We start from the raw sequence: 71,758 nt of genomic DNA on the forward strand, positions 1-71,758 counted from the left end.
ACGAGATCCAACACTGCCTCCAGTGCGCCAGTGCAGCCTTCAGCCGCCTGAGGAAAAGAGTGTTTGAAGGCCAGGCCCTCAAAACTGCCACCAAGCTCATGGTCTACAGGGCTGTAGTAATACCTGCCCCCCTTTATAGCTCAGAGGCACGGACCATGTACAGTCGACACCTCAAGTTGCTGGAGAAATATCTCCAACGATGTCTCCGCAAGATCCCAAAAATCCCCTGGAAGGACAGGCGCACCAACATTAGCGTCCTCATTCAGGCTAACATCCCCAGCATTGAAGCACTGACCACGCTCGATCAGCTCCGCTGGGCAGGCCACATAGTCCGCATGCCAGACACGAGACTCTAAAAGCAAGTGCTCTACTCAGAGCTCCTTCATGGCAAACGAACCAAAGGTGGGCAGTAAAACCGCTAAAAAGACACCCTCAAAGCCTCCCTGATTAAGTGCGACATCCCCACTGATGCCTGGGAGTCCCTGGCCAAAGACCGCCCTAAGTGGAGGAAGTGCATCCGGGAGAGAGCTGAGCACCTCGAGTCTCATCGCCGAGAGCATGCAGAAATCAAGCGCAGGCAGCGGAAAGAGCGTGCGGCAAACCAGTCCCACCTTCCCTTTCCCTCAACGACTATCTATCCCACGTGTGACAGAGTCTGTGGCTCTTGTATTGGACTGTTCAGCCACCAAAAAACTCACTTCAGGAGTGGAAGCAAGTCTTCCTCGATCCCGAGGGACTGCCTATGATGATGATGATGGGTGTGGAGTGCAGATCCATCCCTGTTGATCAGGTCAGTCCTGATTAATTAAACAAAGCCCTTTTAGAATTTACCTGCGAAATGCCTTAACAGTTCCCATAATCAGAGACAGTGAGGCTTTGTGCCTCCTCACAGTGGCCAACTTTGCCCCCATTACAACTTCATAAATCAGAATGAGGAGCGAGACAGCCTGGATCTTATTGTTGAAGGTAAGCAAGGTCCTGAGGTGAGTTGTGTTTCTCAGTCCCCCTAACCATCCTCTCCGAACAGCGTCTGATATGGTTTTACACTCAGGCTCTGAGACAAAGGAGATCCTTTTTCAGACTGCAACTTAAAGGCATACGTTTAAGCTGCACTGGCTTAGATACAAATTCAGACGGAAAAAGAGACACACCCCATTTATATTGGGATTGTCTTCAACCAAGGTTTTGGTTATCTGTCCTAATATCTCCTTATGTGGCTCGGTGTCAAATTTTGATTGATAACGCTCCTGTGAAGCACTTTGGGATATTTTACCATGTTAAAGACGCTATATAAATACAAGTTGTATCTTTGCTTTCTTTTACTTGGTGGCTCAGTGGGCAGCACACTCGCCTTTGGGTCAGAAGGTTGTGGGTTCAAGTCCTACTCCAGAGACCTGAAGACATAAATCTAGGCTGACACTCCCAGTGCAGTGCTGAGGGAGCGCCGCAATGTCGGAAGTGCCATCTTTCAGATGAGACGGTAAACCGAGACCCCATCTGCTCTCACAGGTGGACGTAAAAGGTCCTGTGGCCACTATTTTGAAGAAGAGCAGGGGAGTTATCCCCGGTGTCCTGGGGCCAATATTTATCCCTCAATCAACATCACTAAAGAACAGATTCTCTAGTCATTATCACATTGCTGTTTGTGGGAGCTTGCCGTGCGCAAATTGGCTGCCACGTTTCCCAGATTACAACAGTGACTACACTCCAAAAGTACTTCATTGGCTGCAAAGGCACTTTGAGACATCAGGTGGTCGTGAAAGGCGCTATATAAATGCAAGTCTTTCTCACTCTACCTCTCCCTTAAATTAAGATTTAAATTCCTTATTTCTCCATTTCCACTCCGCTGTCAGTCATTCAGCAGCCTTTGGATGAAGACGTTCCTTCTCGTATCCAATTTAAATGTGTTCGTCATCAGTTTATATTCATGACCCCTGGCCCTGTTAACCTGCCCCTCTGCTGTAAAGCAGTATTCCAGCTTTTCTCGCTAATCTGAACCAGTTAATTCCCTAAAGTCAATGTTTAATCTTCTCCCACAACAGTCGAGGTTTAGCGTTTTGATCTGCTGCGTCTGCCTTGCTAAGCCAGTGAAGCGGCCCAGGCTGTTTTATTGAAAGGGTCTCAATCCTTCTCCAAGACCACGAACAGAGAAGCAGAAATGACCCGGGGCAAGACTAGTAGCCGAATGTTTGACGCAGTCGTGTGACATTCCAGGCACCACCACTTTGAAGCAGGAATAAGGTACGTTGAGTAAATGAGTTAACAAATGTCAGCCATGGCTCGGTAGGCAACACTCTCACCTCTGAATTAGAAGGTTGTGGGTTCAAGTCCCACTCTAGTGACAAAAATCTAGGCTGACACTCTGGTGCAGTGCTGAGGGAGCACTGCACTATCGGAGGGGTCATCTTTCAGATGAGAGGTTAAACCGAGACCCCGTATGTAGACCATGTATTCTAACTGTATAGTCACATAAGGTGTGCCACCAGAGGGCACTGCGGTGGGAGACCTGAGGGTCACCTGCATAGGTGTGCAGGACCCAGTATAAAAGACTGCCCACCATGCTTGTGCCTCACTCTGGAGTTACAATAAATGGGACTAAGGTCACAACAGCTCAAATACAATACTAGATCTCGTGGAGTCATTCATAAGAGTATTATAGACATAACACCGTCTGCTCTCTCGGGTGGAAGAATAGCGGGGAAGTTCTCCCCCAGTGCCCTGACCAATATTGATCCCTCAAACCAACATCACCAAAAACAGATGATGGGGTCATTATCACATTGCTGTTTGTGGGAGCTTGCTGTGCACAAATTGGCTGCCACGTTACAACAGTTACTACATTTCAAATAATTACTTCATTGGCTGTAAAGTACTTTGAGATGTCCTTGGATCGTGAAAGGTGCTATATAAATGCAAGTTTTTCTTTGCTTGCAGGAACAAGGAATTTCACTCTGTGCTCAAATGGGTTTCCTGCACAGCTTTAATGTTACAGGGAGGGTGGGCGAGTGTCGTCCATTATCTGTGATGGGCTGTGTTGATATTTAATAATCGTTTCCCAGTCAGACAGCCCACGGCAACACTGGAGGCACCTGCAGAAGGCGGGACTGTACCGATAAGCAAAGCACAAAATGCTGTGTCAACAGGAGTGTCCAACTGAGAAACAACTTGCTGTGCAAGCCAGTGTTGCAAATCCAGTTCATCTGCTCAGCTAATGGGTCCTGTCCTGAGCGATTTAACAAGCCCGCAGATATTACTGTGGGCACGGGTTTCCGTGTGTCTGGCACTGGGCCACAAGATTCTGAGGGGGTTTGACAGAGTAGATGCCGAGAGGATGTTTCCTCTCGTGGGGGTATCTAGAACTGGGGTACATAGTTTCAGAATAAGGGGTCGCCCATTTAAAACAGAGATGAGGGGGAATTTCTTCTCTCAGAGGCTCATGACTCTTTAGTATTCTCTGCCCCAGAGAGCAGTGGAGGCTGGGTCATTGAATGTATTTATCGTATCGTATAGTCAACATCATCATAGGCAGTCCCTCAGAATCGAGGAAGACCTGCTTCCACTCCTGAAGTGAGTTCTTTGGTGGCTGAACAATCCAATACGAGAGCCACAGACCCTGTCACAGGTGGGACAGATATTCGCCGAGGGAAGGAGTGTGTGGGACTGGTTTACCGCACGCTCCTTCCGCTGCTTGCGCTTGACCTCTTCATGCTCTTGGCATTGAGATTCGAAGTTTCTCCACTTAGGGCGATCTTCGGCCAAGGTCTCTCAGGTGTCGGTGTTGATGTCGCACTTTGTCAGGGAGGCTTTGAGGGTGTCCTTGTAACGTTTCCACTGCCCACCTTTGGCTCGTTTTTAGTGAAGGAGCTCCGCTTAGAGCATTTGCTTACGGAGTCTCGTGTCTGGCAGGCGAACTATGTGGCCTGCCCAGCGAAGCTGATCGAGTGTGGTCAGTGCTTCAATGCTGGGGATGTTAGCCTGGATGAGGACACTGATGTTGGTGCATCTGTCCTCCCAGGGGATTTACAGGATCTTGCGGAGACATCGTTGGTGATATATCTCCAGCGACTTGAGGTGTCTTCTGTACAGTGTCCATGTCTCTGATCCATACAGGAGGGCGGGTATTACTACATCCCTGTAGACTATGAGCTTGGTGGTAGATTTGAAGGCCTGGTCTTCGAATGCTCTTTTCTTCAGGCGGCCGAAGGCTGCACTGGCACACTGGAGGTAGTGTTGAATCTCCGCATCAATGTCTGCTCTTGTTGATAAGAGGCTCCCGAGGTATGGGAAGTGGTCCACACTGTCGAGGGCCACGCTGTGGATCTTGATGACTGGGGGTCAGTGCTGTGTGGCGAGGACAGACTGGTGGAGGACCTTTGTCTTATGGATGTTAAGCGTAAGTATAGTATTAGGCAGTCCCTCATGTTATCAGATCAGCCATGATCTAATTGAATGGCGGAGCGGGCTCGAGGGGCCGAATGGCCGACACCTGCTCCTATTTCAGTCCTGAACTCCAGTTGAGGGGGTGGAAGATGCCTGTGCATGGATTTTTTTTAACATGTGGTGACCGTTGCACATCAGCCACCACACGGGCTTGACAGAGCTCGGCCTTTATCCAGTGGCAAGGGTTGAACCAGGACGACTGGACACCAGCTCTGCTGCACGGACCTAGTGTGCACACATATGGCAGTGTGGGCTGGTCCGTGCTGCCTCTGGGCCCTCAGCTCTTCTGGGACCCTCATTCGCCGTACCTTTGCTCACGATGTTCCAGGGCCCGGCGCTCCAGCTCTATTTATAGCCCCGACCTGCGGTGGTGGTCTCACACAGGTCGGGGCGGCCCACAGTTACTTCAATGACTACGCTTCAAAAATACTTGGCTGTAAATCATAAAATGTAAGTTTTCTTTCACAGTGTCAGCTGTGGCTCAGTGGGTAGCACCTTTGCCTCTGAGTCAGAAGGTTGTGGGTTTAAGGCCCACTCCAGGGTCTTGAGCACAAAATAATCTAGGCTGACACTCCAGTGCAGTGCTGAGGGTGTGCTGCACTGTTGGAGGAGACGACAAATTAAGGCCTCGTCTGCTTTCTCAAGTGGACGTCAATGATCTCATGTGATTATTTTGAAGAAGAGCAGGGGAGTTCTCCCCTGTGTCCCGGCCAATATATATCCCTCAATTAACATTACTAAAAGTAGATGATCTGGTCATTATCACATTGCTGTTTGTGGGAGCTTGCTGTGTGCAACTTAGCTGCCATGTTTTGTATGTTACAACAGTGACTACACTCCAAACGTACTTCATTGGCTGTAAAGCGCTTTGGGACCTCCTGAGCGTGTGAAAGGTGCTATAATAATAGGGTCAAAATCCTGGAACTCCCTCCCTGCCTAACAGCACTGTGGGAGCACCTTCACCACCACCTTCCCATGGACAATTAGGGATGGGCAATAAATGCTGACCTTGCCAGCGATGCCCACATCCCGTGAATGTATAAAAAAAATGCAAGTAATTCTTTAAGAATAACACAGTTTGCAAAGGTATCTCATATCATCATAATAATCCATGCTGAGACCACTTCAATAGCGAAAGAGTGCTGCATTGTCTGGGGTGCCAATTTTTGGATGAGACATTAAATTGCGGTGCTGGTAACCTGTTCAGCTGGACTTTTGGGCTCAGGTCTCTGGAGTGGGACGTGAACCCACAACCTTCTGACTCAGGTAAGAGTACTACCCGCTGAGCCGTGGCAAAAGGAAGCTTTAGTCCATCTAGCTGAGACACATTAACACCTGGATTAAAAAGGTGCATGGAGGGTAAAGGGTTGGCGTTGGAACTGCATGATCAAAAAATATACCCAGAGGTCTTCAAGCCTCGTTCTTGGGCTAGAGGTTTCTGACCAGGAGTGCAACTAAGCCGTTTGTTTTTTATTTAACCCAAATTTTTTTTTTTATTGAGAGATTGAGGCAAAGGGGTAGGGTGGGACGTGTTGATCTAATAGACAAAGACATATCAGCCGGTGATAAGAGAGAAAGATGGTTGAGGCTAGAGATGACAGAGGGTCACCAAAGATATCCTCTTGTGGGTTGCACAGGTGCATTTGTCGGGAGCCTCAGGCGCCAGATATAAAGTTTCACAACTTTTGACAACTTGCATTTATATAGCACCTTTAATGTGTGAGCCAGATGGGAGGCAGACAAGTATTCTCCACTCTTTTCTATTTCCAATGCAGGACTCTTTTGCACATGCGCAGAAAAGGCTGTCATCCCTTTGTCAGCTGTAGCTCAGTGGGTAGCGCCGTCTTTCAGATGAGACCTTATACCGAGGCCCTGTCTGCCCTCTCAGGTGGATGTAAAAGATCCCATGGCCACTATTTCGAAGAAGAGCAGGGGAGTTCCCTCCAGTGTCCTGGCCAGCATTTATCCCTCAATAAACATAACAAAAACAGATGATCTGGTCATTATCAGATGCTGTTTATGGAAGCTTGCTGTGCGCAAATTGGCTGCCGCGTTTCCCACATTACAACAGTGACTACACTCCAAAAGTACTTCATTGGCTGTAAAGCGCTTTGAGATGTCTGGTGGTCGTGGAAGGCGCTATCTAAGTGCAAGTCTCTCTTTCTTTGATGGCATGATAGTGACGTCTTACTGCAATTATACAGGGCCCTGTGAGACCACACCTGGAGTATTAAGTACAGTTCTGGTCTCCTTATGTAAAGAAGGATATTCTTGCCATTGAGGGAGTCCAATGAAGATTCACCAGACTGATTCCTGGGATGGGGAAACTGTCCTATGAGGAGAGATTGAGCAGACTACGCCTATATTCTCTCGAGTTTAGAAGAATGAAAGGTGATCTCATTGAAACATTCAAAATTCTCACAGGGCTGGACAGGGTAGATGCAGGAAGGATGTTTCCCCCTGGCTGGTGAGCCTAGAACCAGGGGCCACACAGTCTCAGAATAAGGGGTTGGCCATTTAGGATTGAGACGAGGAGAAATTCCTTCACTCAGAGGTGGTGAATCTCTGGAATTCTCTACCCAGAGGGCTGTGGAGGCTCAGTTATTGAGTATATTCAAGACAGAGATCGGTAGATTTTTTTGATATTAAGGGAATCAAGGGATATGGGAACAGTGCAGGAAAGTGGAGTTGAGGCAGAAGATCATCCATGATCTCATTGAATGGCGGAGCAGGCTCGAGGGACCGAATGGCCTTCTCCTGCTCCTATATCTTGTGTTCGTAACGTAACGGTTCAATGTTCCATCTTTGAGAACATCACAATGGTGACTACCCATCAGCAGTACTTCAATTTCTATGAAGTTCTTTGGGACGTCCTGAAGTCGAGAAAGATGCTGCAGAAACATAAGTTGTTTCTTCCCAACGGCGGTTGCCATGACAACGACTGGCACATGTGCAGCCGGCTTGACGTAACAAAATGTCCCAAGGTGCCTTGCTGAGGAGGGCTGGGCCGAGGGGGTGCCAGAAGAATTGAGAGAGTCGAACAGAAAAAGGCAGACACAGTGTCAAAAGATAAAGGTGGGGAACAGGAAAGAGCAGTTTTGGGAAGGGAGGGATGACTGAACGGTGAGCACAAACACTTCAGTTGGGTCTGGCTACACACTATTCCTATTCCCTTGTAACTCCGCTGTGTAATTGCGAAACAATTCCTTTATTCCACCCTCCTGTGTGTTAGTCAGCAAAGTTATTCCGCAACATCGCAACATCATTTCCCACACCCGTGTCACTGGGATTCCCCACAGCTTATTTACATGACATTTCCTAGTGTCGAACCTGCAGCTGGCATCATCGACCATTCGAGTAGCTTCAACAACAACAACAACAATTTTATTTATATAGTGCCTTTAACGCAGTAAAACATCCCAATGCGCTTCACAGCAGTATTATATGACAAAGTAGATAAATTTGACACCAAGCCACCTAAGAAGAAATTACGGCAGATGACATAAAAGCTTGGTTAAAGAGAATAGGTTTTAAGGAGCGACTTAAAGGAGGAAATAGCGGTAGAGAGGCGAAGCGGTTTAGGCAGGGAGTTCCAGAGCTTGGGGCCCCAACAGCTGAAGACACGGCCACCGATGGTTGAGCAATTAGAATCAGGGATGCTCAAGAGGGCAGAATTAGAGGAGCGCAGACATCTCGGGAGGGGGTTGTGAGGCTGAAATAGATTACAGAGATAGGGAGAGGCGAGGGCCATGGAGGGATTTGTAAACAAGGATGAGAATTTTGAAATCGAGGCGTTGTTTAACTGGGAACCAATGGAAGTCAGTGAGCCAAGGGGGATGATGGGTGAACGGGACTTAGTGCGAGGTAGGTCACGGGCTGTCGAGTTCTGGATGAGGTCAGGTTTACGGAGGGTTATCAAACAAAGCTTGATACTGAGCCACATAGAGAGATATCAGGACAAGCGACTGAAAGCTTGGCCAAAGAGGATAGTTTTAAGGAGCGTCTTCAAAGGAGGAATGCGCTAGAGAAACGGAGAGGTTTAGGAAGGGAATGCCAGAGCTTAGGGCCCAGGCAGCTGAAAGCAATGCCGCCGATGGTGGAGCAATTAACATCAGGAGGTTCTTGCTATTGAGGGAGTGCAGCGAAGGTTCACCAGACTGATTCCCGGGACGGCAGGACTGACATATGAGGAGAGACTGGATCGACTGTTCCTGTATTCATTGGAGTTCAGAAGAATGAGAGGGGATCTCATAGAAACATATACAATTCTGACGGGACTGGACAGGTTAGATGCGGGAAGAATGTTCCCGATGATGGGGAGTTCCAGAACCAGGGGTCACAGTCTAAGAATAAGGGGTAAGCCATTTGGACCGAGATGAGGAGAAACTTCTTCACTCAGAGAATTGTTAACCTGTGGAATTCTCTACCGCAGAAAGTTGTTGATGCCAGTTCGTTAGATATATTCAAGAGGGAGTTAAAGGGATCAAGAGGTATGGAGAGAAAGCAGGAAAGGGGTACTGAGGTGAATGATCAGCCATGATCTTATTGAATGGTGGTGCAGTCTCGAAGGGCCGAATGGCCTATTCCTGCACCTATTTTCTATGTTTCTATGAATGCTCAAGATGCCAGAATTCGAGGAGCGCAGAGATTTCAGTGGGTTGTCGGGCTGGAGGAGGTTACAGAGATACAACAACAACTTGTAGTTGTACAGTGCCTTTAATATAGTAAAATGTCCCTAGGCACTTCACAGGAGCGATTATCAAACAAAATTTGACACCGGGCCACATAAGGAGATATTAGGACAGATGGTCAAAGAGGTAGGTTTTAAGGAGCGTCTTAAAGGAGGAGAAAGTGACAGAAGAAAGAAAGGAAGACTTGCATTTATACAATGCCTTTCACGACCATTGGACGTCTCAAAGCGCATTGCAGCCAATGAAGTACTTTTGGAGTGTAGTCACTGTTGTAAAGAGGTCGAGAGATGGGAGGTTTAGGATGGGAATTGCAAAGATAGGGAGGGGTGAGGCCATAGAGGGATTTGAAAACAAGGATGAGATTTTTAAATCGGGAGGTAAGCACAGGGGTGGGTCAGTTCCATTATCGAGCTATTCAAAGCCATTTGTCCCCTTAATTGCCTCACTGAGAGGATCTTCATGCATCATCCAGCCGCTTTCAGCTCTCAACTGGTTTGGGCACTTCTGCCAAACCTGTCCTCCCTCTTCCTGCCCCGATGTTTGGTTTTGTTCGGTTGTGTTAAACTGCGCACTTTATCTTCGTTTGCAGTTTTGTGCAAGGGGCTATACCCAGAGGGTTAACTGTCTTTACAGACGTGTATCTTGGCACCATGTTCTGCTTGAATAAATATTTGGTGTGATTTTCTGCTTTATGTAATAATTTTTTGGCACCATGTTCAGCTTTAAATAATTCGGATACTGCTGATCCGCGTTGTCCTTGGGCAGTTAATTCAGCCACTTTTATTTTTACTGGATTAATGAAAGGAGCCCCCCCGCCTCCAAAATCCCAAAATCCAATTCACAAATATTTGAAGAATCGCAGGAAGCAATTTCCAATCCAGTAAATTTGATGACTGGTGTTTTAGTAAAATGTAAAGTGTAAATGTATCTTGTTCAGCTGTGGGTGGCTCTCTCTGAGTCAGAACGTTGTGGGTTCGAGTCCCACTCCAAGCGTGATTGGCAGAATATCCAAAGGCGACATGAGGGAAAACTTTTTTACGCAGTGAGTGGTTATGATCTGGAATGCACTGCCTGATAGGGAGGTGGAGGATGACTTAATAGTGATGTTCCAAAGGGAATTGGATAAGTAATTGAAGGAAAAAAAAATTGCAAGTCTACTGGGGGAGTTGGACTAGCTGAAGTGCTCTTGCAGAGAGCTGGCATGGGCTCAGCCGACCGAATGGCCTCCTTCTGTGCTGTAACCCTTCTGTTATTCTGTCATTCCAGAGACTTGAGCACAAAAATCTGATCATCATCATCATAGGCAGTCCCACGAAATCGAGGAAGACTTGCTTCCACTCTAAAAGTGAGTTCTTAGGTGACTGAACAGTCCAATATGGGATTTACAATCTCTGTCACAGGTGGGACAGACAGTCATTGAAAGAAAGGGTGGGTGGGACTGGTTTGCTGCACGCTCCTTCCATTGCCTGCGCTTGGTTTCTGCACGCTCTCGGCTATGAGACTCAAGGTGCTCAGCGCCCTCCCGGATACACTTCCTCCACTTAGGGCGGTCTTTGGCCAGGGACTCTCAGGTGTCGATGGGGATGTTGCATTTTATCAAGGAGGCTTTGAGAGTGTTCTTGAAACGTTTCCTCTGCCCACCTTGGGCTCGCTTGCCGTGAAGGAGTTCCGAGTAGAATGCTTGCTTTGGGTGTCTTGTGTCGGGCGTGCGAACAATGTGGCCCGCCCAGCGGAGCTGGTCGAGTGCAGTCAGTACTTTGAGGCTGGGGATGTTGGCCTGATCAAGGACGCTAACATTGGTGCGTCTGTCCTCCCAGGGGATTTGCAGGATCTTGCGGAGACATCGTTGGTGGTATTTCTGCAGAGATTTGAGGTGTCTACTGTACATGGTCCATGTCTCTGAGCCATATTGGTTTTCTAGACCAATATGTCGAGGAACCAACTAGGGGGGAGGCCATCTTAGACTGGGTGTTGTGTAATGAGAGAGGATTAATTAGCAATCTCATTGTGCGAGGCCCCTTGGGGAAGAGTGACCATAATATGGTGGAATTCTGCATTAGGATGGAGAATGAAACAGTTAATTCAGAGACCATGGTCCAGAACTTAAAGAAGGGTAACTTTGAAGGTGTGAGGCATGAATTGGCTAAGATAGATTGGCTAATGATACTTAAGGGGTTGACTGTGGATGGGCAATGGCAGACATTTAGAGAACGCATGGATGAATTACAACAATTGTACATTCCTGTCTGGCGTAAAAATAAAAAAGGGAAGGTGGCTCAACCGTGGCTATCTAGGGAAATCAGGGATAGTATTAAAGCCAAGGAAGTGGCATACAAATTGGCCAGAAATAGCAGCGAACCTGAGGACTGGGAGAAATTTAGAACTCAGCAGAGGAGGACAAAGGGTTTGATTAGGGCAGGGAAAATGGAGTACGAGAAGAAGCTTGCAGGGAACATTAAGGCGGATTGCAAAAGTTTCTATAGGTATGTAAAGAGAAAGAGGTTAGTAAAAACAAACGTAGGTCCCCTGCAGTCAGAACAAAGAAATGGCAGACCAATTGAACAAGTACTTTGGTTCAGTATTCACTAAGGAGGACACAAACAACCTTCCGGATATAAAAGTGGTCAGAGGGTCTATTAAAGAGGAGGAACTGAGGGAAATCTTTATTAGTCGGGAAATTGTGTTGGGGAAATTGATGGGATTGAAGGCCGATAAATCCCCAGGGCCTGATGGACTGCATCCCAGAGTACTTAAGGAGGTGGCCTTGGAAATAGCGGATGCATTGACAGTCATTTTCCAACATTCCATTGACTCTGGATCAGTTCCTATCGAGTGGAGGGTAGCCAATGTAACCCCACTTTTTAAAAAAGGAGGGAGAGAGAAAACAGGGAATTATAGACCGGTCAGCCTGACCTCAGTAGTGGGTAAAATGATGGAATCAATTATTAAGGATGTCATAGCAGCGCATTTGGAAAATGGTGACATGATAGGTCCAAGTCAGCATGGATTTGTAAAAGGGAGATCATGCTTGACAAATCTTCTGGAATTTTTTGAGGATGTTTCCAATAAAGTGGACAAAGGAGTACCAGTTGATGTGGTATATTTGGACTTTCAGAAGGCTTTCGACAAGGTCCCACACAGGAGATTAATGTGCAAAGTTAAAGCACATGGGATTGGGGGTAGTGTGCTGACGTGGATTGAGAACTGGTTGTCAGACAGGAAGCAAAGAGTAGGAGTAAATGGGTACTTTTCGGAATGGCAGGCAGTGACTAGTGGGGTACCGCAGGGTTCTGTGCTGGGGCCCCAGCTGTTTACATTATACATTAATGATTTAGACGAAGGGATTAAATGTAGTATCTCCAAATTTGCGGATGACACTAAGTTGGGTGGCAGTGTGAGCTGCGAGGAGGATGCTATGAGGCTACAGAGTGACTTGGATAGGTTAGGTGAGTGGGCAAATGCGTGGCAGATGAAGTATAATGTGGATAAATGTGAGGTTATCCACTTTGGTGGTAAAAACAGAGAGACAGACTATTATCTGAATGGTGACAGATTAGGAAAAGGGAAGGTGCAACGAGACCTGGGTGTCATGGTACATCAGTCATTGAAGGTTGGCATGCAGGTACAGCAGGCGGTTAAGAAAGCAAATGGCATGTTGGCCTTCATAGCGAGGGGATTTGAGTATAGGGGCAGGGAGGTGTTGCTACAGTTGTACAGGGCCTTGGTGAGGCCACACCTGGAGTATTGTGTACAGTTTTGGTCTCCTAACTTGAGGAAGGACATACTTGCTGTTGAGGGAGTGCAGCGAAGATTCACCAGACTGATTCCCGGGATGGTGGGACTGACCTATCAAGAAAGACTGAATCAACTGGGCTTGTATTCACTGGAGTTCAGAAGAGTGAGAGGGGACCTCATAGAAACGTTTAAAATTCTGACGGGTTTGGACAGGTTGGATGCAGGAAGAATGTTCCCAATGTTGGGGAAGTCCAGAACCAGGGGTCACAGTCTAAGGATAAGGGGTAAGCCATTTAGGACCGAGATAAGGAGAAACTTCTTCACCCAGAGAGTGGTGAACCTGTGGAATTCTCTACCACAGGAAGTAGTTGAGGCCAATTCACTAAATATATTCAAAAGGGAGTTAGATGAAGTCCTTAGTACTCGGGGGATCAAGGGGTATGGCGTGAAAGCAGGAAGTGGGTACTGAAGTTTCATGTTCAGCCATGAACTCGTTGAATGGCGGTGCAGGCTAGAAGGGCTGAATGGCCTGCTCCTGCACCTATTTTCTATGTTTCTATGTTTCTATACAGGAGGGCGGGTATCAATACAGCCCTGTAGACCATGAGCTTGGTGGAAGATTTGAGGGCCTGGTTTCTCAGGGATAGAAGGCTGTGCTGGCGCACTGGGGGCGATGTTGAATCTCGTCGTCGATGTCTTCCCTTGCCCAAGGTATGGAAAGTGGTCCACGTTGTCCAGGGCCGCGCCATGGATCTTGATGACTGGGGGACAGTGCTGTGTGGCGGGGTCAGGTTGGTGGAGGACTGTTGTTGATGTTTAGTGTAAGGCCCATGCTTTCGTATGCTCAGTGAAGATGTTGTACTGGGGATAACTCCGATGCTCTTCTTCGAAATAGTGCCGCGGGATCTTTTACACCCACCTGAGAGGGCAGACGGGGCCTCGGTTTAATGTCTCATCCGAAAGACGGCAACTCCCTCAGCACTGCACGATATAAAACCGCATTGTGAATGCTCTCGAGGGGATTATGCAGTTTTATACCTTAGGATATGCTCTACGATAGGAGTGCATTCTGTATATGAATATCATCATAGGCGGTCCCTCGTATCAAGGATGACTTGCTTCCATGCCAAAAAGGGATGAGTTTGATATGTCCTTACTATACAGTATAAATGCACACGAGGCCCAGGCTTGAGAGAAGGTCAGTCTGTGACTTTATTCCTGAGCACTCAAGTGATGAAGGTGGGTGGAGCTTCCCCTTTTATACCTGAAGGTCCAGGTTAGGAGTGTCTCCCACCTAGTGATCATTGTTCTCACAGTGGGTTACAATGCTGGTTGAATACATAACATCACCTCCCCCCCAAAGTCTTATTGGGATCACAGGTTAAGTCTCTCTGGTGGTTTACGCTCTCTTGTAGAGCGCCTGAGTTGGGGCTCCGTTTGTTGGGCGCTGGCCTGAGTGTCTGCTGTTTGTGGTGCCTCAGGCCTATCCAGACTGCCCACAGTGATTGGGCTTTCCTTCCTTTGGTTCCGGTGTTCGGTCACCTGTGGTGGAGTGAACTCTACATCGTGTTCTTCCTCTGCTTCTTCTATGGGGTTGCTGAACCTCCTTTTTGTTTGATCCACGTGTTTACGGCAGATTTGTCCATTGGTAAGTTTAACGACCAGAATCCTATTTCCCTCTTTGGCAATCACAGTGCCTGCGAGCCATTTGGGCCCTGCAGCGTAGTTGAGGACAAAAACAGGATAATTTACATCAATACATCGCGCCCTCGCATTCCTGTCATGGTAGTCATATTGTGGCTGGTGCCTGCTCTCGACAATTTCTTTCACGGTGGGGTGTATAAGGGATAGCCGGGTTTTGAGCGTCCTTTTCATTAGCAGCACTGCGGATGGAACCCCTGTGAGCGAGTGTGGTCGGGATCTATAGGCCAACAGGAAGTGTGATAAGCGGGTTTGTAGGGAACCCCCTTGGATTCTGAGCATCCCCTGTTTGATTATCTGCACTGCTCGTTCTGCCTGGCCGTTTGAGGCTGGCTTGAACAGTGCCGTTCTGACATGGTTAATTCTATTGCCTGCCATGAAGTCCTGGAATTCAGTGCTTGTGAAGCACGGGCCATTGTCGCTGACCAAGACGTCCGGTAGACCGTGGGCGGCGAACATTGCCCGTAGACTTTCTACCGTGGCAGAGGCTGTGCTTGAATTTAAAATGACACACTCGATCCATTTGGAGTAGGCGTCTACTACAACCAAAAACATTTTTCCCATGAAAGGACCTGCGTAGTCCACATGGATGCGTGACCAAGGCTTGGCGGGCCATGGCCAGGGGCTAAGGGGGGCTTCCCTGGGTGCATTGCTGAGCTGGGCACACGTGTTGCACCTGCGAACACAAAGTTCCAGATCTGCGTCTATCCCTGGCCACCAAACGTGTGACCTGGCAATTGCCTTCATCATGACAATGCCCGGGTGCCCATTGTGGAGTTCTCTGATGAACACCTCTCTGCCCATTTGGGGCATGACTACGCGGTTTCCCCACAGTAGGCAATCGGCCTGAATCGAGAGTTCATCCCTGCACCTGTGAAATGGTTTAAATTCCTCAGGGCATGCCCTGTACATGGCTGCCCAGTCCCCATTCAGAACATATTTCTTGACTAGAGACAATAGCGGGTCTCTATTTGTTCAGACTTTAATCTGACGGGTTGTCACGGGTGAGCCTTTGCTTCCGAAAGCTTCAACAGCCATGATCATCTCAGCAGCATGCTCGGTAGCCCCCTCAGTGGTGGCTGGTGGAAGCCTGCTGAGTGCATCGGCGCAGTTTTCGGTGCCCAGTCTGTGCCGAATTGTATAGTCATAGGCGGCTAACGTGAGTGCCCACCTCTGTATGCGAGCCGATGCGTTTGCATTTATGGCCTTGTTGTTGGCCAAAAGGGACGTTAGGGGTTTGTGATCTGTCTCCAGCTCAAATTTCCTGCCAAACTGGTACTGGCGCACATGCGAGCGCCTCCTTTTCTACCATCCCGTAACCCCTTTCTGCCTGGGACAGACTCCTGGAGGCATAAACTACCGGCTGTAACTGACCCTTGATATTGACATGCTGTAACACACACCCGACACCATAGGACGACGCATCGCATGTTAACTCATGTTTCTTACATGGGTCGTATATTGTTAACAGAGTATTGGAACATAACAAATTGCGTGCTCTATTAAAAGCCCTTTCCTGGCTGTCCCCCCAGACCCATTCACGACCTTTGCGTAGGAGCACGTGTAGCGGCTCTAGCAGCGTGCTCAATTTGGGAAGAAAGTTACCAAAATAGTTCAGGAGCCCCAGGAACGAACGCAGCTCCATCGTGTTACGGGGTCTGGGTGCTCTCTGGATCGCTTCCGTCTTGGACGCAGTAGGGCTGATCCTGTCTGCTGCTACCCTCATCCCCAGGAATTCTACCTCTGGAGCTAGGAAGACGCACTTCGTCTTTTTCAGTCGCAGCCATACCCAGTCCACTCTGCGTAGCACCTCCTCCAGGTTGTGGAGGTGTTCTTCAGTATCATAACCCATGATGAGGATGTCGTCCTGAAAAACCACCGTCCCTGGAATCGACTTGAGGAGGCTTTCCATATTTCGTTGGAAGATCGCGGTGGCCGAGCGAATCCAGAACGGACATCTGTTGTACTCAAACAACCCCTTGTGTGTCGTGATGGTGGTCAGCTTCTTCGACTCACTCGCCAGCTCCTGGGTCATGTAAGCTGAGGTCAGGTCCAATTTTGAAAAAAGTTTGCCACCGGATAGCATCGCAAAAAGGTCCACCGCTCTCGGTAGCGGGTACTGGTCTTGGAGTGACACCCGATTGATGGTGGCCTTGTAATCACCACATATCCTGACCGACCCATCCGCCTTGAGCACCGGCACGATCGGGCTCGCCCAGTCACTGAATTCAACTGGCAAGATGATGCCCTCCCTCAGCAGGCGGTCCAATTCGCCTTCTATCTTTTCCCGCATCACGTACGGCACCGCTCTGGCCTTGTGGTGTACTGGCCTGACGTCCGGGTTTATGTGAATCACCTCCTTGGCCTCCATGAAAGTGCCGATGCCGGGTTGAAATAATGAGTCAAATTTGTCCAGGATCTGTGAGCATGATACTCGCTCCACAGAGGAAATTGCATTGACATCGCCCCATTTCCAGTTCATGACAGCAAGCCAACTCCTCCCCAGTAGTGCGGGACCGTCCCCTAGGACAATCCAGAGTGGCAACCTTTTCTCCGAATCTTTGTGGCGCTGCCTAGCACCGGAATGATCTGCTTTGTGTAAGTTCGTAGCTGTGCGTCAATCGGCGATAATTTTGGCCTCCTGGCCTTGGAAACCCACAACTTTTCGAACTGTTTGATACCCATCAGGGACTGGCTGACCCCCGTGTCTAGCTCCATTGATACTGGGATGCCATTGAGGAGCACTTTCATCATTATCGGTGGCGTCCTGGTGTATGAACTGTGTACATGCTCCACATGAACTCGCTGAACTTCAGCTTCCAGTGATTTCCCCCAGCGTTCACTTCTGCAATTTCTGCAGGTATTTTGCTCATCTCTGCAAACTCCAGCTGAGTGTGTTCCTCCACGCCTCCAACATGAGCTGTTGTTTGAAACAAAAGGTCCCTTGTCAGTTGATCTTCCCTGACTGCCCCTGCGACTGTCCTTGAATGCGCCAATAACAGGTGTTGATGGCCCCATTACTGGCCGCATTGTCCCTTGCAATGGCGTGAATCGCCGTTCAGCTTGCCATTGTCTCTGTCGAACTCCCCCTCTGGGTTCGACTACATGTTGGGGCATGCCCGATTGCCCTTGTCTGCCTGGAGAACTGTGTGCTGCTTTAACAATGTTGAATCTCTGTCCCAACCATTCCTTAACACAGTACCTCTCGTCTGTTCTGCTAGTGGCCATGCTCGCGTGGTTTAAATCCTAGTTTCTCGTCGTCATTGATACGTCCTTACTATACAGTATAAATGCACACGAGGCCCATGCTTGAGAGAAGGTCAGTCTGTGACCTGTCCTTTATTCCTTAGCACTCAAGTGATGAAGGTGGGTGGAGCTTCCCCTTTTATACCTGAAGGTCCAGGTTTGGAGTGTCTCCCACCTTGTGGTCATTGTTCTCACAGTGTACAACTTAGGTCAGATTATACATGGGTTACAATGCTGGTTGAATACATGACAGAGTTCACAGGTGTTTCAATGAAGGACCTAATATTCCAGATCCCGAACTGCATGTTGAGGGGTGGAAGATGCCTGTGCGTGGATTTTTTTAATGTGTGCTGGCCGTTGCACACCAGCCACTGCATATGAACATAAGAAAGAGCAGGAGTAGGCCATTTGGCCCTCGAGCCTGTTCCACCATTCAATAAGATCATGGCTGATCTGATCCTGGCCTCAACTACACTTCCCTGCCCGCTCCCCATAAATCTTGACTCCCTATTCGTTCAAAAATCTGTCCATCTCCACCTTAAATACATTCAATGACCCAGCCTCCACAGCTCTCTGGGGCAGAGACTTGCACAGATTCACGACCCTCTGAGAGAAGAAATGCTCCGTTTTAAATGGGCAGCCCCTTATTCTGAAACTATGCCCCCTAGATTCCCCCACGAGGGGAAACATCCTCTCAGCATCTACCCTGTCCAGCCCCCCTCAGAATCTTATACGTTTCAATAAGATCCCCTCTCAATTCTTCTAAACTTTAACGGGATAACATGGGTTTGCTTATTCTGCAAGTCTTTCTTTTTAATTCTTTTGCAAAAGGGCTGGCGGGTTGCAAAGAGCTGTGACTCGTTTATTCTTATGTTACTGGTGTGTTTCCGTGCAGAACTCCCAGGGCGTTCCCTGAACTTGTCTCAAACAGTCGAGTCACCGTGAAATGCAACAATGTGCGGGCGGGGCCTGCACTGCCATTGGCCAGCGCTGCGGGGGATTGACAGGCGCTTGAACGAATCGCAGCGGCTCATTCCCTCCCCGGCGATTGGTGCGCGCGCGCTGGCGGGCAACCAACGGCCGCCAACGGCAGTTGCCGTTTGATTGACAGCCTCCGACGTCCCGCCCCCCCCCCACCCTGACGCCGCGCTGATTGGCCTTTCGGCCCTCTCCCCTATATGTGATTGGCCACAAGGAGCTGTCAATCAGGCGGTTGGCGAAGAGAGGGTGGGGGCACGTCTGTTACGCCGCGACGCAGGCGTGCGTCAGTAGTGGCGGAGGTGTGGGGGCGGGGCTGAGGCTATAAGCCGGGTGAGCGGGCCGGGCCGCGGCTCCGCCATGGACCTGGGCTCCGAGCATCGTCGCCGCCTCAGCCACCGCCTCCGCCCCGCTCGGCCGCTCATGGAGCCCCGGGACGAAGTGCCGGCCGCGGAAGAGTTGTACGAGGCGCTGCCCGTCGGCGTCTCCCTCCGGACCCACATGATGGCGGGCTCGGTGGCCGGGATCCTGGAGCACTCGCTCATGTTCCCCATCGACTCGGTCAAGGTGAGTGAGCGGGGGCTGGGCGCCGGGCACTGGTCACTCTGGGCACTGGTCAGTCTGGGCACTGGACACACTGCTCTGAGCACTGGACATCCCGAACACACTCGACACTGGTCATCTTGGCCACTGGACGCACCACTCTGGGCACTAGATGTGCACTGGGCAGTGAGCTCTGGGCACTGGTTATCTTGGGCACTGGACACACCATTCTAGGCACTCGTCATCTTGGACACTGGTGACACCACTCTGGGCACTAGATACATTCTGGGCATACTAGGCACTGGTCAGTCTGGACATCTTGGGCACTGGACACTAGACACACTGGACATCCTGGACACTGGTAACTCTAGGCACTGGGCAATGGGCTCTGAACATCCTGGGCACTGGTCAGTCTGAGCACTAGACACACCACTGGGCACTGGTCAGTCTGGGTACTGGACATACTCTGGTCCCTCTAGGCACTGGGCACCCGAGGGAAGGAATGTATCCTGTGCATGGGGCTGCATTCTATGTAAAACAGCACTTGCATCTTTACCTGTGGGTTATACCTTGCAAAGAGGAGTGCATTCTATACATATGTATATAATGCGCTCTATAACAGCACTGCAGAGTTTAGTGCGCACCTTTACCTTTGGAATAGGAGTGCATTCTGTATAAAACAGTGCTGTATGGCAAAGTGCACTGTTACATGTGGGTTACATTTTGGATAGGAAGTATTCGACATAACAGCACTGACTGCTGGTGTCATTTGCCTTTAGAAACATAGAAAATAGGTGCAGGAGTAGGCCATTCGGCCCTTCTAGCCTGCACCGCCATTCAATGAGTTCATGGCTGAACATGCAACTTCAGTACCCCATTCCTGCTTTCTTGCCATACCCCTTGATCCCCTTAGTAGTAAGGACTACATCTAACTCCTTTTTGAATATATTTAGTGAATTGGCCTCAACAACTTTCTGTGGTAGAGAATTCCACAGGTTCACCACTCTCTGGGTGAAGACGTTTCTCCTCATCTCGGTTCTAAATGGCTTACCCCTTATCCTTATACTGTGACCCCTGGTTCTGGACTTCCCCAACATTGTGAACATTCTTCCTGCATCTAACCTGTCCAAACCCATCAGAATTTTAAACGTTTCTATAAGGTCCCCTCTCATTCTTCTGAACTCCAGTGAATACAAGCCCAGTTGATTCAGTCTTTCTTGATAGATCAGTCCCGCCATCTCGGGAATCAGTCTGGTGAACCTTTGCTGAACTCCCTCAACAACAAGAATGTCCTTCCTCAGGTTAGGAGAACAAAACTGTACACAATACTCCAGGTGTGGCCTCACCAAGGCCCTGTACAACTGTAGCAACACCTCCCTTTCCCTGTACTCAAATCCCCTTGCTATGAAGGCCAACATGCCATTTGCTTTCTTAACCGCATGCTGTACTTGCATGCCAACCTTCAATGACTGATGTACCATGACACCCAGGTCTTGTTGCACCTCCCCTTTTCCTAATCTGTCACCATTCAGATAATAGTCTGTCTCTCTGTTTTTACCACCAAAGTGGACAACCTCACATTTATCCACATTATACTTGCCCACTCACCTAACCTATCCAAGTCGCTCTGCAGCCTCATAGCATCCTCCTCGCAGCTCACACCGCCACCTAACTTAGTATCATCTGCAAATTTGGAGATACTACATTTAATCCCCTTGTCTACATTAATATACAGTGTAAACAGCTGGGGCCCCAGCACAGAACCTTGCAGTACCCCACTAGTCACCGCCTGCCATTCTGAAAAGTACCCATTTACTCCTACTCTTTGCTTCCTGTCTGACAACCATTTCTCAATCCATGTCAGCACACTACCCCCAATCTCATGTGCTTTAACTTTGCACATTAATCTCTTGTGTGGAACCTTGTCGAAAGCCTTCTGAAAGTCCAAATATACCACGTCAAATGGTTCTCCCTTGTCCACTCTACTGGCAACATCCTCAAAACATTCCAGAAGATTTGTCAAGCATGATTTCCCTTTCACAAATCCATGCTGACTTGGACCTATCATGTCACCTCTTTCCAAATGCGCTGCTATGACATCCTTAATAACTGATTCCATCATCTTACCCACTACTGATGTCAGGCTGACCGGTCTATAATTACCTGTTTTCTCTCTCCCTCCTTTTTTAAAAAGTGGGGTTACATTGGCTACCCTCCACTCGATAGGAACTGATCGAGTCAATGGAATGTTGGAAAATGACTGTCAATGCATCCGCTATTTCCAAGGCCACCTCCTTAAGTACTCTGGGATGTAGTCCATCAGGCCCTGGAGATTTATCGGCCTTCAATCCCATCAATTTCCCCAACACAATTTCCCGACGAATAAGGATTTCCCTCAGTTCCTCCTCCTTACTAGACCCTCTGACCCTTCTTATATCCAGAATGTTGTTAGTGTCCTCCTTAGTGAATACCGAACCAAAGTACTTGTTCAATTGGTCCGCCATTTCTTTGTTCCCCGTTATGACTTCCCCTGATCTACATTTGTCTTTACTAACCTTTTTCTCTTTACATATCTATAGAAACTTTTGCAATGCGTCTTAATGTTCCCTGCAAGATTCCTCTCGTACTCTTTTTTTTTTCCCTGCCCTAATCAAACCCTTCGTCCTCCTCTGCTGAGTTCTAAATTTCTCCCAGTCTCCGGGTTCGCTGCTATTTCTGGCCAATTTGTATGCCACTTCCTTGGCTTTAATACTATCCCTGATTTCCCTTGATAGCCACAGTTGAGCCACCTTTGCTTTTTTATTTTTATGCCAGACAGGAATGTACAATTGTTGTAGTTCATCCATGCGGTCTCTAAATGTCTGCCATTGCCCATCCACAGTCAACCCCTCAAGTATCATTCGCCAATCAATCCTAGCCAATTCACGCCTCATACCTTCAAAGTTACCCTTTAAGTTCTGGACCATGGTCTCTGAATTAACTGTTTCATTCTCCATCCTAATGCAGAATTCCACCATATTATGGTCACTCTTCCCCCAAGGGGCCTCGCACAACGAGATTGCTAATTAATCCTCTCTCATTACACAACACCCAGTATAAGATGGCCTCTCCCCTAGTTGGTTCCTCGACATATTGGTCTAAAAAACCATCCCTTATGCACTCCAGGAAATCCTCTTCCACCGTATTGCTTCCAGTTTGGTTAGCCCAATCTATGTGCATATTAAAGTCACCCATTATAACTGCTGCACCCTTATTGCATGCACCCATAATTTCCTGTTGCCCTCCCCAACATCACTACTACTGTTTGGAGGTCTGTACACAACTCCCACTAATGTTTTTTGCCCTTTGGTGTTCTGCGGCTCTACCCATATATATTCCACATCATTCTAATGTCATTCCTAATTATTGTATTAATCTCCTCTTTAACCAGCAATGCTACCTCACCTCCTTTTCCTTTTATTCTATCCTTCCTGAATGTTGAATACCCCTGGATGTTGAGTTCCCAGCCCTGATCATCCTGGAGCCACGTCTCCATAATCCCAATCACATCATATTTGTTAACATCTATTTGCACAGTTAATTCATCCACCTTATTACGGATACTCCTTGCATTAAGACACAAAGCCTTCAGGCTTGTTTTTTTAACACCCTTTGTCCTTTTAGAATTTTGTTGTACAGTGGCCCTTTTTGTTCTTTGTCTTGCGTTTCTCTGCCCTCCACTTTTTCTCATCTCCTTTCTGTTTTTTGCTTTTATCTCCTTTTTGTTTCCCTCTGTCTCCCTCCATTGGTTCCCGTCTCCCTCCATTGGTTCCCATCCCCCTGCCATATTAGTTTAACTCCTCCCCAACAGCACTAGCAAACAATCCCCCTAGGACATTGGTTCCGGTCTTGCCCAGGTGCAGACCGTCCGGTTTGTACTGGTCCCACCTCCCCCAGAACCGGTTCCAATGCCCCAGGAATTTGAATCCCTCCCTGCTGCACCACTGCTCAAGCCGCGTATTCATCTGTGCTATCCTGCGATTCCTACTCTGACTAGCACGTGGCACTGGTAGCAATCCCGAGATTACTACTTTTGAGGTCCTACTTTTTAATGTACCTCTTAGCTCCTTAAATTCATTTCGTAGTACCTCATCCCTTTTTTTACCTATGTCGTTGGTACCAATGTGCACCACGACAACTGGCTGTTCTCCCTCCCTTTTTAGAATGTCCTGCACCCGCTCCGAGACATCCTTGACCCTTGCACCAGGGAGGCAACATACTATCCTGGAGTCTCGGTTGCGGCCGCAGAAATGCCTATCTATTCCCCTAACAATTGAATCCCCTATCACTATCGCTCTCCCACTCTTTTTCGTGCCCTCCTGTGTAACAGAGCCAGCCACGGTGCCATGAACTTGGCTGCTGCTGCCCTCCCCTGATGAGTCATCTCCCCCAACAGTACTCAAAGCAGTGTATCTGTTTTGCAGGGAGATAACCACAGGGGACCCTTGCACTACCTTCTTTGCACTGGTCTTCCATTCCCTATCTGGCTGTGGACCTTTCTCTTGTGGTATGACCAACTCGCTACACGTGCTACTCACGTCATTCTCAGCATCGTGGATGCTCCAGAGTGAATCCACCCTCAGCTCCAACTCCGCAACGCGGACCGTCAGGAGCTGGAGGTGGATACACTTCCTGCACACGTATTCGTCAGGGACACTGGAGTCGTTCCTGAGTTCCCACATGGTACAGGAGGAGCATAACATGCGACCGAGCTCTTCTGCCATGACTGAACCTTTAGATTGGCAACAATAATGTTAAAGTTTACTCACTGTTAAAGAGAAAAGAAAAACTACTCACCAATCACCAGCCAATCAATTAACCCCTTTGGCTATGACGTCACCTTTCTGTTTCTTTTTATTTCTTTTTTGCCTTCTCCCTGTAGCTGCACAAGTACGCCTCTCGCTGCCGCTGGGCCTTTTATAGGCCTCTGACCCCGGACTTATCCTGGGGGTTACACTGGAATAGGGGTGCATTCTGTTTAACAGCACTGACACTGCTTTCTATGGCAGTTTGCACCTTTATGGGTTATACCTACATAACTGGAGCTGAGTCCACGGCCAGATCAGCCATGATTTTGTTGAATGGTGGAGCAGGCTCGAGGGGCTAGATGGCCTACTTCTGTTTCTAATACTTATGTTCTTATAACATGGGTCTGTGCTCTTGTATAAAACAGCACTGCACCTTTATCTGGAGGTTATAATCTTGCAATGGGAGTGCATTCTATAGGACATGGAATTACTCTGTAGCAGCAATGCAGGGTAACCTGCACCTTTATACCTTGAGAAGGAATGCATTTTATGTAACAGTCCTGACACTGCTTTCTCTGGGGTAACATGTACCTTTATCTGTGGGTTATACCCTGGGGTATGAATGCATTCTACATGTAACAGCACTGAAGTTAATATGCATCTTTAACCTGGGGATATACCTTGTAATAGGAGTGCATTCTTATGCATCCTAGGATTTAAGCCCCAGGTAAAGGTGTATATTACATTACATTATATTACTCTCGAAGGTAATATGCACCTTTTAACCTTGGGATAGGTGTGCATTTTATATAACATGGGGGCGCTCTCTATATATAACAGTACTGGAGGGAATGTGCACCTTTACCTGGGGTAGCCGTGCATTCTACATAACACTGGCACTGCTCTCTGGGGTAATGTGCACCTTTACTTGGGGGACCAACACTGAGGTAGGAATGCATTCTATATAACATGGGGCTGCTCTCTCTATAATTAAATGTACACTGTTACCTGGAGGTTATAACCTAGGCTAGGCGTGTGTCCTGTATAACAGTACTGGGACTGCTCTCCGGGTTAACATGCAACAGAGAACAGAGAGTCGGGATAAGTGGTTCATTCTCTGGTTGGCAACCAGTAACTACTGGGGTGCTGCAGGGATCAGTGCTGGGATCCCAACTATTTACAATCTATATTAACGACTTAAAGAAGGGACTGAGTGTAACGTAGCCACATTTGCTGAAGATACAAAGATGGGAGGAAAAGCAATGTGTGAGGAGGACACACAAAATCTGCAAAAGGACACAGACAGGCTAAGTGAGTGAGCAAAAATTTGGCAGATGGAGTATATTGTTGGAAAGTGTAAGGTCATGCACTTCAGCAGAAAAAAAAAATCAAAGAGCAAGTTATTATTTAAATGGAGAAAGATTGCAAAGTGCCGCAGTACACCGGGACCTGGGGGTACTTGTGCATGAAACACAAAAGGATAGTATGCAGGTACAGCAAGCAATCAGGAAGGCCAATGGTATCTGAGCCTTTATTGCAAAGGGGATGGAGTATAAAAGCAGGGAAGTCTTGCTACAGCTATATAAGGTATTGGTGAGACCACACCTGGAATACTGCATGCAGTTTTGGTTTCCATATTTACGAAAGGATGTACTTGCTTTGGAGGCAGTTCAGAGAAGGTTCACTAGGTTGAATCCGGGGATGAGGGAGTTGACTTGAGGAAAGGTTGCGTAGGTTGGGCCTCTACTCATTGGAATTCAGAAGAATGAAAGTTGATCTTACTGAAACGTATAAGATTATGAGGGGGCTTGACAAGGTGGATGCAGAGATGATGTTTCCACTGATGGGGGAGACTAGAATAAGGGGCTGCCCATTTAAAAGAGTGATGAGGAGAAATTTCTTCTCTCGGAGGGTTATAAATCTGTGGAATTCGCTGCCTCAGAGAGCTGTGGAAGCTGGGATATTGAATAAATTTAAGACAGAAATAGACAGTTTCTTAAACGATAAGGGGTTATGGGGAGCAGGTGGGAAAGTGGAGCTGAGTCCATGATCCGATCAGCCATGATCTTATTGATTGGTGGAGCAGGCTGGATGGGCCGTATGGCCTACTCCTGTTCCTATTATGTTCTTCTGTTTACCTGTGGGATATACCCTGGAGTAGCTGTACATTCTATACATAGGATTGCTCTCTACATACAATAGCACTGGGACTCCGCTCCAATGTAACATGCACCTTTATACCCTAGGAAGGAATGCTTTCGATATAACATTACTAATGTTGCTGCTCTCTGCAGTAACATACACCTTTACCTGTGTGTTATACTGTGCAATAAAAGTGTATTCTATAAAAAAACAGCACTTTCATTGCTCTCGGATAATATGCACTTTACTCTGAGGAGGGAGTGCATTCTATACATAGCACAGAGACTGCTCTCAAGGGTAACATGAGTAACCTGTGGTTTAAACTGTGGAATAGAAGTGTGTTCTATATGTAATAATACTGGACTGCTCTCTCGGGTCATATGCATCTTCATCTGTGAGTTAAACCCAAGCATACGAGTGCATTAAAACTTTGGGACTGCTCTTTGTCTCCCTATCTCTGTAATCTCTTCCAGCCCTACAACACTGAGATATCTGCTCTCCTCTAATTTTGACCTCTTGAGCATCCCTGATTTTAATCATTCCACCATTGACGGCCATGCTTTCAGCTATCAAGGTCCTAAGTTTTGGAATATCCTCTCTAAACTTCTCCACCTCTCTCTCCTTTTATAACGCTTCTTAAAATCTCCCTCTTTGACCAAGCTTTAGGTCATCTGCCTTAACTTCTTCTTGTGTGACTCTTGAGTCACATTTTGTTTGATATAACAACTTGTATTTATATAGTGCCTTTAACGTAGTCAAATGTTCCAATAGGCTTCACAGGAGTATTATGACAAAAGCAAAATTTGTCACTGAGCCACATAAGTAGTTACGGTAGATGACCAAAAGCTTGATCAAAGAGGTAGGTTTTAAGGAGCGTCTTAAAGGAGGTAGAGGGGTTTAAGGAGGGAGTTTCAGAGCTTGGGCCCAGGCAGCTGAAGGCACGGCAATGGTTGAGTAGTTATAATCAGGGATCCTCGAGGGCAGTATTTGAGGGGCGCAGATATCTTGGGCGGGGAGAGGGAGGGGAGGTGTTGAGATTGACGAGATTATAGAGATTGTGAGGGGGGCGAAGCCATGGAGGGATTTGAAATCAAGGATGTGAATTTTGAAATAGAGGCGTTGCATAACTGGGAGCCAATGTAGGTCAGCGAGCACAGGGGCGATGGGTGAGTGGGACACGTCATCCAAAACTCGGCTGCCCATCAAAGTTTACGTATATAAATACAAGATGTTATTGTGGGGTAACGTTTACCTGTAATTGGAGTTCAGGACTGGAACATCAGGTTCTTCATTCAAACATCTGTGAACTCTTGTGGAAGCAAGTCATCCTCACTCAAGGGACCGTCTATGATGATGATGACACTGGGGTAGGAGTGCATTCTATATAGAATACCGGGACTGCATTCTGGGGGAAACATCACCTCTTGTGTTCTACTGTAAATAGCAGGCTATGGGTGTTGCATGTCCAACCGTGCTGGATCCTTTCTCTGCATGGCTAGACTGTGCAAGTGCACATATCAGTTAAACTGTAGTTTAACTCCTTCAACCCCTCAAAATACAGCTAAACTTTCTCCTTTTGATTTGGTGTGCATTTTTAAAAATTCTTTCAGAGCAGAGGAATTCGTCCTGGTGTCCTGGACCAAAATTTATCCCTCAATTAAATCACTGGTACAGATTATCTGGTTATTCATTATCTCATCATAAGCAGTCCCTCGGAATCGAGGCAGACTTGCATTCACTCTTAAAATGAGTCCTTAGGTGGCTGAACAGTCCAATACGAGAACCACAGTCCCTGTCACAGGTGGGACAGATAGTCGTTGAGGGAAGGGGTGGGTGGGACAGGTTTGCCGCACGCTCTTTCCGCTGCCTGCACTTGATTTTTTTTGTGCTCTCGGCGATGAGACTCGAGGTGCTCAGCGTCCTCGCGGATGCACTACCTCCACTTATGGCAGTCTTTGGCCAGGGACTCCCAGGTGTCAGTGAAGATGTTGCGCTTTATCAGGGAAGCTTTGAGGGTGTCCTTGTAATGTTGCCGCTGCCCACCTTTGGCTCGTTTGCCGTGAAGAAGTTCCAAGTAGAGCGCTTGCTTTAGGAGTCTTGTGTCTGGCATGTGAACGATGTGACCCGCCTTGCGGAGCTGATCAAGTGTGGTCAGTGCTTCAATGCTGGGGATGTTGGCCTGGTCGAGAACGCTAACGTTGGTGTGTCTGTTCTCCCAGAGGATTTTCAGGATCTTGCGGAGACATTATCATTATCACATTGCTGTTTCTGGGAACTTGCTGTGTGTAACTTGGCTGCCGTGTCTTCCACATTACAGCTGTGACTACACTCCAAAAGTACTTCATTGGCTGTAAAGCGCTTTGGATGTCCTGAGATCGTGAAAGGCGCTATAGAAATGCAAGTCTTTATTTTTCCTTTATGCTGCATGGAGGCTCATTGGGTTGTTTTCCTACATCATGGATGATGTATGACTAAGCTGTGTTGTATACAGACGGGAAGTAACTCAATCCTGTTAGAGAGATTCCAGCACTGAAACTACTGATTTCTCAGCAGGGGAAGTTTATGCAAATTACATGTGGCTTTAATGTAATTACCGGAATCTGCGCGACACTAGCATTGTTCTGACGTTTTATTATATTCAGGAAGTGCTCCTGATTTAATTATTTCCAGGGTTATCTTCAGTAAACTTGCCTATAATCCAGGAAATACAGCAATGAAGTGTTTGCAATCAGACTTCAGCTCGGGCTGATCAATGTTGCTGGTTTCTCTCTCAGCAGGTGTGCAACCTTGGTGTCTGACTTGACTGATGCTCCCGTTATCCACCAAGGCTCCCTATCAAAAGCACAGCCTTGTCTGCCTGAGCTGCTATCTCTTTCCCCGCCGCCCCCCCGCCTGCTGAAACCACACACACTGTCTTTTGCAGCTTGCTCAAAGCTTTAGTCAATCTGGCCAGCCTTGCCATCTCAGCCCTACACAATCCCATGCCTTGCACTTCCATCCAATCCTCTCCATGCTCTGCTGGTCCTCCATACACCAGCCTGCATGAGTGCAGCTCCAACAACACCCGAGAAGATCAACGCAATCCAGAACAAAGCAGTCCGCTTGATCGGCACCCCATCCACCACCTTAAACATTCACTTCCTCCACCGCTAACATAATGTGGCTGCAGTGTGTACCTTCTACAAGATGCGTTGCAGCAACTTGCCAAAACTGCGACCTCTACCACCTTGAAGGACAAAGGACAGCAAGCACATGGGAGCACTGCCAAGTCTCCCTAGAGGTCCCCCTTGCATCCTAAGGTCTTAAGAGAAGTAGTGGCAGGGATTTTGAATGCATTGGTTGTAATTTATCAAAATTCCCTGGATTCTGGGGGAGGTCCCAGCAGATTTGAAAACTGCAAATGTAACGCCCCTATTTTTTTTTAATAAAAAGGAGGCAGACAAAAAGCAGAAAACTATAGACCAGTTAGTGGTTGAGAAAATGTTGGAGTCCATTATTAAAGAAGCAGTAGCAGGACATTTGGATAAGCAAAATTCGGTCAGGCAGAGTCAGCATGGATTTATGAAGAGGAAGTCATGTTTGATAAATTTGCTGGAGTTCTTTGAGGATGTAACTAATAGGGTGGATAAAGGGGAACCAGTGGATGTGGTGTATTTGGACTTCCAGAAGACATTTGACAAGGTGCCACATAAAAGGTTACAGCACAAGATAAAAGGTCACGGGGTTGGGGGGCCTGGATAGAGGATTGGCTAACTAACAAAGAACAGAGAGTCGGGATAAATGGTTCATTCTCTGGTTGGCAACCAGTAACTAGTGGGGTGCCGCAGGAATCAGTGCTGGGACCTCAACTATTTACAATCTACATTAACGACTTGTACGAAGGGACTGAGCGTAGCGTAGCCAAGTTTGCTCGCGATACAAAGATGGGAGGAAAAGCAATGTGTGAGGAGGACACACACAATCTGCAAAAGGACATAGACAGGCTAAGTGAGTGGGCAAAAATTTGGCAGGTGGAGTATAATGTTGGAAAGTGTGAGGTCATGCACTTTAGCAGAAAAAAAAATCAAAGAGCAAGTTATTATTTAAATGGAGAAAGATTGCAAAGTGCCGCAGTAAAGCGGGACCTGGGGGTACTTGTGCATGAAAGACAAAAGGATAGTATGCAGGTACAGCAAGCGATGGAATCTTGGCCTTTATTGCAAAGGGTATAAAAGCAGGGAAGTCTTGCTACAGCTATACAAGGTATTGGTGAGGCCACGCCTGGAATACTGCGTGCAGTTTTGGTTTCCATATTTACGAAAGGATATACTTACTTTGGAGGCAATTCAGAGAAGGTTCACTAGACTGATTCCAGAGATGAGGGGGTTGATTTATGAGGAAAGGTTGAGTCGGTTGGGCCTCTACTCATTGGAATTCAGAAGCATGAGAGATGATCTTATCGAAACGTATAAGATTATGAGGGGGCTTGACAAGGTGGATGCAGAGAGGATGTTTGCATTGATGGAGGCGAGTAGAACGAGGGAGTATAATCTTAGAATAAGGGGCTGCCCATTTAAAACAGAGATGAAGATGGAATTTCTTCTGAGGGTTGTGAATCTATGTAATTCGCTGCCTCAAAGCTGGGACATTGAATAAATTTAAGACAGAAATAGACAGTTTCTCAAAAGATAGGGGGATAAGGGGTTATGGGGAGTAAGTGGGGAAGTGGAGCTGAGTCCATGATCAGATCAGCCATGATCTTACTGAATGGTGGAGCAGGCTCGAGGGGCCATATGGCCTACTCCTGTTCCTATTTCTTGTGTTCGTATAAATCAGGCATCATCCTGACTTGGAAATATATCGCAGTTCCTTCAGTTTTGCCAGCTGTGGCTCAGTGATTCTCACCTCTTGAGTTGGAAGGTTGTGGGTTCAAGTCCAACTCCAGAGACTTGAGCACAAAAACAATCTTGGCTGACACTCCCAGTGCAGTGCTGAGGGAGTGCTGCACTTTGAGGTGCTGTCTTTCAGATGAGACATTAAACCGAGGCCCCGTCTGCCCCCTCAGGTGTTCGTATCAGATCCTATGGCACAATTCGAAGAGCAGAAGGCGAGTTATTCCTGGTGTCCTGATTGATATTTATCCCTCAATCAACATTGCTAAGACAGTTTATCTGGCCATTATCATGTTGCTGATTGTGGAATCTTGCTGTGTGCAAATTGGCTGCCGCGCTTCTTAAATTTCAAAACTGACTGCACTTCAAAAGTACTTCATTGTTTGTGAAGCATATTGGGACATCCTGAGGTTGTGAAAGGTGCTATGTAAATGCAATAAAAACAACAAATGCTGGAAATCTCAGCGGGTCAGACAGCATCTGACAGGAAGCAGAGTTAGCGTTTCGGGTCGATGACCCCTCGCCAGAACTGGAGTGTTCGTAAAGAACAGATTCTTAACAAGCACTCAAAGGGGGAGGGGAAGAACAAAAGGGAAGGTCTGTTATAGGTTGGAAGACAAGGGAGATTAGAGAGACAAAAGGGTTGATGGCCCAAATTCAAGCGGTAATGCATACAAATCCCCTGGGAGGAGAGACGCACCAACATTGGTGTCCTCGACCAGGCCAACATCTCCAACATTGAAGCACTGACCACACTCGATCAGCTCCACTGGGCGGGCCACATTGTTCGCATGCTAGACACGAGACTCCCAAAGCAAGCACTTTACTCGGAACTCCTTCACGGCAAACGAGCCAAAGGTGGGCAGAGGAAACATTACAAGGGCACCCTCAAAGCCTCCCTGACAAAGTGCAACATCCCCACTGACACCTGGGAGTCCCTGGCCAAAGTCCACCCTAAGTGGAGGAAGTGCATCCGGGAGGGCGCTGAGCACCTTGAGTCACATCGTCGAGAGCATGCAGAAATCAAGCGCAGGCAGCGGAAGGAGCGTGCGGCAAACCTGTCCCACTCTCCCTTTCCCTCCAAGACTATCTGTCCCACCTGTGACAGGGACTGTTGCTCTCATATTGGACTGTTCAGCCACCTAAGAACTCATTTTAAGAGTGGAAGCAAGTCTTCCTCGATTCCGAGGGACTGCCTATGATGATGATGAATGCCAGGAGTTAGAAAAACATTAGTGAAGATAGGGTGTGAATGGGGAGACAGATGCTGCCTGACCTGCTGAGATTTCCAACATTTTCTGTTTTTATTCCAGATTCCAGCATCCGCAGTATTTTGCTTTTGTGTCTATGTAAATGCAAGTCTTTCTTGTATATTAAAACAATGTACTTACTAGATTCTTGTGATCTTGTTACTTTAATAATCCCCACTATAGAATGCTACATGAATGATATCACACCACAAACATATCAGCACATCAGCCAAGGTTTAGTGAGGGTTTTCATTTTCTCCGCTCGAGGCCAAACAAACTGATTGACTATGCCAAGTGTGCAAGGACTGACTGTCTGCCTCTTGTTTTTCATTTGCTGGGCTTTCGGTTGAGTCATGAGCCAAGCCTGGAGCCACTTTGGGCTTTTCAATGTTCTTGGTCCAAATGTCCTTTTCCATACAAGTGCTGTTGTTTTGTTTCGATTTTAAAATTCTCATCTTTGTTTTCAAATCCCTCCATTACGCCGCAACTTTCTAATTCTCTAACCTTCTCCGGCCTACAACTCTCTCTGTGATCTCTGCGCTCCTCCAATTCTGGCCTTTTTCCCCATTTTAAGCGCTCTACCGTTGGCGACAATGCCTTCAGCCGCCCTGGAATTCCCTCCCTAAACCTCTGCCTCTCTACCTCTTTCTCCTTTGATGCTCCTTAAAACCTACCTCTTTGACCAAGGTTTGAGTCATCTGTCCTTGTCTGTCCTTGTATCTCCTCACGTGGTTTGTGTCAAATTATTTTTTGATAAGCGCCTTGGGACATGGGTGCCATTTGTTTAAGACAAGGAAACTTTTCATTCTTGACTGTATCGTGTGGAGTCCGCTTTGAACATTAGTTCATTTTTAGTCGCCATTCTGTTATATTGGCTCATTATCATAGGCAGTCCCTCGGAATCGAGGAAGACTTGTTTCCACTCCTGAAGTGAGTTCTTTGGTGGCTGAACAGTCCAATAAGAGAGCCACCGACGCTGTCACAGGTGGGACAGATAGTCATTGAGGGTGGGACTGGTTTGCCGCACGCTCATTCCACTGCTTGATTTCTGCATGCTCTGGGCGATGAGACTCGAGGTGCTCAGCGCCCTCCTGGATGCACTTTCTCCACTTGGGGCGATCTTTGACTAGGGCACCCGTGGGTCACAAATTCCGAGAATGGTTCCTTCATCCTTTCCGTGCCCAACAGAATTGTGCAATGGGTTGGAACTGAGTGTTCGTGGTTACTGTAGCTGGTGACTCACGGAATCCAGTACGATTTCGTCAACTGAATGATTCAGAGCCCAATATTGTAAATTCCCAATTGAGCTCATTCACATTGTAGTTCAGATGAAACTCGAGTCCCAGTGCCCTCAGTCAGTTGATATCGGCCAAGAAATTGGGAGGGTTTTTGCTGTTGGCCTCAGTGCCTCGGTGTGTGTGTTCATTGTCTTGCAACGTAACGTGCTGCCACTCGCTCCCTCTGGATTTGACAGAGAATCAAATGCACACCATAGTTCTTGATGGCCAGTGTGATGAAAGCACTGATTTACTGTCACGTGACCAGATACAGTCCAAGATGCACAAAAATAACCCAAGTGTTCAAGGGGTCAAATTGCTTCCCTGAAGTAGTGACGTCTTCCTCACACAGCAGGACCAACTGCCACCTGGCTGTGTCCCGCACATCATACAATTGTACAGTACAGGAGGAGGCCATTCGGCCCATCGTGCCAGCTCTATCGGCTCTGGCTTAGTGGGCAGCACACTCGCCTCTGAGTCAGAAGATTGTGGGTTCAAGTCCCACTCCACGGACTTGAGCATGAAAAAAAATCTAGGCTGACACTCCCAGTGCAGTGCTGAGGGAGCGCTGCACTGTTGGAGGTGCTGTTTTTCGGATGAGACGTTAAACCGAGGCCTCGTCTGCTCTTTCAAATGGACGTAAAAGATCCCATAGCTCTATTTTGAAGAGTGGGGAGTTATCACTGGTGTCCTGGGGCCAATATTTATCCCTCAATCAACATATCCAAAAACATATTATCTGGTCATTATCACATTGCTGTTTGTGGGAGCTTGCTTGTGCTCAAATTGGCTGCTGCGTTTCCCACATTACAACAGTGACCACACTCCAAAATGTACTTAATTGGCTGTAAAGCGTTTTGAGACATCCGGTGGTCGTGAAAGGCGCTATATAAATCCAAGTCTTTTCTTTGGTGGAGCTATCCATGAACAACATTAGAATGCATCTGCTCGTCCCCTTCCCTCCCTTCACAACTGAGGACTACTTTTAAGGCCTTGAGGGTTTTGTAGATTATCTTAACGGGCTGATGAATTAGAAGTTTGGTGATCAGGTGGGACTTGATGAGATCATGTTCAGAAACAGAATTCGCAGTCTTCAGTGATAGGATCTTGAGGAGCTTCTTGACGAGGTTTACATGATGGTCCAAGATGCAGACTGGACTTGTGGAGATCCCAACCACTCTTGCCCATTAACCTTGAACGGAGAATCAAAATTTGAAAGTACTATCAACTTGGCTCAGTTATTAGATCTCTGAGCCCTGACTCGTAGACCATTCACAACCTCAGGACACCCCAAAGCGCTTTACAGCCAATGAAGTACTTTGGAAGTGTAATCACTGTTGTAATGTGGGAAATGCGGCAGCCAATTTGCACACAGCAAGCTCCCACAAGCATCGATGTGATAATGACCCAGATAATCTGTTTTATTGATATTGATTGAGGGATAAATATTAGTCAGGGCACCGGGGATAACCCCCCCCCAGCTCTTCGAAATAGTGCCATGGGATCTTTTACATCCACCTGAGAGCAGATAGTTTAACAGCTCATCCAAAAGACGGCACCTCCAACAGTGCAGCACTCACTCAGCACTGCACTGGGACTGTCGGCCTGAATGTTTGTGCTCAAATCTCAAGTGGGATTTGAACCCACAACCTGTGACTCGGGGGCGAGAGTGCTACCCACTGAGCCACAGCTGACGTTAAGTGCAAGGTGAACGGGCTCCGCTAATCCCCTTCTGCCCTGCCACCTCCCCCCAACCACCTCCAACTGTTGTCATTGGCAGTGTGGTATGCTCCAAGCCAGGCTGCTGGGCCAGTAAATAAGCCTTAAAATATGGTGCTGTTGAGTTAAGCATGTTTTGACAGTGCAGTAATCCGTTAACCAAACTGAATTTGGCACCATGTCCTGGAGAATGACTGTGCAGAATTCATCGCGTGTGTGTGGCATTTTGTTAATCGAGCCCTCCCTGTTGGGCTTCTGTGAATTGCTCATACAATGAGAATATCCTGGTTTGATAAAGATGTGTGCTCACATCTGTGTATTCATGGTAAATATGGAAGGCTGGGAACGTATATAACCCAAAGCGTTAATAGTCCTGTGTACAGAGTTCACGATGAAGCCAATTGTATTCTCTCCCTCTCCTCAAACCTTAGTGATCGTTGTAATGGTGAATAATAAATCTTATATTTTAAGGCTTATTTACTGGTTGGAATGAATTTTTGCTGCTGTTTGAATGGGAAGATTGCTGGGGTTCTGGGATGCAACAGCTGTCTGGTGGAAGAGTTGCCAGGGAGGGATTGCTGAAAGTTGACTTGAGTTTTTAAAAATTTAATGGAGCCATCCAGCGTCTCTGCTGTGTAAACATTTCAGGCTCGAGTGCCCAGAGCTGCCACTGCTGCGGTGCTGGTCTCATTCCTGCGAGGCATCATGCCAGTTGGCTCTACTGGGGCGCGATGACGTGTTCCAGGCTCGACAAAAAACAACAACTTTCATTGATATAGCACCTTTTGCGCCGTAAAACATCGCAAGGCGCTCCACAGGAGCGTTATCAAACATAATTTGACGCCGAGCTACATGAGGAGATATTGGGGCAGGTGACCAAAGAGGTTGGCTTTAAGGAGCATCTTAAAGGAGGTGGAGAGGTAGAGGGAGTGAATTCCAGAACTTGGGGTCCAGGCAGCTGAAGACACGGCCGCCAATGGTGGACCGATTACAATCTGGGATGCGCAAGAGGACAGAGTTGGAGGAGCGCAGAGATCTCGGAGGGTTGGAGGATGTTACAGAGATGGGGAGGGATTTGAAAACTAGGATGATGATAAAATCGAGGCATTGTTCAATCAGGTGCCAATGTAGGTCAGCGAGCACAGGGGTGATGGGTGAACAGGACTTGGTGTGAGTCAGGATGCAGGCAGGAAAGTTTTGGATGAGCTCAAGTTTCTGGAGGCCGGCCAGGAGTACAAAGTATAGCCAGTTTCACCCGGCGGCTAACTTCCTGCTGAGACATAGTTACAAACGATTGTTGAATTCCGGGATCTCTTAATCCTGACTGGTGCATTGCCAAAGATGTTGAACCTGGAATCAGAACATGATGGCAATGATTCATGCAAATATTGCCGTGCTGTCTCAACAAAAAAAAGCCTTCAGGGTGGGAATAAAATGTTGTTCAGCTGTGCTGGGTCCATTCTCCTGACTCTCTGTGGAATGAGGGTTGTGGGTCAGAAGGTTCTGGGTTCGAGTCTCACTCCAGGGACTTGAGCACACAAAATCTAGGCTAACACTCTAGTACACTGCACTGTCGGAGGTGCCGTCTTTCGGATGAGATGTTAAACCGAGGCCCCGTCTGCTCTCTCAAGTGGATGTAAAAGATCCCATGGCACTATTTCAAAGGTGAACAAGGGAGTTATTCCCGGTGTCCTGGCCAATATTTATCCTTCACTCAACAGAACAAAAAAAAAAAGATTATCTGCTCATTGTCACGTTGCTGTTTGTGGGAGCTTGCTGCGCGCAAATTGGCTGCCGCATTTCCCACATTACAACAGTGACTACATTCCAAAAGTAAAGCGCCTTGAGACGTCATATCAGCCATGATATTATTGAATGGCGGAGCAGGCTTGAGGGGGCAAAATGGCCTCCTCCTGCTCCTATTTTTTAATGTTCTTGTATCCGGTGGTCGTGAAAGGCACTTTATAAATCCAAGTCTTTTTTTTATATATTTGTGCCTGTGAAAATGGCGGAGCACTGAATTGTGTTGGTTTTCAGTTCTTGAATAGGATTGAGAGAGGGAGACTTAAGAACGAAAGAATTGCTAAATGAGTAAAGACCAAGGCCCATCTAAATTTGCTTTCTGCTATCCTGGTCGTCACATGATACAAGGACATGGAGTTGTTGAGTAATCAAGGCAACTCATCTCTATCTGAGTCTAGAACAGACCCAGACATGAGGTGAGGAAACCCCCAATGGTGGAGAGCTTTGGGCACCAGAGCTCCAAAGTCCCCTGTTCATTCCAAGACTTGTCACATGTCATGTCTCAAATTGCTCATATACTGTATCCCCAACTATTCTTTAAAATAAATCTATCTACTTAGCATATGGGGTCCTGGGCTTCATAAATAGAGGCTTGGAGTACAAAAACGAAGTTATGATGGACCTTTTATAAAACACTGGTTTGGCCTCAACTGGAGTATTGTGTCCAATTCTGGGCACCGCACTTTAGGAAGGATGTGAAGGCCTCCGAGAAGGTGCAGAAAAGATTTACAAGAATGGTTCTATAAATGAGGGGCTTCAGTTACGTGGGGAGGATGAGAAGCTGGGGTTGTTCTCCTTCGAGCAGAGAAGGTTGATAGGAGATTTGATAGAGGTGTTCTAAATCATGAGGGGTCTTGACAGTAGATCGAGAGAAACTGTTCCCATTGGCGGTAGGGTTGAGAACAAGAGGACACAGATTTAAGGCGATTGGCAGAAGACTCAAAGGCGACATGAGGAAAATCTTTTTTAATGCAGCGAGTGGTTAGAATCTGGAATGCACTGCCTGAGAGGGTGGTGGAGGCAGACTCAATCGTGACTTTCAAAAGTGAGTCTAATGAGTACCTGAAGGAAAATAAATTGCAGGGCTACGGGGAAAGGGCGGGGGAGTGGGGCCAGTTGAAGTGCTCTTGCAGAGAGCCGGCACGGGTTCGACGGGCCGAATGGCCTCCTTCTGTGCTGTGACAATTCTATGATTCTATGCTAAGCTTTTGAATGAAATCGAAACACTCTGCTTCTGCTGCCGTCCCTGTCATCTGAAATGCACTCTGCCTACTGTTCATTGGCTATCAGTCTCTTTTCTCTTGAAAAGGCTGTGAGGGCTATTAGAGGTCTTTAAGTTTTTGATAGATCAACGGTTTTGATAGAGTAGACAGTGTTTCTGTTATATATGTAAACCTGTAAATACCTTGCTTAACCACCAGAGTGCTCATCCCCTGGCGTCCCAAGGGATCCCACAATACCTTGGGAGCACCTGTACATAAGGAGGCCTCAGGCTGGAGAGGGACTCTGGAGACCTGCAATAAAGGACTACAATCACACCTTACTTTGAGCTCACAGTATCTGGTCAGATTCTTTATTCAATACATAACAGTTTCCACTTTGGGGGAACAGCAACGCTAGAAGCCATCAGTGTAAGATAGTCGCTGAGAAATCCAATAGGGAATTCAGAAGAAACTTTTTTTACCCAGAGAGTGGTGAGAATGTGGAACTCGCGACCACAGGGACTAGTTGAGGCAAATAGTATCGATGCATTTAAGGTGAGGCTAGAAAAGTACATGAGGGAGAAAATAATAGAGGGTTATGATGATGGAGTTAGATGAGGAACAATGGGAGGAGGCTCGAGTGGAGCAGAAAAGCCGAATGCCCTGTTTCTGTGCTGTATATCCTGTATAATCCTATATACAATGAATGAGTACTCATTCAGGCTAACATCTGCAGCATTGAAGCACTGACAACACTCGGATCAGCTCCGCTGGGCCGGCCACATAGTCCACATGCCAGACACGAGACTCCCATAGCAAATGCTGTACTTGGAGCTCCCTCATGGCAAACGAGCCAAAGGTGGGCAGAGGAAACGTTACAACGACATCCTCAAAGCCTCCCTGATAAAGTGCGACATCCCCACTGACATCTGGGATTCTCTGGCCCAAGACCGCCCTAAGTGGAGGAAGTGAATCCGAGAGGGCACTGAGCACCTCGAGTCTCAACGCCGAGAGCATGCAGAAATCAAGCGCAGACAGCCGAAAAAGCGTGTGGCAAACCAGTCCCACCCATCCCTTCCCTCAATGACTATCTGTCCCACCTGTGACAGAGTCTGTGGCTCTTGTATTGGACTGTTCAGCCACCAAAGAACTCACTTCAGGAGTGGAAGCAAGTCTTCCTCGATTCCGAGGGACTGCCTATGATGATGACATACAATGACTTGTATTCTGACCTCACTCGGGCCGGGCAATGTAGTGTATGAACCCATGTCGCTCTGGGGAGCAGTAGCGATTTTCTGCTGCAGGTCTAAGCAGCGTCCTTTCTCCATCGCATTTGTGCTGATGTACAGAACCTGAAATGTCAGTGATATCAGTGAGGAATGCGTTGAACACGCATGACAAGTTGTCAGTTAGTCCCTGAAGCTTGTCTGATAAGGGCGGGCTTTTGTTTGTGGAGGAGCTGATGGCCGTGTGCTTGTCTTTATCGCAGAACTTGTGAAGGTATCTGTGGACCCAGCGAGGTATTATCTACAGTGAGGGACCAGTGTTCTTGGAACTGAGTTCAGCAAATTAGCAGGGACCACTGTGCAGTGACTGGTTGGGGCCCTCGATATGACCAATTGGCTCAATTCATTCTTGGGGCTGGGGCTTGGACCAAAGATCAAATGGCACTCTCTTTTTGAAGAGGAGGAAGAGGAGCAGGTAAGTTTTCCCTGGTACCCTGGCCAATATTTATCCTTAAAACCAACATCATTAATACCTGGTCATTGTACTGAAAACAGCACACGCTGGAGATACTCAGCAACTCTGGCAGCATCTGAGGAGAGAGAAAGAGTTAACGTTTCAGGTCGAGGACGTTTCATCATTGTTATTTGTGGGAGCTTGCTGTGCAAAAAATTGCCTGCCACATTTCCTACAATAACAACAACTTGTATTTATATAGCGCCTTTAACTAAGTGAGACATCCTAAGGCGCTTCACAGGAGTATTATGCGATAAAAAATTTGACACCGAGCCACATAAGAAATTAGCGCAGGTGACCAAAAACTTGGTCAAAGAGGTAGGTTTTAAGGAGCGTCTTGAATGAGGAAAGAGAGGCGGAGAGGTTTAGGAAGAGAGTTCCAGAGCTTGGGGCCTAGGCAACGGAAGGCATGGTCACCAATGATTGAGCGATTATAATCAGGAATGCTCAAGAGAATTAGAGGAGCGCAGACATCTAGGGGGTGGGGTGGGGTGGGGGGCTGGAGGAGATTGGAGATGGGGAGGGGCGAGGTCATGGAGGGATTTGAAAATAAGGATGAGCATTTTAAAATCGGGGCGTTGCTTAACCGGGAGCCAATGTAGGTCAGCGAGCACAGGAGTGATGGGTGAGTGGGACTTGGCAGCCCGTGTCCTAACTTGCACCAAGTTTTGCATCACCTCAAGTTTACATAGGGTAGAATGTGGGAGGCCATCCAGGAGTGCGTTGGAATAGTCAAGTCTAGAGGTAACAAAGGCACGGATGAGGGTTTCAGCAGCGGATGAGCTGAGGCAAGGGCAGAAGTGGGCAATACAATCGTGACTCCACTTTGCAAAGTATTTAATTGGCTGTAAAGCGCTTTGGGACATCCTGAGGCCATGAAAGGCACGATAGAAATGCAAGACTTTTTTAGGGAATTATCCAGAGTTACATTCTCATGTCCTTTTGTTTATTGTTCCCTACACAGACACGCATGCAGAATTTGCAGCCCGACCCCAGGGCACAGTACAAGAATGTTTTTGACGGTCTTCAGAAGATTGTGCACAATGAAGGCTTCTGGAGGCCTTTGCGAGGACTGAATGCGATGGTGATCGGTGCGGGACCTGCTCACGCTTTGTATTTTGCCTGCTATGAGAGAATGAAAAGGACTTTAAGTGACGCCATCAATCACGGTGGAAATAGTCACTTAGCAAACGGTATTTGACAATTAAGTCCGGTGAATTCTGTTCTCTAACATTCCGCTGCAACCCTGGCTCATCTCTTGTACTTAAATCAGCCAGCGACTGTAAGCTTTTCCAAAGTAGTTGTCTGTTGCATGCTTGTCTATTGGAGCAAAATGTGTGCGCTGTAATTGAATGGTTTCACTGAGTGTGGCAACGCTTTAAATTGACCTGATCAACTCTTGGCTGTAGGTTTGTCATTGTCTCCTCTTTAAAAGCATTGCTCTTGTGTTGCGATTCCACTCCTCTTCCCCGTTGAGTCAAGATTTATTTATTTTTTGATCCTGGGATGTGGGCATCATTGACAAGGCCAGCATTTATTGTCCATCCCTAATTGCCCTCGAGAAGGTGGTGGTGAGCCGCCTTCTTGAACCGCGGCAGTCCGTGTGATGAAGGTGCTCCCACAGTGCAATTTGGGAGGGAGTTCCAGGATTTTGACCTGACGATGATGAAGGAAAGACTGATATATTTCCCAGTGAGGATAGTGTGTGACTTGGAGGGGTACATGGTAGTGGTGGTGTTCCCATGCACCTGCAGTCCTTGTCCTTCTAGGTGATAGAGGTCACGGGTTTGGGCGGTGCTGCCGAAGAAGCCTTGGCGAGTTGCTGCAGTGCATCTTGTAGATGGTACACACTGCAGCCACGGTGCGCCGGTGGTGGTGGGAGTGAATGTTGAAGATGGTAGATGGAGTGGCGATCAAGCTGGCTGCTTTGTCCTGGATGATGTCGAGCTTCTTGTTGGAGCTGCACTCATCCAGGCAAGTGGAGTGTTCCATCACACTCCTGACTTGTGCCTTGTAGATGGTGGAAAGGTCTTGGGGAGTCGAGAGGTGAGACACTCGCCGCAGAATACCCAGCCTCAGAACTGCACTTGTTGCCACACTGTGGCTGGTCAAGTTAAGTTTCTGAACGTGTTGCATTGAGAACATACCCAGAGACCGCCTTGGTGGGCTGGATTGAGGTGGCTGCTCCTTGCTAGATCCTAAAGGGTGCAGAGTCTGAAGGGATCGGGTCAGTTCTGACCTCCTTCCAAGTGGTTGCGGGGTGCGCAACTCTTGCTGTGACTGGAGGAGTCTGGGGCAGTTTAGTAGGGTCGAATGTTGATGCCAATTTGCAATTATAAACTTTCCCACTGGGGTTTAATATTCACGGCAAATGAAAGGGCCAAGCCACCCATTGACCTGGGCGTGGGGGCGTGGTCTTCGAGGTGTGACCTGGAGTCGGATCCCACACCTCCGAGATGCAGCCGCTTGAGAACCCTGCCGATGGTAAAAGGGAACACCCGGCAAGTTAGCTACACCTTGATGTGCCAAGGGTTCCACCCTTGCCTGGATGCCCAGGGGAGGAAGCCAGGTGGTTAGATGAAGTCACATGGAAGTGTTTGCGCTGATCCTTCAGCACGGCCCCACCTGTCTGACTCGCCAAAGCTTGTGCAGTTTGGTGGAGTTCATAAAGACCCAGTAGGTCTTACCCCCGATTATTTTATTTAAACTGCTTACTGTGGCCAGTGGCCAATGTGGCATTTTGGGGTGTGGGGGAAAGAGGAGGAGGGGGCTTCAGTGATGAACAGGAGGATGAAGGGAGTGTGGGCTAGAGTGTCGCCAATAAGCCGTAACATTAATCGAGTGCATGTGTTTGTTCTGTTGTCGGCTTTGCTCTGCATTGTGGCTCCTGGCACTGAACTGCACTTTAATGTTAATTTGTCCTGTTGGTTGAGAAACAGAAAGAGAATGTGCATTTATACAGCGTCTATGCCAAACTGTTTTACAGCCATTGAAGTACCTCTGAGTTGTAGTCATTGTTGTAATGCAGTAGCAAGCTCCCATGAACAGCCATGAGCTATGGTGCTGTACTGGTTATGTTACTGGGAACGTAATTCAGAGAATGCGAGTCCAAATCCCTGTTTGAGAATTTGAAATCGGTGTTAAAAAAGCTGCTGTCAGGGAAAGTGATCGTGAAGCTCTCGGCTTGTCCTTTTTTAAAAACCCTTGCCCGTCTGGGTCTATATGTGACTCGTGTTCCCCATCAACGTGGTTGACATTGAACTGACTGCTGAGGTGGTCTCGCAAGCCACTCTGTAAAGACAACGAGGGTTGAGCAATGAATGCCGATCTTGCCAGCGACACCCACATCCCGAGAATGAATAATAAAAACATAATCATCTCGTGGTCTCTTTTAGAGATGTGGATTGAGGGATAAATATTGGCCAGATCATGGTGGGGAGCTCCCCTGCTTTTCTTCGAAATAGTGCCATGGAATCTTTTACATCCACTTGAGGCAGATGGGGCCTCTGTTTAACGTCTTATCTGAAAGACCGCACTTCCGACTGCAGCACTCCCTCAGCACTGCACTGGAGTGTCAGCCTAGAGTTTTTTGTGCTCAAGTCCCTGGAGTGGGACTTGAACCCACAACCTCCTGACTCTGAGGCGAAAGTGCAACCAACTCTCCCCTGATTCCTGCAAAGTATGTTTATGTGGGGATGTTGGCTCTAGACCAGGTCAGGCTCAGTTATGAAGGCTTGCCTGCCATGTGGAAAAACACCCATTGTGTAGGGGGCTGATGGGGCCTTACAGACATTGAGAATTAGGGTCTACAGGAGAACAAGAATATGTACTGTGAGCTATCGTGTCCATAAGCTGATCTCTTGGATAGATCATAGGTTGGACTTCAGCTCTGTTATGTTTGAGCACACTTGAGGTACAGAGCAGACTGTCAATCTGTCTGGACTGAATGACAGCATTTTTCAGGGAAGATGTGAAGTAGATGCCACAACTCCAGAGGCTGAGCTCAGCCACAACAGGAAGAATAACAGTCAGTGGGCAGAATGGCCCTCAGCACAGGTGAAGTGATGGCACCAGACCGCGTCTGAAAATGGTTTCTGATTTAGTACACGGAGAATGATGTTGAATCTGGCCACCCCCCCCCCCCCAACCTCCAACCCCTTTCTCCCTTCCTGCCCCCCTCCCCCCCCCCCCCCCCCCCCCGAAACCCCTCATCAATCTTGGAAGTTATTGTGTTTCTTGAATGGGTTTTTATTTTGGTTAATTTCGATTCCCTGTTGGGAATCTACCTTCTCCGCTGCTTTTCCAGCCACGTCGTGGGATCTGTTTTAAGGACAAGATGTTGCCTAAATGATGGGCTTCTGCTTGGAACAGAAGCTACGGTGGAGTGATCAGACATTGGGACTCCAGAGACTGTGTGAAAGGGTGGTGGAACTCGATTCAGTACTAACTTTCGAAAGGGAATTGGATAAATACTTGAAAAGAGAAATATTTGCATGGCTGTGGGGAAAGAGCGGGGAAGTGGGACTAATTGAAGAGCCGGACAGGCACGATAGGCCGAATGGGCCGCCCTTTGTGCAGTATCGTTCTATGAATTGTCCCACTCCTGACTCGATTTTAAGAAAATAATTGAAAACTAGAGATGCTCATTAAGTTGATTTGAATGGCTGTGTAAAAGGTGTTCAGGAACTTCAAACTTACCCAGTGGCTTCCATGACACATTTACAGATGGAGGGGGTCCCTCTCTTGCGATAGAGCTTTAGGTTCCATCGTAGTACAGACCACATGCCACTAATGTTCAATCCATCCAGCTGGTGCTGCTTCCCTGTACCTTGCCTTGAAGATCTGCTCTGTAGACTACAGCAGTCAATGTTAAAGGAAAAAAAATAAAAGACTTGCATTTCTATAATGCCTTTCATGACCTCAGGACGTCCCAAAGCGCTTTACAGCCAATGAAGTATTTTTGAAGTGTAGTCACTGTTGCAATGTGGGAAACGCGGCAGCCAACCTGCGCACAGCAAGCTCCCACAACAGCAATGTGATAATGACCAGATAATGTGGTTTTTAGGCCTTGGTTGAGAGATAAATATTGGCCAGGACACTAGGAAGAACTTCCCTGCACTTCTTCACAATAGTTTCGCAGGATCTTTTACGTGCATCTGAGACGGCAGACGGGGCCTCGGTTTAACGTCTCATCTGAAAGACGACACCTCCAACAGTGCAGCGCTTCCTCTGTACTGCACTGGGAGTGTCGACCTGGATCTTGTGCTCTAGTGTCTGGAGTGGGGACTCAAACTCCCAGCGTTCTGACTTGGAAGTGAGAATGCTACCCACTGCGCTACTGGTGACTCGGTTGGGTGGAAATTGTACGCTCTGCCCGCCTGTCATTGATTTTCCGCAACTGCAGGAACTGAGCGAACCAGCGGCGCTCGGGGCAAGCTATTTTGCCACTGCTCCTAAATGCTTCCCACGTCCCCCGAGCGACGTGCTGGGACCGCCCTTGGGGGGCCATGGCTGACATCAGAGGAGATTGTGCTATTGTGCTTTTAAAGAGTCACGGCTATTGTGCTTTTAAAGAGTCTCCAAACGCACCGACTGAGGAATCCATCTCTGTTGTGTTTTGTTTGGCTGACGGGGGTCGACAGAGCTCTTGACTAAATCCGCAGAGCTTTAGCACGGGTTTGAGCATAAGAAGTAGGAGCAGGAGTAGGCCATTCGGCTCCTCGAGCCTGCACCACCATTCAATAAGATTATGGTTGAATTTCTACATCAACTCCGCTTTCCCACCCAATCTCTCTCTCTCCCGTGATTCCCCTTAGTGCCCAAAAATCTCTCGATCTCAGCCTTGAATATACTCGAGGACTGAGCCTCCACAGCCCTGTGGGATAGAGAATTCCAAAGATTCACCACCCTCTAAGTGAAGAAATTCCTCCTCATCTCAGTCCTAAATGTCCGACCCCTTATCCTGAGACTGTGTCCCCTAGTTGTAGACTCTTCAGCCAGGGGAAACCATCCTCCCAGAATCCCTTTTGAGCCCTCTCAGAATGTTATAATATTCTTCTCCACTCCAGAGAAGATGGGCCCATTTTACTCAATGTGTGGTTGTCAGAACCCAAGTTGAGAGACTCCCCAAGTGCATACCAGGTGAAACCACTGAACTCTTAACTACCTGTAGCATCCAGCTACCCAATGCAGAGCACTCTGGAATCTGCTGACTACTGGCCCAGCCAAGACCGTCGTACCCTGAGCTAGGAGAGCTGAAGGCATGTGGAGAAAGAGCAATTGAATGAACTAATTGAATTTGTTTCAATAGCTCCTATATTCCGGCCACAGTGCCTGCCTAAATGGCAAGGACACCATCCAAGAAGGTACCCCTGAGGTGCGTGGAACAAATTACGACTCGGTCCCTATGTAGAAGGTAGCACGACTAAATGGGGAGCTCAGGGTGGTGTCAGGCTATGACGTGTGAGATTTTCATGGCTTCTCTGCTGATAATAGGTTATTTTGGGGAAGCTTTTAAAAAATCATTTGGGGCCCTTATCCTTGGGATGGAGGAGGACTTTACAGGCAGCCTGGGTGTTGGTGAATTGACTTGCACTAGCTGACCTTCCTCAGCTGCTGGGTAGACAGATCTAGGCCATGTTGTCGGGGTCCTAACTTGCACCAAGTCCTGCTCACCCATCACCCCTGTGCTCACTGACCTACATTGGCTTCCGGTTAAGCAATGCCTCGATTTCAAAATTATTATCCTTGTTTTCAAATCCCTCCATGGCCTCGCCCCTTCCTATCTCTCTCATCTCCTCCAGTCCCACAAACCCTCCGCCCGCCCCCCCCCCCCACCCTTCAAGATGTCTGCGCTCCTCTAATTCTGCCCTCCTGGAGCATCCCTGATTATAATTGCTCCACCATTGGTGGCCGTGCCTTCTGTTGCCTGGGCCCCAAGCTCTGGAACTCCCTGCCTAAACCTTTCCGCCTCTCTACCTCTCTTTCCTCCTTCAAGGCGCTCCTTAAAACCTGTCCCTTTGGTCACCTGTGCTAATTTCTACTCATGCAGCTCGGTGTCAAATTTTTATCGCATAATACTCCTGTGAAGCGCCTTGGGACGTTTCACTGTTAAAGGCGCTATATAAATACAAGTTGTTGTTGTCATTGGGGTGCAAGGTGGGTTTCTGATGAGATCAGGCCATCTTCATATGGGTGGAGTTAGAATGGTGAGATAGTGGCCTGCTCTCCATTAACTCTGTGTGTTGGGGAGGCGGTTGATGGGGAAGCCACCAGGAACATTGTTGGCAGACAAAATCTGCCACCCAGTTAACTGTAAGACCACCAGTATGGCCCATGGATTGGAGCACAGTGGCATCTGATCCTGTCAACGTTAAGATCACTTCTGTCTACCTTTCATGTGTTGACCATGATGACAACTGCAATATGGCTCAATAGAAACCAGTGTCTTTTCTCTGTTTCTACACTCCTTCTGGACACCACCGGTACACTCTTCCTACATCAGTGACTGCATCTCAGAAAAAGTACTACTTTGGCTGTGAGCTGTTATCAAGATCTCATGAGGCCAGGGCTGGACATACTCTGAAGCATTGCGTACGTCTCTGGCCGAATGTAGCTTTAAGAGCTCGTTGGGCCTACACTGCACCATGTGCGTAGGGCCATCTGCTCTTCAGAGCATCTTGGTGCCTGTAAAATGCTGGCTGTGTAGATGATGGAAGTGGGACGTTTGGCCCCCCAGCTGTGTAATTCCTGCGCTGGATGTTGAAGGCAGTGCGTGGGTTGTGACCAGAGGTCTTTGCGACGTGAGGTCCAGACTCGCTGATGTCCCCTTTGTTCCGTAGGTGTGGCGGGGAGTATGGCGACACTGCTGCACGATGCCGTGATGACGCCAGCTGAAGGTAATGACATCTGGGCGGGAATGGTGGGGGGGGGCAGCGGTTAAAGGTCAGTTAGCGTCCCAAGTCACAAAGGGCTCTATTCTACTTGGCTCCATTTCTTGCGGTCCTCGGAGATAATACTGGCCAGGTGGATCCATCGATCAGTGCAGTGAGGATTTAGTCTGCTCTCTTTCTTCGGTGGTGTGAGGAGCCGAGAGAAAGTATGAGCTCCCTCTGGTGACTGATAGGGTAAAAGCACTGAGCCATGCAGACTGGGAGGTCTGCCGCCAGGTACTGAGAGCTCATTTCAGCCTGAAAGGCAGCAAGTGCACAAATAGGCTTTGCATGAGGCCTGAAAGAAAGACTTGCATTTATATCATGCCTTTCATGACTACTGAACGTCTCAAAGCGCTTTACAGCCAATGAAGTACTTTTTCAAGTGTTGTCACTGTTGTAATGTGGGAAATGCGGCAGCGAACTTGCGCACAGCAAGCTCCCACAAACAGCCATGTGATAATGACCAGATAATCTGTTTTTGTTATGTGGATTGAGGGATAAATATTGGCCAGGACACCGGGGATAACTCCCCTGCTCTTTGAAATAGTGCCATGGGATCTTTTACATCCACCTGAGAGAGCAGACGGGGCCTCGGTTTAGTGTCTCAACCAAAAGACGGCACCTCCGACAGTGCAGCGTTCCCTCAGCACTGCACTAGGAGGGCCAGCCTAGATTTTTGTGCTCAAGTCCCTGGAGGTGGGACTTGCACCCACGACCTTCTGCCCACTGAGCCACAGCTGACGTTGGTGGCCGGGGGGGTGGGCGGGAGAGAGAGAAAGCCCAACTCCTACAATACTTCCCGCACCTGAATTGATGCCTGCTGGGCCGTGCTGAGCCGTTGACATTGCGCTGACCCAGTGACCCCCCCCACCCCTCCTCCCAACCCAGGTTGAGGAAATTGCGAAGGTCCTTCCTTCTGAATCGGGGCTTGCGGGGGACTTTGCAGGTTGTCCAAACTCCCATAATGAGCAAAGAGCGGTGGAGCGGGATGGCCGAGGGGGCATCCAGTGGCTGTGGAACTGGAAACTCGCGAAGGAGGGGTGGCGGGGGGAGGCGAGAGACAGGTTTTATTTTTTCTTTGGGTAGTGATTGATGATGAGCGTTGGCCGGTGGTCGTAGTTCACCCCTTTTTGTGTTTCTCTTTCCCCACCCGCGCAGCCGTCAAGCAACGGATGCAGATGTTCAAGTCTCCGTACAAGGGCGTCTTGGACTGCATACGGATCGTGCGGCGAGTGGAAGGCAGCAGCGCCTTCTACCGCACCTACACCACCCAGCTGACCATGAACGTGCCCTTCCAGGCCATCCACTTCATAACCTACGAGGTCATGCAGGAGCAGCTCAACCCCCTGCGGCAGTACAACCCCTTGTCCCACGTGGTCTCGGGGGCCCTGGCCGGCGCCGTGGCCGCCGCTGCCACCACCCCGCTGGACGTGTGCAAGACACTGCTGAACACGCAGGAGAGCCTGGCAGTGGGCACGCTGAAGGCTGGCAACGGGCACCTCTCGGGCATGGCCAACGCCTTCCGGGCCGTCTACCGGCTCGGCGGCCTGCCAGCGTATTTCAGGGGCGTGCAGGCCCGCGTCATTTACCAGATGCCCTCCACCGCCATCTCATGGACGGTCTACGAGTTCTTCAAGTACTTCATGACTCAGAGGCAGCAGCGGAACCTGGCTCCCTCGTCCTAAGAGGGTGGGGGGGGGGCGGCCCCCTCTACAGCCTAAATGCAGCATCGCATTGAACAACCCGCAGTCTTCAAAGAGGTGAACTAGGAAGTTACCGTAATACTCTGTGTGCAAGCCCTCCGTTATTTGACGGTTGCTTTTGGGAACTCTCCCTGAAAGCTTGTACGGGCCCCCCAACCGACTCCCTTTATATTTTAGAGGGCAATTTTAATGTGCAAGTCAAGTTACGAAAAATCTATAGACATGGAAGAGGAGCTGATTTCGGGGCCCAGGCCCGAATGTTGGGCATTGCTAATAGGCAAGTTGACAATGGTCGACCCTGTCTGTGTTATAGTACTTGACGATTGCTCGGAAGATCAGTTTTAATAAATCCTCTCTCGAACCAAGGAAGTTGGAGCTGGCTTTAGAATCTGAACTGCTGGGGCCTTATTTAAAACCCTCTAAGGTTGAAACCCTATTGCATTTTTGGGGGGGTGTGTGGGCAGGGAGGGATGATTAAGTGAAGCAAGCACAGGTAAAGTGACCTGTCCTTGTCCTGTGATATATATTTATTTATACACACGCACAAGGGCTCATTAAGTGATGTGATGTTCTTTGCAGAAAAGCCTGTCAATGCAAGTTGAAATTTAGTTTGTAATCCTCTGACAAACCCCCGGCCATCAGCCCATGAGGTGGCTAGTCGGCTGAAGGCAACTCTTCGCTGAGCCCGACAGAGAGACACTTGTTTACGGTCCCCGTGCGAGCGTTGGTCCATCTTCCATGGCACTAATCGGGGGTGGGGTTGGAGAAAGGAGCTGCCATAGGTGTTGCTGAAGAGGGCGGGGTAACTAAATAACAACGGGTCTTGGCTCCTGAACCCTGTCCAGTAACCCATACTGGGGGGACAGAAGGAAATCAGGCAAGGACAGAAATGGGCTTCGTGGTGCCATCCATGGCCAAATAGCCTGCTGCTGATACTTGATGTTGGCGAGTATCTGTGGAAGTCTACTCCATGTCTATTGGCAGAGAAGGGTAAAAGGGGCAGGTAATTTGCAACAAGAAAACAATATTTATAATAGAAATATATTTTAATTGCTCCAGAGTGAGAGGTTTTGCCAGATTTTGGCTGCATTATTGAGAAGGACTGAAGGGAATTTCTCTATGCTTTTTAAAAAAGAAACCTGCCGTCACTACAAGTTACGTACATAGGAGGAAAGGGGAGCGGGGGCTTGAATGTTAAACTTTTTATTGACTTTTGAACTTTTTATTGATTTTTAAAGATGTGAATGTCGCTGGAACGTGAAACGCACACCGTTTGAAAAGGTTTCAGTATCTTTCTGGAATTTCCCCCATTTACCTGCGAGGCCTATGGAACTAAAAGAAAAAACGCTGAATGTTAAATGCATGTGTTGTCTGCCTCCGTGCTCCTTGCTCTGGCTCCCTCCTCTCCTCTCCCCTCCCTCCTCTCCTCTCCCCACCCTCCTCTCCTCTCCCTCCTCTCCTCTCCCCACCCTCCTCTCCTCTCCCCGCCCTGTCTGCCTCCAGTCTCTTTGGGCACTAGACTGAGTGAGATGTCCAAAAATGTCAATTTAAACCAGAGGTTGAAAGTCTGACAGTACTTTTCTTTTTAAAAACTGATTTTAGTGATTCTCCGATGCTCTCTCGTGCAATACAGAGACGTTCATTTTTAAAGGTTCCAAAAAAGTCAATGAATTTTAATTAGCGTCAAATGCCATTTGGAGAATTCCAGCCCCCCGCCCCTCCTCCTCCCGGGCTCTTGCACTCGTGAGGTGGCGACTCTCGTGCTCTTTTTGCAGTGGCCTTGAAGGGGTGTATCCTGTGCCATCCCCTCCCCGCAGAATCTCCCAATGCATGGGCGACGAGAGTGGTCACCCAGGGGCTCCTGGAAGTGGGTCCTGGTGAAGCTGGCGCCTTGGCTACTGGGTGTGCCAGCACTGGAATTGCTGCCACCCGTCCAGAGGACCCAACGAGCAAAGCAGTATTGCGTCTAACGCACGGCGACTTTTTTTTTGGTGTGTAAAGGAATAGGATTTTGCTGGGGCCTGCTTTTTGCGCAAGTTTTCAAGCCGAGAATGTTGAGCCTCCGGGTGGGGGGGGGCGCAAAAGGCAAGCAACTGGCCTTTATCGCCGGGCTGGCTGTAGTTGGCAGTTATCACTGGGCTGTGGTTGGCCAGTAGCAGCTGACAACGCAAAACGTGTTGTGATTCCCAACGGATACTCGCCGGACATCGATCAGACTTTGCCTTGTCTCTGGGCTGCTGTATTCTTCCATGCACTGTATTTGAGCTTTTTTTTATAAAAGAAAAGAATAGTTTTCCACTGTTTGTAAAAAAAAAAAGAAAAAATAATCAGTGTCTCACCTGAGAATTGCTTTATATCGAGGCGTGGCGATCGATTTCTGTCCATCAGAAATTCCAAAGATTCTTTGAAACTGAGTGACATGTATTTTTCTAAAATGCTAAATTAAAAAGTTAATTTTAAATTGGCCTCTTGCGCTGGCTGTGTTAACACGGTAATACGTTCTTTTTTAAGGCTTTCGCGTTTGACTTTATTTCACACCAGCTGCTTCCGAAAGTAGGTTTCAAAAGTGTCGAGGTTGTTGGCGGACGAACCTGATTTAAGGACTGATTCAGCTCCCCGGGGGGGGGAACCCCTGCAGATCTCCGAAGCCAGCCCTGAGCTCTCGAGGATCAAGGGTTATAGGGGAGCGGGTGGCAGTGGAGTTGAGGCCAAGATCAGATCAGCCGTGATCTTATTGAATGGCGGAGCAGGCTCGAGGGGCCCAATGGCTGACTCCTGCTCCTATTTATTATGTTATTGTGCCACTTGCTGCCACTTGAGAAATCTTGAAAGGACAAGTGTTGTCATTGCCCAAAGGTATTGGTGTGTCTCAATGAGCTGCAAAATAAGCCAATTTGACATTAAAATTGATTAATGAAACCCCCTGTTTTACATAACACAAAAAAATATTCAGAAAGCAAGCAAAGCACTGGGTTTCATTTCCTTGCCAGAGGGTTAGAATTGAAAAGCAGAGGGCGTTCTGTTAATCGTGGGTTGTTGCAGGACCAGCAGGGGAAGGCCGCAGATTGGAGTGCCAGTCGGTGGAAAGGGGGAGTGACTGCTTCAATGCACAGGACGGTGTTGTTTGAGGCAGTGTCCAGAAGGTGGTGCCTTTGGGTTTTCAATCAGCTGTGTTTCCGTATGCTGGGTCAATTAAAACTTTCAACACTGCCATACAGATTTTTTTTAATGAGGGAAGAGCGAAGAAACAACTTGCATTTATATAGCGCCTTTCACAACCCGATGTCCCAAAGTGCTTTACAGCCAATGAAGTACAAGGGAGATGTAGTGGGTAGCACTCTCTCGCCTCTGGGTCAGAAGGTTGTGGGTCAAAGTCCCAATCCAGACACTTGAGCACATAAATCTAGGCTGACACTCCAGTGCAGTACTGAGGGAGCGCCGCACTGTCGGATGTACCTTTTTTCAGATGAAAAATTAAATCGAGGTCCCATCTGCCCTTTCAGCTGGCAGGAAAAGACCCCATAGTACTATTTCGAAGAAGAGCAGAGAAGATATCGCTGGTGTTCTGGCCAATATTTATCCTTTGACCTCAGTCACTTAAACATTACCTGGTGATTGCTTTTGTGGGAGCATGCTTTGTCCAATTTGTTGCTGCGTGACCTACACTGCAACAGCGACTACACTTCAACAGGCTACAAAGTGCAGTGATCAGGAAGACCAATGGAATCTTGGTCTTTATTGCAAAGGGGATAGAGTATAAAAGCAGTGAAGTCTTGCTACAGTTATACAGGGTATTGGTGAGAGCACACTTGGAACACTGCAGTTTTGGTTTCCATATTTACGAAAGGATATACTTGCTTTGGAGGCAGTTCAGAGAAGGTTCACTAGGTTGATTCCAGAGATGAGGGGGTTGACTTATGAGGAAAGGTTGTGGGCCTCTACTCATTGGAATTCAGAAGAATGAGAGGTGATCTTATCGAAACGTATAAGATTATGAGGGGGCTTGACAAGGTGGACGCAGAGAGGATATTTCCACTGATAGGGGAGACTAGAACTAGAGGGCATAATCTTAGAATAAGTGGCCGCCCATTTAAAACTGAGATGAGAAATTTCTTCTGAGGGTTGTAAATCTGTGGAATTCACTGCTTCAGAGAGCTGTGGAAACTGGACATTGTCTATTTCTGTCTTAAATTTATTCAATGTCTTAACCGATAAGGGAAGAAGGGGTTATAGGGAGCGGGCAGTGAAGTGGAGCTGAGTCCATGATCAGATCAGCCATGATCGTGTTAAATGGTGGAGCAGGCTCAAGGGGCCATATGGCCAATACCTGCTCCTATTTCTTATATTCTTATATTCTGAGGGTGTGAACGATGCCACAGAAATGCAAGTTCTATCGGGGGGCCCGGATAGGAATTAGGAAAGATTGATGATTGTCCCCTGTAACCCGGGACCATTGCTCCCCTTTGAATGTTGCCATTGCCTTGATTGACTGTACCCCACATCTCCTGGTTCAAATCCAGATGTGTGAGGTACTTGTGGCAGAGAACAAAAATAAACTCAACTATTAGTGCTGCAACATTCACGATTAGAAAATTCAATTACGTGACGTGGTCAATACTTCCAGACAAGTCTCCTCCTGTGTCAGAACACTCGCTACACTTCAAAAAGTAATTTGTGTGACTGGCATATCACTGGGATAAGGCACTGCATAAATTTGTCTTGCCTGCACAGAAGCTTACCATGTTTCAGCTGACTGATACCATCTCCTGATACGATCTGTGTGTACAAGTTTCTGCCAATTCCGCTTCATGGTGGGAGAACTGTTCCCTTATTGAAAACAAAAGCAAAATACTGCTGATGCTGGAACCTGAAATAAAAATGGAGAAGGCTGAAAATCTCAGCAGGCCAGGCAGCATCTGTGGAAAGAGAAACAGAGTTCATGTTTTGGACCCAAAACGTTAACTCTGTTTCTCGCTCCACAGACGCTGCCTGACCTGAGAATTCGAGCATTGTGTTTTTAGTTCCCTTATTGAGTTCGGTGGGATTTATTCAGCCGTCCCACCCAATCCTCCATTCGCTCAGAATTCCAGCTCCTTGCCATTGGGCTGGGACAGTGCTCTTGCATCGCGCAGTGATCCTACAGGGGGCAGCCATTATCAGGTTGTATTTAAATCTCCAGTGTAACTATTTGTACTGCGTGGTTTTTGCGCCAGAGCCTGTCGAGCTCCGCCTCCCCCCCCCCCCCCCCCCCCCCCTCCAATGCTGCTTCTGTCGAGCTTCGTCTCCCTATGTGGTGTCTGTCGAGCTCCGCCAGGGCCCCGGATCATTCACTCTACCTCAACTCCACTTTCTTGCATTATCCCAACGTCCCTTGATTGGCCGAAAAGCTGGATGCGTGGCCTGAGACTGCCGACCTGGAGACATGTACTTGGACAGGGGTAAGGCACTTTGGCTGGCCGTTGCTGTCTTCTGGGGAGCTCTGTCCTCTGCCGCTTCAGGAAGTCAAAGTGGATCGAGTTACAATTTGCAAAGTCCTTGGGACCTTGGGATGGGCGGTTCCAGTTACACATTCCAGTGAAACTTCAGGGTGTGGCTTATCCTCCAAGGGGACCAATCATAGACAAAGGGTGGAGCATGGTGGCCATTTTGGCAGTGCAAATAAGCGCGTCCCTATAATAATGTGGCACTAACTCAATGCTACATGGGAGATGGGTCCACTGGTGAAATAAATGTCCCTGCAGGTAGACTTTACACAGTGGTGAACCACTATTCCTCTTCGTCCTTTGTATTCTGTCTGGAAATGTTATTATTCACAGTTTCAGTCTGTCTTCATTTTGCTAATGTAATTTTCCAGCTTTTGGCCATTCTCCCTCTCACACGATAGTGTTAGCCTTGGCTCATTTGGTAGCTTTCATGCCTCTAAGTTAGAAGGCCATTGGTTCATAGCCCACTCTAGAGATTCCCGCGTGTTATCCATCCCCTTCAATTATCCCAGCCAATCTAATCTCACTGTCCTACCTACTCCCCATACCTGTTAATATCCCACCCTTCTCATTCCCTGTACCCGTTAATATCCCACCCCTTCTCATTCCCTGTACCCGTTAATATCCCACCCAGTCTAATCCCACTCCGACTCACTCCCCTTACCCTTTAATATCTCACCTAGTCTAATTCCAATCTCCTCTTTGCTCGCCATAGCTTTTATAATTCGCCCAGTCTAATCCCACTCTCCTGCTCACTCCTCGTAACCTTCAATAACTAACTGGTCTAATCCCACTCTCCAACTCATCCTTTATGAGAACATGAGATATAGGAGCAGGAGTCATCGACTCGGCCCCTCGAGCTTGCTCCACCAATAAGATCATGGCTGATCTTCGACCTCAACTCCACTTTCCTGCACTGTCCCCATATCTTTTGATTTCCTTAATATCCAAAAATTAGCGATTTCTGTCTTGAATATACTCAATGACTGAGCCTCCACAGCCCTCTGGGGTAGAGAATTCCAGCCCTGGAAGACATTCCTCCTATCTCAGTACTAAATGGCTGACCCCTGGTTCTAGACTCCCCAGTCAGGGGAAGCATCCTCCCTGCATGTACCCTGTCACGCCCTGTAATTAATTCCTTAAATTCCCTTTTAAAATATTGTTTTGACTTGTACTCCAACAAAATTAGCAGCTGAGAATTACATGAATTTATTGCCCTCGAGAAGATGGGGGTGAGCTGCAGTCCGTGTGGTGAAGGTGCTCCCACAGTGCTGTGAGGGAGGGAGTTCCAGGATTTTGACCCAGCGACGATGAAGGAACAGCCGATATATTTCCAAGTCAGGATGGTGTATGACGTGGAGGGCAGCTTCCACGTGATGGTGTTCACCTTGTCCTTCTAGATGGTGGAGGTGCTGCCGAAGAAGCCTTGGTGAGTTGCTGGAGTACATCTTGTAGATGGTACACACTGCAGCCACGGTGCGCCAGTGGTGGAGGGAGAGAATATTTTGACCTGGTCACTCATATGGGAAAAATTTGGTTAGTTGCATTGGCACAGCTCCCATTGTCCACCAAAAACCCTGCAAACCTTTGATGAGGAGGTTAAGATTTCTGTCTCGGCTTTCTCTGCCTTCAAGGGGGCTGGGCGCTCCTGGCAAATGGATCCTCGGGTATGGACAGCTCCTTCAGCATTTCACCCAGGTGGTCCTTGGTGAGTCGACCTCCACAGTAAGTGTTGGCATTGCTCCACCTCTCGGCCAACATCCACTCACACAGCCACCTTCCAGTAGGAACTGCTTCCAAACCAGCCCTGGGACTTTCCCCGCTGTAATGTATTTGCTTCATGGGTCCTTTGCTTAAGAATTCATAACACATTACTATGAAGAACTAGTTGGTTTATTAGGAAAAGGTTTAACAATCACACCACACTTTACCTGTTCATTACCAGGCTCGTAACCACCTGCCTCATCGTGGATTCCCCAAACCCAACTTTTATTGAGTCTTGTGAACAACTCGTGACTGGCTAAGCCCCTCCCACTCAGCAGCTCTACAACTATTTCAAAGTAACATTTAATCAAGTGACCCCTTTCGATAAGGGCACTAGAACCCACAAATTTCCAAATAAAACTTTAAAGGAAACTTAAACCAAATTAAAATTTGCACTCCAGTCCCTCCAGCACCCACCTCTCGCGGAAGGCCACGAGCGTACTGGTGGGCACCCTGACACGAACGTAGCCGCGGAAGAGAGGCAGGCATTCAGGCTGAACGAGCCCCTGGACTACCCTCTACCTGGACCGGTTAATGGCCACGTTGGCCACGCCCATGAGACTGCCATGATCCTATTGAATGGTGGTGCAGGCTCGAAGGGCCGAATGGCCTACTGCACCTATTTTCTATATTTCTATGCCCTCCACAAACCTGTGAGCATCCTCACAGGTGCATACATTACAGTGGCCTGTACGCCTCAGTGTTCACTCGACAGTGTCTCACACACGAGGCCTTTTTTTTTCCAAAGCATCCTATTCTAAAGAAAGACAAGTTCTGGACTCGCCCGGAACAGAGCAGTGAGAAGCGAACTGATTCCTTCATGTTGCATCTTAATCTGATTCTCTTTTGTCAGTAGAGAAAGATTTATCTTTTGTTGTTATTTTTTAAACCTCCGCCCCCCACCACCCGCAAAAAAAATACAGTTGCATCTTGGCAGAGATAAGATTACCAGGTTCGAGAGAAACAAAGAGTTGCTCTGTGTTTCCGAAATATCTGCGCCTATTAAACGTGAAAAGAGATTTGAGATGCTCGATAGCAAGTAGCAATGTGTAAACAAGGATCACTGGAGGGCCGCTGAATTCGAGCAGCTGAGATGAAGCAAACCTTCAGGGTCTTGGCCTGGTACTGTCGGCCTTTTGTGCGGCCTTTTTGGGAGTCTTGCTATTTTTTTTGGAAGAGGGAGAGGCTTATCGGTAAACTCCGTAAGCTTCCCGCATGCAATCAAGCCACATTGCCTCGCTGTTAATGCGACTCTCTGTTTATGCAATGCAGGGATACCTGTAATCTCGTTTGTTTTGGGCTCATCAGAAATGTCAAGCGTGAAGGTCTGCCTTTACACGATAGACACTTTGGCAGATAAGTCTACCCTCCTGTGGCTCACATTTGTGCTTGAGTCGATGCCCAATTACAACAATTTGCATTTATAAGAACATAAGAAATAGGAGCAGGAATAGGCCATACGGCCCCTCGAGCCTGCTCCGCAACTTAATATGATCATGGCTGATCCGATCATGGACTCAGCTCCACTTCCCAGCCTACTCTCCATAACCCCTTATTCCCTTATTTAAGAAACTGTCTATTTCTGTCTTAAATTTATTCAATGTCCCAGCTTCCACAGCTCTCTGAGGCAGCGAATTCCACAGATTCACAACCCTCTGAGAGAAGAAATTTCTCCTCATCTCAATTTTAAATGGGCGGCCCTTTATTCTAAGATCATGCCCTCTAGTTCTAGTCTCCCCCATCAGTGGAAACATCCTCTCTGCATCCACCTGGTCAAGCCCCCTTATAATCTTATACATTTCGATAAGATCACCTCTCATTCTTCTGAATTCCAATGAGTAGAGGCCCAATCTACTCAACCTTTCCTCATAAGTCAATGACCTCATCTCCGGAATCAACCGATTGAACCTTCTCTGAACTGCCTCCAAAGCAAATATATCCTTTTGTAAATATGGAAACCAAAACTGCATGTAGTATTCCAGGTGTGGCCTCACCAATACCCTGTATAGCTGAGCAAGACTTCCCTGCTTTTATACTCCATCCCCTTTGCAATAAAGGCTAAGATTCCATTGGCCTTCCTGATCACTTGCTGTACCTGCATACTATCCTTTTGTGTTTCATGCACAAGTACCCCCAGGTCCCGCTGTACTGCATCACTTTGCAATCTTTCTCCATGCAAATAATAACGTGCTCTTTGATTTTTTTCTTCTAAAGTGCATGACCTCACACTTTCCAACATTACACTCCATCTGCCAAATTTATATAGCGCCTTTAACGTCAAAAAGGTGCTTCACAGGAGCGATTATCAAACAAAATTTGACACTGAGCCACAGAAGGAGATATTGGGGCAGATGACCAAAAGCTTAGTCGAAGAGGTAGGTTTTAAAGGAGACAAGAGAGCCAGAGAGGTTTAGGGAGGGAATTCCAGAGCTTGGGGCCTTGGTAGTTGAAGGTATGGCCAGCAATGATGCAGTGATTAAAATCAGGGATGCGCAAGGATTGGAGGAGTGGAGCTATCTCAGGGTGTTGTAGGGCTGGAGGAGATTACAGAGATAGGAAGAGGGACGAGGCCATAGAGGGATTTGAAAATAAGGATGAACATTTTTTAATCGAGATGTTGCTTAACTGGGAGCCAATGTAGGACAGCGAGCACAGGAGTGATGGGTGAGCGGGAATTGGTTCGAGTTAGAATACGGGCAGTCGAGTTTTGGATGACCTCAAGTTTACGGAGGGTAGAATGTGAGAGGCCAGCCAGGAGTCTGTTGGAATAGTTAAACTTGGAAACGTCATATTAGTGGTACGATTTGGGCTTCTCTCTCTGCAGGCCGTGGCTCAGTGGGCAACACTCTCACCCCTGAGGTCAAGGATTCTAATCCCACTTCAGAAACAAGAGCATAATATCTGTGCCAATACTCCTAGTGTGGCGCTGAAGGAATGCTGCACTGTTGGAGGTGTACATTAAACAGAGGCTTTGTCTGCCCTTTCAGGTGGATGTGAAAGATCCCATGACACTATTTTGCAGAAGAGGAGGTAACTTCTCCCCGGATAATTGTCCTGGCCAATATTTATCCCTCAACATCACTAAAACAGATCATTATTACATTACTGTTTGTGGGAGCTTGCTGTGCCCAAATCTGCTGCCGCTTTTCCCTATATTACAACAGTGCCAACCCTTCAAAAAAGTCTTTCATGGGTTGTAAAGTGCTTTGAGATGTCCTGAGGTTGTGAAAAATGCTATCAAATCGCTTTCTGCCTCCCTCTCTGACCCCCACCCCTCTTCATTGATACCATTTGCGAACACTGAACCCTGATTGGCTAAAATACCAATGCTTCTCCCCCATGGTCACTTGCGGGATGAGGGTGAGGCCTGGCAAATCAGCGACCATCTTTTCTTTATTCATTCCCAGCTCTGGCTCTGAATACTGACACCCAGCCGCAATCGTTGGGTCCGCTGGGTGTGGTGTCATTGTAAATGCTCTTGAGCCTTGGTTGCAGCCCACCTAGGAGAAGGTTCTCTGCAGATAGAAACCGTGAGGAAGGCAATGGGAACCCACCGCAACTGCTCTTCCCTAGGAAATAGCTCAAGACTTTCACATGCGGGACTTGAGTCAGGACCTGCCTTGAGGTAAGACCTGCCCTTGGGGTAAGTCCTCTGTTTAATTTAAGACCTGACCTTGATTGAAGACCTGCCCTTGAGTGAGGAGCTGCCCTTGAGTGAGGACCGAGGCTTGAATGCAGAATACAACGGGCACTCGGCCTCACTCTTCAATCACAGGAGGTCCCGGCTTGCCCATCTCCCTTGATGATGAGCACCCAGTGAGTCAATGCGATCCAAATAGCCTCCATGACATCATGTTGCAGCTTCCGACCAGACTTGTCATTTTTCCACTTAATCGGGGAGCTGGCGGAGTGGAGTAGCATTACTTTACACAATAGAGTGCATTGTGATTTAAGATAAACTGCACCGGAGAGCCATCTGTTGATGCAAGCTGTGACTTTATAAGGGTAATCTGCCCAGCATTTCACATTAGAAAACTAGTATCATAAGATAGAGAACCATCCAAAAGAAAAGCGAGATTGTATCGCGGACAGATAATGAGCTGAGCATGCAAGGAATTGTCCAATCTAATATCACCTGATAAACTCCGTGTAATTAAAGAAAGGCCTACCTACACAAGAGATGCTTCAAGAGCAGATGGTGTTAGAAAACATAAACACGGCAGTTAGTTTACAGATTCTCCACACGTACTTGGCCTGTGGATGCTGGGATCAAGCCAGACCATCAGACATCAACAACAACTAGCATTTATACTGCGCCCTGAACGTATTAAATCGACCCAAGGCGCTTCACAGGAGTCACAATTTGTCACTGAGCCATTTAGAATCATAGAATCGCAGATATTTACAGCACAGAAGGAGGCCTTTCGGCCCATCGTGCCCGTGCCAGCCAACAAAGAACTATCCAGCCTAATCCCACTTTCCAGCTCTTGGTCCGTAGCCCTGTATGTTGCGGTACTTCAAGTGCACATCCGAGCCCCTTTTAATTGCTGGGAGGGTTTCTGCCTCTACCATCCTTTCACACAGTGAGTTCCAGACCACCACCCTCTAGGTGAAAAGATTTCTCCGCAAATCCACTCTAAACCCATACCACAATTTTGAAGAAGAGCAGGGGAGGTCTCCCTGGTGTCCTGGGGTCAATATTTATCCCTCAATCAACAGAACAAAAAAAAAACAGATTATTTGGCAATTATCACTTTGCTGTTTGTGGGAGCTTGCTGTGCACAAATTGGCTGCCACGGTTCCCACAATACAACAGTGACTACACTCTAGAAGTACTTCATTGGCTGTAAAGCGCTTTGAGATGTCCGGTAGTCGTGAAAGGTGCTATATAAATGCAAGTCTTTCTTTCTTTGGAAAGGGTTCAGAGGAGGGCAACAAGATTAATTTCCAGTTTAAAGCACCTTAGTTAGCCAGATAGGCTCAATGAGTGGGGTCTCCACATAGTAGAGAACCGTAGACATCGAGGTGATTTGATCAAGGTATATAAAATAATGAAGGGGTTAGATTGTGTTTGTGTGGTCCAATTATTTCAACAGAATCAGTTCGAGAGGACCAGGGTTCAAGCTTACATTATGCAAGGGAAGAACGTTGGAGGTTTTTCTCAGATGACAGTGGACCTGTGGGACAGGCTGCCGACTCATGTGGTGAACGCTAATTTGCTGAGTCCCTTCAAGCAAGAGCTTCTGTTTCTGACTGTGGCGGTGATCATCTTGTCCAAGGGGTAGGTATCCTGTAATATAATATAAATTAGAAAGAAAAATCAACACGTACATTTATATAGCGCCTTTCACAATGTCCCAAAGCACTTTACAGCCAACGTAGTCACTGTTATAATGTGGGAAACGCGGTAGCCAATTTGCGCACAGCAAGCTCCCTCAAACAGTAATGTGACAATGATCTATTTCAGTGATGTTAATTGAGGGATAAATATTGTCCCAGGACATCGGAGATAACTCCCCTGCTCTTCTTCGAAATAGTGCCATGAGATCCTTTACGTCCACCTGAGAGAGAAGACTGGGCCTCGGTTTAACGTCTCATCCATTAAAACAGCACTTCCGACAGTGCAGCACCTGGAATTTTGTGCTCAAGTCTCTGGAGTGGGACTTTGAACCCACAACCTTCTGACTTAGAGGCAGAAGTGCTACCCATGGAGCCACAGCTGAATCAAGTTATGTTGCTGTGATCTCCTGGACTAGTTTTGATTGCCTCAATGGATCAGAGGTGGGTGGCATTGTGTGATACTGTGCTTTGCACAGAAGCTGATCACAGAGTGCAATCCCAGTTGATTGGTGATGTTGCTTTAAACCTCTGGGATCGTTACATGCTGTCTGGATGATGCACATGCTATCCACATGTCTTGCTTAGCTGCTTAAGCAGACAGAACTGGTTCAAACCAGTTACACATTGACTGCAGTGAGGGATGGACCAAAAGATTCCAGCTCCACGTCCTCAGGAATAGGTCTGTAAACCATACACAGACTTTACACAGCATCATCATCATAGGCAGTCTCTCGAAATCGAGGAAGACTTGCTTCCACTCTAAAAATGATTTCTTAGGTGGCTGAACAGTCCAATATGGGACTTACAGTCTCTGTCACAGGTCGGACAGACAGTCGTTGAGGGAAGGGATGGGTGGCACTGGTTTGCCGCACGCTCTTTCCGCTGCCTGCGCTTGATTTCTGCATGCTCTCGGCGATGAGACTCGAGTTGTTCAGCACCTTCCTGGATGCACTTCCTCCACTTAGGGCAGTCTTTGGCCAGGGACTCCCAGGTGTCAGTGGGGATGTCGCACTTTATCAAGGAGGCTTTACACAGAACAGCTATGCTGAAAGGAAGGTTCTACATCCTGTCGTTCACACTCAACCTCATGTGGATGCTTGCTGCAAGTTGCTGACCCCTTCAATCAGTAAGTAATGGCCATTATTACATCTTTGTGCAACTGCTTTGAGAGAGGCTGTGTGCCCTATGCTTCTGGTGGACTTTGTCAGCTCTGATCACTGACGTCTTGAAACTTGAATCTGAAGCTGGTTTATCCACAAGGGTCTGGGCGTCGCTTGATTTTAAAAGGTTTAATTGTTCCGCGGAGTTGGGTGACTGTAAATTGACCGTGCGCTCAAGGCAAAATGCTGTTGAAGAAGCGAGTTGCTGCAGTGCATCTTGTAGATGGTACACACTGCAGCCACGGTGCGCCGGTGGTGGAGGGAGTGAATGTTGAAGGTGGTGGATGGGGTGCTAATCAAGTGGGCTGCTTTGCCCTGGATGGTGTCGAGCTTTTCGAGTGTTGTTGGAGCTGCACTCATCCAGGCAAGTGGAGAGTATTCCATCCGGTTTGGCACTAATCCGCGTGTTCAAGTCATCTGGTCTGGCATAAAGAATAACTGACGGATCGCAGAGCATGCCGACCATTGTTGGTGAAGAAGGTCATGTCATAATATTTATATTCACTAGAGGGAGCTGAGGCCAGGTGGTGTTGCAGTTCATTTGGTAAATTCCGAGGAGGATAAGATGAGCTTTCTGCTTCAGTACTCTGGATACATGTTGGTGCAGTCGGGCATTGTTTCCTACGTAAACTCGGCAGCCCCCCTGTCCTAACTCGCACCAAGTCCCTCTCACCCATCACCCCCTGTGCTCACTGACCTACATTAGCTTCCGGTTAAGCAACGCCTCGATTTCATAATTCTCATCCTTGTTTACAAATCCCCACATGGCCCTCGCCCCTCCCTATCTCTGTAATCTCCTCCAGCCCCACAACCCCCCGAGATGTCGGCGCTCCTCTAATTCTGCCCTCTTGAGCATCCCTATTTATAACCGCTCAATAATCGGTGGCCGTGCCTTCAGTTGTAAGGGCCCCAAGCTCTGGAACTCCCTCCCTAAACTTCGCCGCCTTTCTACCTCTCTTTCCTCCTTCAAGACGCCCCTTCAAAAACTATCTCTCTGACCAAGCTTTTGGTTACCTGTGCTAATTCCTTCTTATGCGGCTTGGTGTTAAATTTATTTATGTCTTATAACGCTTCTGTGAAGTGCCTTGGGACATTTTACTATGTGAAAGGTGCTATGTAAATACAAGTTGTTTTCTGCCACCACCTCCCCCACCTCATCCTGTGTCCACCCGATCCCAGCCCCGTCCCACCCAATCCAGCCCCCGTCCCACCCGATCCCAGCCCTGGTCCCGTCCCGCCCGGTCCCATCCCGCCCGATCCCAGCCCTTGACCCGTCCCGCCCGATCCCAGCCCTTGTCCTGTTCCGTCCCGTCCCGCCCAATCCCAGCCCTCGTCCTGTCCCATTCTATCCCGCCCAATCCCAGCCCTCGTCCCGTCCCATTTTAACTGAGCCTGTCCCGAGCAGCCCCAGCATTGTGGGGAGAGCCCCCTCCCGCTCGACACACGGAAGTAACACAAACAACCCCTGATTTAAAATGTGCAGAAGGAGGTGGGAAGTTGTGCTCCACAAATGGTGACTGGGCTGACGGTGCAGAAAGCACCCAATGGCTCGAGCCTGCAACTCGTTGGTTACGAGGTGCTCGGTGCTCAGTGCTGTACATTACCCTGAGAGTTGGTGCGATCAATGTATATCACCATGCACCGGCTGGATGGAGAAAAACAAAAAGTGGAGAGAAGCCGAGTACTTGGGGACAGTGAGCTCTTAAAAATGGTTACCTTTTGAGAGGCAACAGGGCAGAAAGCAAAGAAGCCCAGCACTGTGTCGGGAGCGAGCGAGAGCCAGGCCCACAGTCGATCAGGGAGACACGGTCATCTCCAGTTCATTCACGCTCCCGTGGAGCTGAAAGGGAGAGGCTGCCTGTCCCAGTCCCTGATGTTGCACAACATGTGAAATAATAAAGGATATTTACTTCTTTAAATTAAAAAAACAGAACCACAAGAGGTACGCAGATGCCCGAGGGCAAACAAAGGTTTTTATCAGCTGGTCATTGGCAGTCAGTGTACCATGTCACACATTGACATTGGGCTCGAGGTAACAGGTTGGCCATTCTCCTGCACCTCATTAGCATCGTTATCATTAACGTTCATCTGACTGGAACATCCTTTTATCTCTCCCTTTGCAGAAAGGCAGGCCAAGTTTCTGTTCTGGCAGGCAATGAAGTCGATATGTGAGCTGCTTATTCCAGTCCAGAACCGTGGGGGTGGGGAGGGCGGGGTACTCGATACAACGAGTGCCGTTCGGATTGCAGTCCTCAGCTCCTGTTTTTCACAATAGATTCTTATTTCGTAGAATCAGAGAATGATTGCGAAGGAGGCCATTCGGCCCATCGTGTCCGCGCCGAAAAAGGTTCCCCTGGGAATCGAACCCAGGATCGCCTGTTTACTAGACGGACGCCTTGGTCAGCTAGACCACAGAGCCATGTCACGCCTGCAATTTTTATTATTTTTTTAATTCTTTCCCCCCCCTCGCTCCCTCCCTCCCTCTCTCCCCAAATATAATTGGTGCAGTAATCTGCAGTCAGACTGAGAGTCACAAAGACCAGAGCAAAATACTGCGCATGCTGGAAATCTGAAATAAAGACTGATATAAAGGCAGCATCTGTGGAGCGAGAAACAGAGTTAACATTTCATGTTGGCGACCCTTCGTCACAACAACTTGTATTTATATAGCGCCTTTAATGTAGTAACACGTCCCAAGGCGCTTCACAGGAATGTTAGCAAATAAAATCGGACACCAAGCTGCAGAATTAGTAGAACAGATGACCCAAAACTTGGTCAAAGAGATTTTAAGGAGCATCTTAAAGGGGAGAGAGAGGCGGAGAGATTAAAGAAGGGAATTCTAGAGTTTGGGGCCCAGGCAGCTGAAGGCATGGTCACCAATGGTGGAGCGATTCAAGTATGAGAGGTGATCTTATCGAAACGAATGAGATTATGAGGGGGCTTGACAAGGTGGATGCAGAGAGGATAGTTCCATTGATAGGGGAGACTAAAACTAGAGGGCATAATCTTAGAATAAGAGGCTGCTCATTTAAAACTGAGATGAAGAGGAATTTCTTCTCTGAGGGTTGTAAGTCTGTGGAATTCACTGCCTCAGAGAGCTGTGGAAGCTGGGACATTGAATAAATTTAAGACAGAGATAGACAGTTTCTTAACCGATAAGTTAGATGAAGTCCTTACTACTAGGGTGATTAAGGGGTATGGCGAGAAAGCAGGAAGGGGGTACTGAAGTTGCATGTTCAGCCATGAACTCATTGAATGGCGGTGCAGGCTAGAAGGGCCGAATGGCCTACTCCTGCACCTATTTTCTATGTTTCTATGTCTATGTTTCTATAAGGAAATAAGGGGTTATGGGGAGCGGGCGGGGAAGTGGACCTGAGTCCATGATCAGATCAGCCATGATCGTATTAAATGGCGGAGCAGGCTCGAGGGGCCGTATGGCCTACTCTGGCTCCTATTTCTTATGTTCTTATGTAAGTCGGGGCAAAATTGGAGAAATGCAGATCTCCTAGCTGGAGGAGGTTACAGAGACTGGGAAGGGTGAGGTCATGGACAGATTTGAAAACAAGAATGAGAATTTAAAATTTGAGACATTGCCGGACCGGGAGATCAGTGTAGGTCAGTGAACACGGGTGATGGGTGAGCGAGATATGGATGAGCTCAAGTTTATGGAGGTTGGAAGGTGTGATGCCGGCAAGAGAGATTTAGAGCAGTCACATCTAGAGGTAAAGGCAAGGATGAGGGTTTCATCAGCAGATGGGCTGCCCAAGAATTGGTCCCTATGAAATCAACCCGTCAAACGTCACCGCGCGCGAGTCAGTATTGGGGAGGTTGACCACCTGTGACGTATTTGAAATCCTGGGATTATGTTCCATGGTCACAGGAGATACCCCACTTGGAGTTTCAGCAGGGGAGCAGGGAGGAGGACTATTGTGATTTCTCCATTTAACTTTGGCGGAAAATCGGCAGAAATGCCGGAGAAATGGCGCAAATTCATGCCACTTCTGTCAGGCTTTCCGCCAGAGTTACGGGGCGAGATTGGGAGAACTCCAAAGAATTTCAAACCCTTCCCCCAGTTTTACTACAAATTTTGCCTCGCCCAGGAGATCACATGGCTCCGGTCGGGGTGGAGTGTGGAATGTTTCAGTATAAGGGGTGTTGCAGTTGTGTGAGGTGGACTGGTTGGGCTGGGTGCTCTTTGCCTTTCCGTCATTGTTCATAGGTTTATATGTAACCTTTAGGGCTGCTGACTGAGGGCCGTGCGGCTCTTTGTCGGCTGGCGTGGACACGATGGGCCGAAATGGCCCCCTTCTGCGCTGTAAATTTCTATGTTTCTAAAAGAAGGCCAGTTGTTGTGTATATAACGCCTTTCACGACATCCGGACATCCCAAAGTGCTTTACAGCCAATGAGGTACGTTTGAAGTGTAGTAACTACAACGGTTCAAGAGGGCGACTCACCACCACCTTCCCACCGGCAATTAGGGATAGGCAATAAATGCTGGCCTTGCCGGCGACGCCCACATCCCGTGAATGATTTAAATAAAATCATGTATCCTGAGCCAATATTTATCCCTCAACCAGCACCACTAAAAAACAGATAATTTGATCATTATCAAATTGCTGTTTGTGGGAGCTTGCTGTGCGCAAATTGGCTGCCACGTTTCCTACATTACTACAGTGACTACACTCCAAAAGTGTTTAGTTAGCTGTAAAGCTCTTTGGGACATCCAGTGGTCGTGAAAGGCGCTATAGAAATGAGAACTTGCGAACATAAGAACATAATAGGAGCAGGAGTAGACCGTACAACTCCTCGAGCCTGCTCCGCCATTCAATAAGATCATGGCTGATCTGATCTTGGCCTCAACTCCACTTACTTGCCTGTTTCCCATATCCCTTGACTCCCTTATCATTCAAAAATCTGTCTATCTCTGCTTTGAATATATTCAATAACTCAGCTTCTGCCATTTATTTTCTTTTATTGTGCAATGTAATTTTATCAAATGGTAAACCTCTTTTTGACCCTTGGAAATTTGAGTTTGTGGGAATAAACAGATTAAAGATTTTATGGCATCATCATTTGGTGCCAGTTCTATTTTCTCTTCTACATATTCTCGTCACTTTTCGTAGTCAATGAGTTCTGATTTATGGCTGCTTTAGAAACTCTTTTTGGAGTTCATCTGCAAAACAAAAAAAACATTAAACGGTGCCACCCGACCTGGGTGACACTCCAGACATTTACAAGGCCCTTTTTTTTTTCCCCCCTTTTTTTTTGTTTTTTTTTTGTGTTTTTCTTTTTTTGGTTTTTTTTTTTGGGCACTAAAATCACAATTTTCCCCAGTGCCCCCTATAAAAGGGAAGGGGGACACTAAAAGCACCGGCAATTAAAACAAATTAAACTTAAAAAACGTAAAATCAAATTAAAATTTGGTTGCCGGGCGTGATGATGCACTCCAGTCCCTCCGGTGCCCACCTCTCGCGGAAGGCCGCGAGCGTACCGGTGGACACCGCGTGCTCCATCTCCAAGGACACCCTGGACCGGATGTAAGAGCGGAAGAGAGGCAGGCAGTCAGGTTGAACGACCCCCTCGACCGCCCGCTGCCTGGACCGGCTGATGGCACCCTTGGCCGTGCCCAGGAGCAGTCCTACGAGGAGGCCTTCGGACCTACCCGCTCCCCTCCGCACAGGGTGCCCAAAGATCAGGAGAGTGGGACTGAAGTACAGCCAGAATTTCAGGAGCGGCTGCTTTAGAAATCATGAATTGAAGTAAGTCAGGTGATCGTGTGATTGGCCAAAGTGGAGCGGAAATAAACACTGGATGCACATGGAGAGTCGATACTTCTCCTGGCTCAACATCGCTTGTCCGATTTTGGCCTCAACTCCACTTCCCTGCCCGTTCCCCATAACCCTTGACTCCCTTATCATTCAAAAATCTGTCTATCTCCGCCTTTAAATATATTCAATGACCCAGCCTCCACAGCTCTCTGGGGCAGAGAATTCCAAAAAAAACCACGACCCTCTGAGAGAAGAAATTCCTCCTCATTTCTATTTTAAATGGGCGACCCCTTATTCTGAAACTATGTCCCCTAGTTCTAGATGCCCTCACGAGGGGAAACATCCTCTCTGCATCCACCCTGTCGAGCCCCCTCAGAATCTTATATGTTTCAATAAGATTAGCTCTTATTTTTCTAAACTCCAACGAGTAGAGGCCCAACCTGCTCAACCTTTCTTCATAAGACAACCTCTTCATCTCGGGAATCAACCTCGTGAACCTTCTCTGAACTGCCTCCAATGCAAATATATCCCTCCTTAAATAAGACCAAAACTGCACGCAGTACTCTAGTTGTGGTCTTACCAACGCCCTGTACAGTTGCAGCAGGACTTCTCTACTTTTATATTCCATAGTCACTAATAAATTCAGTAAGGAATTCAGGAGAAAGATCTTTACTCCGAGAGAGTGGGGAGAATGTGGAACTCACAGGGAGTGATTGAGATGAATAGTGTAGATGCATTTAAGGGAAGCTGGATAAGTCGATGAAGATGAAAGGAATAGAAGGTTATGCTGAGAGGAAGTGAGGTGAGGAAGGTTCGTGTGGAGCATAAATACTGGCACAGACCAGATGGGCCGAATGGCCTGCTTCCGTGCCGTACATTGTGTTTTCCTGGATGCCCTGTCAAAATTGAAAGACGTATGCTCACAGGTTGGTAGAGCTGTTGAGTTGGGAGTGGCTTAGCCAGTCACGTGATGTTCATAAGACCCAATAAAACCCCAGCCAGTGGGGTTCGGGGGATCCACGATGAGGCAGGTGGTTGTGAGCCTGGTGGATGAACTGGTAACGTGTAGCGTGATTGTTAAACCTTTTGCTAATAAACCGACTACATAGTTCTTAATAGCAATGCGTCGCTATGAATTCTGAAGCAAAGAACCCATGAAGCAAATACATTACATGTTCCTTCTGCTAATGTGTTTGATTGATGGCTGCTGACAGAGTAGCAGCAGCAAAAATGAAATTGTCTTCCCCCCCCAGTTCTTCCTCGATGGGACAGGAGAGCCTCCTGCGGCAAATCAGCAGAGTTTGTGATGCTTTGTGCAACAATGAGATTGACAGGCTGTGCTTGGGAGGGTGAATGATTAACATGAGCTGCATGAAAAGGGGAAGTGCATCCACCCGGACTATCGCCTTATCCAGACTGTCGGAAACAGAGACACCTGCCCGCTTCCTGATGTGTCTCGGTTGCTAATGGTGTTTGATGCTGATTAGAGGCAGCCTGGGGAGGGCGGGGCCAGACATTCTGGACACACCTCCCAATGTTGTGACCTCACAAACAAACATTCCCCATGGCGATATTGATGTGGGCGGTGAGCTGGGATCAGAACACCCATATAATACTTCTCTTAGTATTCCTAGTAAGTGACTATTAAAGTGGAGGAGGGGTTTGGACATTATTTAAACTGGTTGTGTGTGAAAGAATAGAAACACTTGCTTTAATATAGCATCTATCACAACATCAGGATGTCCAAAAGTGCTTTACAGACAATGAAGTACTTTTTGAAGTGCAGTCACTGTTGTAATGTGGGAAATGCGGCAGCCAATTTGCGCACAGCAAGCTCCCACAAACAGTGATGTGATAATGATCAGATAATCTGTTTTAGTGATGTTGATTGAGGGATAAATATTGGCCCCAGGACACCGGGGATAACTCCCAAGTAGCCTGCTCTGCTCTAAAATTTGAGCATCATGGGATCTTTCACATGTACCCAAGACGACACCTCTGCCAGTGCAGCGCTCCCTCAGCATTTCTCTGGGAGTGTCGGTCTAGATTTTTGTGCATTGGAAGCTGTTCAAAGATAGTTCACGAGGTTGATTTCAGAGATGAGGGGATTGACTTATGAAGATACGTTGACTAGGTTGGGCTTCTACTCATTGGAGTTCAGAAGAATGAGAGGTGATCTTATCAAAACATAAGATAATGAGGGGGCTCGACAAGGTGGATGCAGAGAGGATATTTCCACTCATAGGGGAAACTAAATCTAGGAGACATAGTCTCAGAATAAGGGGCCGGCCATTTAAAACTGAGATGAGGAGGAATTTCTTCTCTGAGTAGGCTGTAAATCTGTGGAATTCTCTGCCCCAGAGAGCTGTGGAGGCTGGGTCATTGAATATATTTAAGATGGAGATAGACAGACTTTTGAGTGATAAGGGAGTAAAAGGTTATGGGGAGTGGGCAGGGAAATGGAGCTGAGTTCATGATC

The 71,758-nt window shown here is 47.8% G+C and overlaps 1 protein-coding gene across 3 annotated transcripts; it reads left to right on the forward strand.

Annotated features, from left to right (window-relative positions):
• The first annotated feature begins 19,083 nt into the window (after positions 1-19,083).
• LOC139235033 (mitoferrin-1-like) lies at positions 19,084-52,223 on the forward strand. Of its 3 annotated transcripts, XR_011588404.1 has the most exons (5): positions 19,084-19,358; positions 41,090-41,318; positions 47,967-48,023; positions 49,218-49,819; positions 51,001-52,223. XR_011588404.1 is itself a non-coding variant. In XM_070866134.1 (4 exons), the coding sequence occupies exons 1-4, from the start codon at positions 19,152-19,154 to the stop codon at positions 49,742-49,744; spliced, it is 1,020 nt and encodes a 339-aa protein (XP_070722235.1). In that variant the 5' UTR covers positions 19,084-19,151; the 3' UTR covers positions 49,745-52,223. The 3 variants fall into 3 exon arrangements, 1 of the variants encoding a protein (XP_070722235.1); XM_070866134.1 differs by having other exon boundaries at positions 49,218-52,223; XR_011588405.1 differs by lacking the exons at positions 19,084-19,358; positions 41,090-41,318 and adding an exon at positions 41,361-41,407.
• Positions 52,224-71,758: the final 19,535 nt, after the last annotated feature.

This window comes from Pristiophorus japonicus, chromosome 22 (genome assembly GCF_044704955.1).
Source record: "Pristiophorus japonicus isolate sPriJap1 chromosome 22, sPriJap1.hap1, whole genome shotgun sequence".
Classification (NCBI taxonomy): domain Eukaryota; kingdom Metazoa; phylum Chordata; class Chondrichthyes; family Pristiophoridae; genus Pristiophorus; species Pristiophorus japonicus.

Bases quoted from the DNA above. Each gene is read 5' to 3' on its own strand.
- LOC139235033 (XM_070866134.1), top strand. From the start codon at position 19,152: ATGGACCTGGGCTCCGAGCATCGTCGCCGCCTCAGCCACCGCCTCCGC. The intron at 19,359-41,089 runs GTGAGTGAGCGG...TTCCCTACACAG, and splicing joins TCCCCATCGACTCGGTCAAG to ACACGCATGCAGAATTTGCA. The intron at 41,319-47,966 runs GTATTTGACAAT...TTTGTTCCGTAG, and splicing joins AAATAGTCACTTAGCAAACG to GTGTGGCGGGGAGTATGGCG.